Below are 71811 nucleotides of genomic sequence, written 5' to 3'. Positions count from 1 at the left end.
TTTTACTTTAAAATGACTAATCAACTCACATTTGCAGCAATAGCAGGCTGCATGTGAGCTGACATGAACCGATGTCCACAGTATAAAGTCTAGGATCTCATCTCAGCTGTTGAATGACTTGTCTTTGTTTTTCTTGATATATTAAAGATAATTTGAGAAGTATATGCTTCTGCCTTTAATCAAACACACTGTATGCATTAATAGTGCTAATCTGTCATAGAAACTACACAAAATGTGCTTTTGTGTCCTCAGATTCACAGGTTTGGAGTAAAATCTGAGTAAAACTGGACTGATGCTAATTCACAATTTGAAGGAACAAAAAAAAAATAACTTACCTTAAATTGTTGTTTAGACATTTTAACAGCAGCAAAACCTGATTTACTGCAGCACTATAAAAGAAGATATATATCATTAATGTTACTATAAAGTCAAAATGTGCTTTAAAAACAAATTTATACACTGACAAAGCTGTATTTTATATGAAATACAGTTTGTTTTTATTGGATGACAAGAAGTTATTTAGTTTATTTCGTGGCGTTTGACCCCATAAAACAACTAAAGTTTGCCTGGCAATGTTTAAAAATGAGTTTATTATGGGTACAATCATCTCAGTACATTAATCTCCACATAGAAACAGAGTGAACAGAGTAAATAAGAGCAGCAGTGGGTGATTTATCCCTCAACCAGATATTTCCATGATCAAAGCGTCATAACACCCGAACACACCGCCGTAGTAAAGAGGATAAAGCTCTTAAGCAGAATCATAAGTTGCGCAGCAGCAACGGTGACATAATGTTTGAGCTGCGGCGTTACTGGAAGGTGGAAGCAGTAAATGTTAATAAATGATGAGCTGATACCTGAGCGTCTGGACACACCTGGTCGGCAGCAGCAGAACGTAACGAACATGACGGGTAATTTATCAGGTTTATGGTGACGTTATGAGGTCTGTAGTATACCAGAAACTAACAAGAAACTAATTTAAATGTTACTAAAAAGCTTATTAATCACAAATGTAGTCAGTTTTTGGAATAAAAGCAAAGAAACTCTACATTTATGTACAATATAAAGCTGTAGGGAGCAGGCTGGTGTGGATGGTGGTCAAACTAAACACAGGTCAGTGACATAAATATGTGTAATCTGTAAAATAGGCGACAACATCACATTATGGTTTCAAAAAACTCTATAATATGCACAAATTAAATCTCAAGTCTACAATATTTCCCTAATTTCCCTAACCAAAGCACTTTAGGTGCTTCAACATAACAGTATTTAATATTCAAACTAGTCATGTAAATATGTAAAGCATTTAAATATTATGATTTTAGTATTTATACTTATTTCATCATTATAATTAGTTTTATTCTATTTCACCACAGAGTTTTAATGACTCAAACATAATATTTCATATTTAAACTGCTATGTCTTAACTTCAATATTTAAATTAGTCACATAAATGTGTTCACTCAGTAACAATACGGTTTTAGTATTTACATTGATTTTATTTCTTTTAATCATAATAATGTCTTTCGTGAAATATTTAATGTTAATAATATTTAAATTATTCAGATAAATGTCCATAATATATTATATTGAAGGGTCTGGACTTCAATAATTTAATTCATCAGGTAGATTTGTACAGTATATAATTTCATCATTATTTTTTTTTTTTTTTAATCTTCACTACAATTTATTTTATTCTATTTCATCAAACTGCTGTAGTTACCTAAACAATATTTAATTTAATTTAAACTAGTCAGGTAAATCTGGATCATATTTAATACTGTAGTGTCTGAACTTGTATATTTAATATATTTGTAAATCTGTATAATATATAACTTGACTTTAACAATTAGGTAAACTTGTATAAAAGATAATATTATAGTCATAGTATGTATGCAAATTTTATTTCGTAATATATTTTATTAAATGTTTAATTTATTAATATTTATATTAGTCTGATAATATTTTTTTAAAAGAAATTTGTATTATATATAATAATCTAGGATCCTAACCTCAATATTCAAATGAGTCAGGCGAGTCTGTGCAATATATTTTATGATATTATCTTTTATATTATCTTGATAATAATATTTAAGTTAGGTAGATTTGCACAATAAATAATGTGGTTAGGATTTAACTTCATTTTTTAAATTCGTAGTATATAGTATTATGGTTTTACTATTTATACTTTATTTTTTATCATCATTATAAATTATTTTATTACATATTTTGATCATATTAATATTTAAATTAGTCATGTAAATTAGTAAAATAAATACCATTTTTAGGTTTTAACTTTAATATTGAAATTAGGTAAATTTGTGTAGTAAATATTATGGTTTTACTATTTAGACATATTTTATTTTATAATCACTTTTATTTATTTTATTACATATTTTAAATGTACATTTTTTTTACTTAGTTGGGAAATTAGTAAAATAAATGCATTACTATTTAGACATACTTTATTTTTTATGATCATTAGAATTTACTTTATTCCATATTTTAAACATATTAATATTCAAATCAGGTCAGTCAAGTAAATTAGAAAATAAATATAATTTTTAGGTTTTAACTATAATATTGAAATTAGTCAGGAAAATGTGTGTTGCACATAATCTTACGGTTTTAGTGTATATTTTATTTTTATGACCATTCTATTTTATTACATATTTTAAATATATGCATTTTTTTAATTAGTTGGGTACATTAGTAAAATAAGTACCATTTTTAGGTTTTAGCTTTAATATTGAAATTAGTCAGGAAAATTTGTGTAGTAGACAATATTACGGTTTCATTATTTATACGTATTTTATTTTTATGATCATTAATAATTTATTTCATTACATATTTTAAATGTATATGCTTTTTAATCAGTTGGGTAAATTAGTAAAATAAATACATCACTATTTAGACATTTTATTTTGATGATCATTATAATTTATTCTATTTTACTATAGTGCTTAAAATGAACATAACAATAATTAATATTCTAACTAGTCATGTAAATTTGTGCAATATATAATATTGTAGGTTCTTAACTTTAATAATTAAGTTATTCAGGTTAAATCTTAATGTTTAGGGTAAAAGTGAAAGGAGCTGTTTGTTTTGTTTTGTATTTATTCTTCCAATTTAGAAGAAAAATGTTGAGCTGTTCTCACTCCCAGAGCAGTTACTTGTCTAAATTATTAACCAAGTATTAGATGCTTTAATAAAAGCAAGAAGGTATTTCTGAGAAGATGACGCATTCTGGCTCCTCAGATCGTCTTTTCACAAAAGCAGAAAGACTCCAAACTCGTGGGTCCTGCAGTATGTCAATATCATGGCAGAATATTTTAAAAATAAATGTAAAATAATTAAAACTGGTGGCCTCAATATAAACCTGTAGGCTTGTTTAGATTATCTGAGAGACTCCTGTGTTTCTGTGTTCAGTATAAAGTAGATATAATTTAAATAAAATTCTGAAATGTGAATACAGACAGCAGCTATTTCCACTTAGTGGCTCTATTTTCTGTTTAAAACGCCCTCAGATAAACTTCTAGGAGACGACGTTGAACACTGCGACAAAGAGAATCATTTCCCTTGTGAGATTTTTATGTTCCAGAGGAGTTGAAGCTTTTTGTTTTTGATTTCTTACTCAGCAGAGAATTCAGGATTTTTGCTGGAGGCGATAAACAGCAGAGAGCAAATTCAGGGCATTAATTATCCGAGCTTTCAGTCGCAAAAAAGTCGGAAAATGGTGAAAAATGTCGATCAGAGTCTTCCAAAGCTCAAGATGATGTCAACTCAAATATATTCAATTTATCAAAGAGGAGGAAGGAAAACAGAATATTTACATTTAAGATCAATAACTGTGAAGCCTAAAATGCTAGAAATCTGAATATTTGTTGATTTCTGTGATAGAAAATTGACAAAACAATCAACATGTGATTTATTCTGAAGCGGCTGATGAGCAATCAAGAAAAAAATGCAGATTAATCAAAGGAAATAAAGACAGACTGCAGCTAGAGACACATTAGAAGTCAGTCAACGTTATATATGCGTGTGTGTGTGCGTGTTGCTGTAACTTGTGTTCTGCGTCAGACTGACATCTAGTGGTCAGAACAGTTGATTACAGGACATCTGCACTTTCTCCACCACAGTCGTCATTTCATAACTGAGTCTCTAAATGTCAGAATTGTGTTTTCATTTAGAAACTACAGACGAAGCGCAGTCAGGTAAACTAATCTGTTGTTTTAGGGTTAGACTGAATTTCATTTAAGTCATCGTATAATGCTATAAATATGTCGAGTGTGTAGGGAAAAAAGTGGAAATGTTGTGTTATAAAATCCTAAATATTTTTGATCATAAAAAATAATACAAAATATTATGGTTGAGCACAATCTGAGTGTTCAAAATCAGATTTTACAACAAATTAAATTAGATTTTCATACATACACAATTGTCTATTTTTCTGTGTATATATACATCAATTTGGAATATTCTAAATATTTCGATGCACCAGTACCAGCTGCACTAGAAGCTGTAAGTTACAGTGATGAGTTTCTGCTTATATTAATAGTAACATCCTTCATTTTTTACACATTTATTGGATGAAAAATGCTTTTCTATTTATCTTCAGGACCGCTGACATGTAACAGGTGTAAAATACTCTGAAAAATGTGAATTTTTACTTGAAAATGTGTCAGAAAGTGCTTAAATGACTTAGCTTTGTTCTCAAGATTATGTGATTACGTGACAATTTCATAAAGTTTGTATTCATGCAAAAATGCCCTTCGTTGACATGTTGTACTTCTCTTTAAACAACAATCTAAAATGTTACAGCATCCAGTGCTGAGGCAGTTTTTGTGACTATTTGTGGACGTCTAACATAGCAGCTGTATTAACGACAGTGAACAACATGTAGATCAGCTGTGAGGATTATTCTGATATCAAGCCGGTATAAAGAGATTAATAACGTTAGAGTTTATTTACTGCAGCTTGTTTCCTGTTTAAATACTTTGGATTTTGTCGGACCAATCATTGGACTTTTTTTTTTTATAGTTAAAGTAACCTCGTGTTTACTTTATCTGTTGTTAAAATTCCTAAAGTAATTGAGCTGACATATGCGGACGACACACAACTTTATATTTCAATGTCATCACATGACTACAGTCCTTTCCTTGCTCTCAGTCAGTGTATCCATCAAATCAGTGAGTGGATGTCGCGCGATCGGCCAGTTCGCCCGACATGACCCCCCCCCCGACATTGCGATATGAACCGATCCTAATATTAGCCGTGCTAATATTCGTCATTGATTGGGGCCGAATATCTGGAGGCCAGAAACTGCTATTTGGGTCAGCCCTAGTGTGTATAGTGATGGGTCAGGGATCCTAGGTCCTTCAGAGAGTGCGCATCCTTTTGGTTTGGAGCACAAGTGTCTTGTGTTTAAACTAATTTAAGTATTTTACTTTTTTATTAGCACTAGAATATATTTTATTACATATTTTAAATATGACAACATTTAAATTAGTCAGGTAAATTTGTAAAATAAATACCATTTTAACAACCACTTGAAGCTGTTACTAAACCTGCCTATTACCTTCTGAAGAACATCGCTAGAATCAAGGGCTTCCTGTCTAGAGAAGACACAGAGAAACTTGTTCATGCATTTATTTTCAGTAGGTTAGACTATTGTAATGGTGTCTTTACAGGTCTTAACAAGAAATCAATCAAGTAGCTGATCCAGAACGCTGCTGCCAGAGTCCTAAGTAACACCAGGAAACTGGACCACATTACACCGGTCCTCAAATCACTGAAGCATGTGCCAACATGTCCTCAGACTAAATTGCAAAAACTCTGTGGTGAACTGTGAGCTGTGATGGTGAACACAGCAGAGATTCACGTGATTTAAATCATTTTCTCACCAGATCAGATCGGCTTCATGAGTTGAAGCTAAAACGCGTTTAGAGAGAAATATTTCAGCAGATGGAGAATTAAACCACAAAGTTTCTGCCTATATTCAGCATGTCCACACGTTTACTAAAACATTATTCCATCTCAAATCATCAGGAACATTCTGCTTGAAAATCTTTTATTAGACACTATGGATACTTAAAATAGAATCTGTGAAATGTTTAATTGTATTTCTAAAGTAATTTCCAAGATTTCAACCCACTTTCAGCAGCTGAAATTTAAGGTAATATGCCAGGTACTATTACAGATAAAATACGCAGTTATTTCTCATCATGTCATTGATTAAGAAATATTTCAAATGGAGGATATTAGTATTTTTAATAGGCTATATGCACACATGAGCTACAGAAACCCATCACGAAGTCAGTTCATCTCAATCGATTAATCTGTCCATTATTTTCTCGATTCACTGATCAGCTGTTTGGTCTATAACATGGGAAAAAAATGGAAAATAACTGTCGATCAGTGTTCCCTAAAGCCCAAAATGACAAACGAAAACCAAAATATATTCAATTTACTGTCATAGAAGAGGGAAAAAAACGTGAAAATATTCACATTTAGGAAGCTAAAATCAAAGAATTTAGACTTTTCTCTTTGTAAAATACTAAAACCAACAAGTAATGTTGCAGCTCAAGTCTATATTAAGCAGCTAAAGTTTAAAATATGGTTTTGGTAGGTGTTTTAATGTGAAGTTTATGTTCAATACAAGAAAAATGGTTCAAATTGAACTTTTTGCTGCTTATTTGAGCAACACTGAGCCTCCATAAGCTTCAATAATGGCAGAAGTAGAGTAATTACAGATAATGTCTTGTAAAGTCATGTACATGTTGACTGTAAAAAAAAAAATCAAAAAAACTGAATTCTGCATTTTTATAAAAAGATTTTTTTTGTTAAACAACTTGTGCCGTTAAAAGGTAGAAAGGGTGGTTTTGGTTAAAATGAAGGTCAGGTTGACATGAACAGTTAAATATAGTCAACACAGACAGCAGGTGGGTCAGATGCATAAAACTACACATCAAGACAGAAATATGTATTTTATGTTCCATTTGTCAGATTTATGTTGTGTTTTCTGAATCTTAAACACAGCAGTAGTAAAGAATATCACAACTAGATGTAATTGGCGCTATATAAATAAAATTGAATTGAATTGAATTGAATTGAATGTTTATGAAATGTAATAAAAGCCCAGCATTGGTTTGAAAATGCCTCAGGAGACGACTCTAACAGAAACAGAATTATTTAGCATAGAATTGGGTAAATTAAGAGAGTGTTTAGAGAGTCTGGGTGGGTGAAGATGGATGGAGCACTTACCAGACAGACGAAGGAATTTTACAACAAGGTTTTGGGGGCATCACAACATAAACAAAGCTGCTCCTCCAGATGGAATAATCCCTTTAATCTGCACACAGTTCTATATCATCTGAAGACCTTAAAGCACATTTAATCTCACTGATTTTTGAAAGTATTTTTAGCTGAGGAGCAGCGTGGGAAGAGAATAATGTTCAAAAGTTTCTAGATTTTTCCTCACACTCTACACTCTGCCTCAATATTTCATAGGAAAATGTCAAATACTCAAAGTAGAAAGTGTGACAGCTTGATGTGGCAAAAGGATCTGGAGATTAGAGAGGACAGATGTAGGTTGGGCTGCAAGGGAGACGATAAATAGATTTATCTGTTCTGAAATTGTACAGAAAGATTATTTTAAACCTTGAAACTGTTTAAGCGTGAGCTTAAGCCATGAAGATAAATGTCAGGTATGTGATGATATTGTCTTTTTAGTAGATGGTTCTGAAAAAACTTTAGTTTAAGGCTCAAGTAAACTAACAAAATCCCTAAAATTACATCGATAAGGGGGATAAATGTCTTGTGCCACCAGCAAACAGCAAAAACAGTGGACTGTTGTAGTAGCCATCCAAAGCAAGATGTACTAAATATGTTTTTATATATATATATATATATATATATATATATATATATATATATATATATATATATATATATATATATATAGAGAGAGAGAGAGAGAGAGAGAGAGAGAGAGAGAGAGAGAGAGAGAGATAGATAGATAGATAGATAGATAGATAGATAGATAGATAGATAGATAGATAGATAGATAGATAGATAGATAGATAGATAGATAGATAGATAGATAGATAGATAGATAGATAGATAGATAGATAGATAGATAGATAGATATGTGTGTGTGTGTGCGTGTGTATATAAACACACATATATATACACACACATATACACACATACTAAATAATATATCAAATGTATCTGAAACAATTTAAATGTATCAATAAATGTATCTAAAACTATTTAAATGTATCATTAAATTTATCTAACAGTGGTTCATTAAATGTATCTAATGTATCATTAAACAGTCCCTCCAGGAATTCGTGATGTTGCAATCGTGCGAATTCAACCAATCTCCGCGACTTCTGCGCGACCTTGCAATTTTGTCCAATCACTGCAACTTTTCCACAATTTTGGCCAGCCTCCCGTGAGTTCCACCAATCACAGCAGTCCCCAGTGCAAACGTAATGCACATACATCACCGAATTCACTTCCTAGTTTTTGGTTTGAAGATGCAGACATGTCCGATTCTAATGTCCCTCATTTACCAACAAAAATTACTGCTACAGACCGTGAAAAACAATTAATTCCCTGATGTTCTTCACCAAAGTGGAAGTTAACAGTTTTACACCCGTGCAATATTGTGGTGGAATACATAAAAAATAAAAATAATTGATTGATAAACACTTTTCTACCACGAAACATATTAGGAGAACGGCTGAAACGAGCAGACCACAGACCAGAAAAATCACCGGGAAGGAAACTGCTGCATCCAGATCTGGTGGAGCACTGAAAGAATGAAGGGAAGCTAGATTAATTATTCCGCCACGGAACACGGCAGAGTTATGTGACAATCAGCGTACGTGAATTATTCCTCTGTTAGCAACGTTACTCAAAAACAGACTAAGGGATTTGGATGAAATTTTCAGGGAAGGTCAGAAATGACACGACGACCAAGTGATTAGATTTTGGCAGTGATGCGGCTTAAAGTCTGGATCCACGGATTTGTTAAGCATTTCCCATTGAGAGAGTGGCACGGCGTCTGATAGCGGCACAGTAACCATGGCAACAAGTGAACGTTACCTCAGTGGCCTGCTGACGATCACATGGTTGCGATCCTACTACAAATCCACTACTGTGGACGTATCGGAAATGAAATGATACAAGGAACAATTGATTTAATTGTGGGGGTGTTTCTGAGTCCCATCAATTCCCACCGCCCGCTGCATATTTATGTCATGATTCGGTATCTGTACAAAACATACACATGCATAACACATGCCTGTGTTCAGCGCAAGGTCAGGTAATGAACAGTCTTGGTGGAGTACTGCGCTCTGAGTGCTTTTGTTGTTAACTGATGTGACAAGCCGTGAGCTTGTGTGAGTGAACACGTGTGTGCCAGGAAGTGAAATTAACTTTTTAAGCCACTGGCAGATATGTCCAAATGTGATTCATTCAATAGTAAATGATCATTTTGTGCCTTAAATCTATCAATCACTTCATGTTAAACCAGTATCTGGCTGCTGCTAATTTCCCACCATGGTATGGCAGTTTTTGTGTAAATGGGTTGGAGCATTAAAGAATTAATTTCAGAATAAATATTGTCAATTACAATGTTGAAACATGTTCTAAAAGCTGAAAAAATGCAACTTTTTAGCAACTGTCACTGTATCCCACAATTTCATCGCAACAAATAAGCTTAAAACATCGCAACTTACATCGCAATTTTTTAGAAAAGCTGCCGCAAATTCAGGCATTTTCGGCCGCAACAATCTCGAAAAACACCTGCAAAATCCTGGAAGGACTGATTAAAAGTATCTAAAACTAGTTCAACGTATTATTAAATGGATGTAAAACTACTTCAATGTATAATTAAATGTATCTAAAGCTACTTAAATGTATCTAAAACTACTTAAATGTATCATTAAATGTATCTAAAACTACTTAAATGTATCATTAAATGTATCTAAAGCTAGTTCAATGTATCATTTAATGTATCCAAAACTACTTAAATGTATCATTAAATTTATCGAACAGTGGTTAAATGTATCTCATACTGGTTAAACATTAAATGTATCCAACAGTGGATGTGTCTAATACTGGTTAAACATGTTAAAAGTAAAATTAGATACATGTATCATTAAATGTATCTAAAACTAATTAAACATAAAATGTATCTAAATATGACCAAATTTTTTAGTTTACATGAACTCACTGAACCACAGAATCCACCCCCAGGTTTAAAAGGCATGTTATGTTTTTAATAATTTGCCAAAATTAAACAATTTATCAGAGCAATAATTGTCAAAAATGTTAACTTTTCCATGTGTGATGTGTAATTCTATCAACAATATTAGTCAAATCTAAACTTAAAATTTTGGTATTTCATCAAAATCGCTTTATTGTGTCATTTAAAAAAATTGACAAAAACACATTTTTTTACGAATAAGATTCTGTAAAAAACTTAAAATTCTGCCCTCCTTTGCACAGCTGAGGATCCACGTTAAAGTCACTTGCAATCAACAGTCAAAAAACAAAAAATCACAGAATATTTGAACTGTAAGATGTGTTTCCACTCACCGTAAAATAGAAAAGGTAATCTGTGTAAATTTTTAAAATGACTGATGGAAACAATGTCTATAGGGTCATATTTTACGTCTTGATGGTCATACTTTGTCTCTTTATGGTCACATTTTGTCTCTTTATAGTCATATTTTATGTCTTTATGATCATATTTTGTCTCTTTATGGTCTTATTTTATGTCTTTATGATCACATATTGTCTCTTTATGGTCATATTTTGTCTATTTATAGTCATTTTGTTTCTTTATTGCCATATTTTGCATGTTTTTGGTCATATTTTGTCTCTTTATGGTCATATTTTGTCTATGTATAGTCATATTTTGTCGCTTTATTGTTATATTTTGCCTGTTTCTGGTCAGATTTAGTCTCTATATAGTCATATTTGTTCTCTTTAGGGTCATATTTGGTCTCTTTGTGGTTGTATTTTGTCCATTTATAGTCATATTTTGCTTGTTTTTGGACATATATTGTCTCTTTATGGTCATATTTGGTCTCTTTATGGTCATATTTTGTCTATTTGTAGTCCTATTTTGTTGCTTTATTACCATATTTTGCCTGTTTTTGGTCATATTATGTCTCTTTATGGTCATATTTTGTCTATTTATAGTCATATTTTGTCACTTTATTGCTGTATTTTGCCTGTTTTTAGTCATATTTAGTCTCTATATGGGGATAATTGGTCTCTTTACGGTTGCATTTTGTCTACAGTCATATTTTGTCACTTTATTGCTGTATTTTGCCTGTTTTTGGACATATATTGTCTCTACGGTCATATTTTGTCTCTTTATGGTCATAGTTTATGTCTTTCTGATCAAATTTTGTCTCTTTATGGTCATATTTTGTCTATTTATAGTCCTATTTTGTCGCTTTATTGCTGTATTTTGCCTGTTTTTGGTCATATTTTGTCTCTTGCCTGCTGCCTAATTATTATGCAAAATATGCATTTCTACACAATAAACACTGAGTCAAAACTAAATGTTTTATTCTGTGAGCAAAATCCTCAATGCTGAACACTGCCTCCATCTGACAATAAAAATATGCAAACTAAAATTCTGCAGAAGGTCTTCAACTCGTTGCTTAATCAACAACGTGAAAACCCTCTGCAGAATTGTAGTTCCTTGAAATGAAAACGTTCTCGTGCTTCCTGTCTGGCCACTGTGTGGTTATGAAACCTGAAGTGACTCTGAGCATCTGCTTCTTGTCATCTGACGGTTGATAAACAACGAAATGCACTAAACAATGTGTGACCAAACGTTGCTCATGTGTCTATTTTGATTGCTTAGCATCAAACCACATGACTTTCTAAACAACAAACAGCAAATAATCTTGCAAGGTAGCTCTGACTGCTGTCATTTACACTTTGATCAGATATTTCCTCATTCAAAACATGACTCTGAAGAGAAGACACCAGTTCTTAATGTAAGGAAACAGATCAATCCTACCAATATGTGGAGAAAAACAAACACCCACTAAGATAGTTCTGCTAAAAGATAGATAGCTAGATTAGCTGAGCAGCAGCTGGAATCTCAACACAGAAGTGTTGATTATTTAATTTTACGGTATGCTGTGTTTAGTAAAATAATCTAATGAATAAAATAAATAAAACTGAAAAGTCTATATTTCCTGTATAATATCATCTTATCTACAGTGATGTTACACAGGATAAATGTATCATTAAATGTAACTAATGGTCATTAAATATATCAAATGTGTCTGAAACAATTTAAATGTATCATTAAATGTATATAACAGTGGTTAAACGTATCTAAAACTAGTCAAACAGATACATTTAACGTGTCATTAAATGTATCTAAAACTAGTTAGTATGTTTCATTAAATTTTTCTAAAGCTGGTTAAACTTATCATTAAATGTATCTAACAGTGGTTCGATGTATCTAATACTGGTTAAACATTAAAAGTATCAAATACATCATTAAATGTATCTAAGAGTAGTTAAATATACAACTAAATGTAACTAAAACTAGTTAAAAGTATCAATAAATGTACCTAAAATTTGTCAAATGTATCATTAAATTTTCTTAAAGCTAAACTTATCATTAAATGTATCTAAAACTAGTTAAAGGCATCATTAAATGTATCTAAAATTGGTTAAATGTATCATAAGATGGATCTAAAACTAGTTAAATATACTATTAAATGTATCTAAAACTAGTTAAATATATCATTATATTTATCTAAAACTAGTTAAATGTATCATTAGATGTATCTAAAACTAGTTAAATACATCATTAAATGTATCCAAAACTTGATATATTATTAAATGTATCTAAAACTAGTTAAATATATCATTAGATGTATCTAAAACTGGCTAAATGTATCATTAAATGTACCTACAACTAGTTGAATATATCATTAAATGTATCTAATACTGATTAAATGTATCTAAACTAGTTAAACCTAAATGTATCTAAAACTAGTTAAACTTATCATTAAATGTATCTAAAACTTCTTAAATATATCATTAGATGTATCTAAAACTAATTAAATATATCATTAAATGTATCTAAAACTAGTTAAATGTTTGATTAAATGTATCTAAAACTAGTTAAATGCATCATTAAAGGTATGTAAAACTAGTTAAATGTTTCATTAAATGTATCTAAAACTAGTTCAATGCATCATTAAATGTATCTAAAACTAGTTAAATGCATCATTAAAGGTATGTAAAACTAGTTAAATGTATCATTGAATGTATCTAATACTGGTTAAATGTATCTAAAACTAGACAAACATCATTAAATGAATCTAATATGGTTCAACATATACCAGAATCAATGGAATCTTGTTTTTCAATATATAGATATGTGTGTTATTTTCCCATCTAGAGGGATATGTATAATACCAACAGCATTTAGTATATTTATAGTTTATCTTTATTTTCTGGTGATGTCCTCTGCACATTTGAACAGTCCCCTTGCTGCTGTAACGCTGGAAATTTCCCCACTGTGAGATAAATAAAGGCTTATCTTATCTTAATTTCTTACTCATTAAATGTACGTCACACTCGTTAAATGTGTCCAAACAAAGAAACGGCTTTGCTGGCTGATGCTGCAGAGATATAGGCGATTTATTTACGCAGTAAACAGGTGATAAGGAGGCAGAAACTTCAGAGATGAGTGAGCAGAGAGAAGCTGCTTCGTCAGGTTTACTGTGCTGTGAACTCGTTAATAAATAAACTAAAGGTTTCTGTTCACCTTGAGGAGTGCTGCTGCAGGTCTGACCCTTTCCAAGGTTTAATGTGGAAGTTTACATACATTTCCCTAAAAATAGTCGTAAACTTTGACGACTATAAATGTGTAAAATAAACGTATTAATTTCACATTTTTCTTGAATCCTCCTGAAGTAAACTACAGTAAAATACATCAAACAATCAGGTTTATTTAAGTTATTCATTGTTGCGTTACAATAAATAGAAGCAAACTAACAGGCTGCTTCATGCTGTGAAATGTGCCTGGAAATGTTTATAGCGCTCACAAAAGCCATCTTGATATAAAAAAAAAACTAAAAGCAAATGAGCTTGTATTTATTGTAAATATATATTCAGGGTTCAGACAATATAAAAGCATTTAAATATGTCATCAGTGTCTCTCTATGTACACAATATTTACAAACACGTACGCATTTAGGTGCAACCTGAGGGTAAACCTGTGCAGTCATACAGTAAATTGCGATTAAGCGTGTCTAAATATCCCACATGCATGTTCCTGGAACAATTTTTTTCAGGATTTTGACCTCCGACACATCACTGTTTCCCTTTATAAGCCCTTGAGATTAGCTGAAAATACTACATTTGAGCCACTGAAATGTCAACTGATATTGTGCTTTAGCGGTAAATGATAATGTATATTACTTGTATAGCGATTTTCAAGACATTTCAAGTGATAACACAGTCTCATCAACACTCAAGGATGCTTAATTATTACCAGAGTAATGTATAATTACCCACAAAGTTAAACCTTTCATGCCTCTGAGAGTCGTCATTGTGTCCTTAAATTAAATTATGCAAACCAACAAGCACGCACACAAATACTGACATTCTCTAGCACCCAGCACAAAAGTAATGGACAAAATGTCGAGTATTTGCCAATTTGCTGCTTTTCTTTGTCCCATATAGTGACTGAAATTGAATATTTTGGGGTGTTTTCGGTGAAACAAAACAAGACATTTGGAGTTTTTTGACAGTTCTTGTTCGACAGTTCAGACTCAGATTCAGAGGATTTTGATGACGTTTCTTGACAAAAATTACAGTTGGGAATAAATTTAACTGTTTACACTCATTCCATTAATTGTGCAGCTCTAGTAATGACTAAAAGAAGCAGGTATATTCTATCCAGGTTCAAGTTAATTCAAGGAATAATTTCTATCGCCCAAAAACAAAAAAAAAACCACATTTGCCACAGAGGATGTCAAAAACTAGAACATAAAAGTTTATGTCAGGACCAGACTGTGATAAATGAACATAAACTAATTCATAGGTTTTTTTTTTACCTTTTTTTCTTGACTAACCGTTGGTCAATCGGTTTGATCTGACAACAACATTCTGCGCTAAAATCTGAATCATGTGAGACACTTTTCATCCACAAATCCCAAATATTTGCTGACTTCAGGATCGAAACATGACAATTTGCTGCTGTTCTCTGGAGTTTTATAGAACAAACAATTAACAGAGAAACCGACTGACATTAAAATAATCATTGGTTGAATATTTTTTCAATATTATGTTGAAAAAATATTCAACCAATATTCCTGGACAATATTCCAGTTTACAAAGATGGATTCAGAGATTTTGACCTTTTTCCAGACCCACACCGATTAATCAACCACCAAAATAGTGATTAATTACTAAAAATCAATCATTGGAGAGACTTTTCATCCACCAATATTTGATGATTTTATGATTTAAACATGACAATTTGCTGCTTTTTTCCAGAGTTTTAAAGAACAGTTAATAGAGAAACTAAGATTAGTTGAAGCCTCCTGTTAAAGTTCCTTTTATTAATATTACTTTATTCATCACCTGCTAGACAATATTTCCGTTTACGAAGATGACCTTTTTCTTTACTCACACCGATTAATCAATTATCAAAATAGTATATAACAACTAATTAATCGTTTCAGTTCTAAAACTCAGTAACATCAAGACTTTTGAATATTATGACCCAGATTCTTCACAAAAAGTGGTTTATCGTCCTCTTCACGAACTTTATTTAACTGCTGGAAACTGGAACTTGATCATGGTGTCTTGGCTGGAGTAGCTGCGTTCAGGAGACATTGGAGCTGAGATGAAGGCCGGCGACGAGGCGGAGATCGAAGTGGAGCTCGACGTCTGCGGCCCAGGATGGCCACCGCACGAACAGCCCGAATCATGGATGAGCCTGAGCACGTCTTTACGGAAACGAACGCCTACCAGGGCGTACAGGATTGGGTTGAGGCAGCAGCGGACGAACGCCAGCGTGCAGGTGATGTACTCCAGCACCAAGCCACAGAACTGACCCGCCATTTTACGCAACAGCACCACGGTGTACGGCAGCTGGAACACCAGGAAGATCAGCACCAGTGCCACCATCAGCTTCAGGGTGCGCTGCCGATGCCACTGCTTCCCCCGGCGGTTAGCGTGACCTTCCCACAGCACCCGGGCAATCGAAGTGTAGCAGGTTACCATGGTGAGGAGCGACAGGCAGAAGATGCCGATGATGGCGCCATTGGTGACCTTCTTGACCAGTCCGCTCTTCTGCATGCCGCAGTAAGCTTCATTGCCGGACCCCGACACCCCAGAAAAGAGGATTTCAGGAAGACTCAGGAGCACTGCGACGAGCCAGACCCCCACGGCAGCCAACTTCCCGGCTGTCAGTATCTGACTGCGAAACCGGAGCATCTCCTGAGCTCGAGCCACCACCATGTAGCGGTCGACGCTGATGCAGGCGAGCAGCAGCAGCCCGCTGTAGGTGTTGATGGCGTAGCAGGTTCGCATCAGCTTGCAGAGGGGAACCGAGAAGATCCAACCCATGTGGGTCTCGACAGCCTGCAGGGGTAGCGTGAGGAGCAGCAGGAGGTCAGCCAGCGCCAGGTGGAACAGGAAGACGTCGGTCATGGAGCGAAGGCGGAGGCGGCGGTACAGGGCGAAGGTGGCGATCACCAGGCAGTTTCCCACGATGCCGAGCGGGAAGATCAGGCAGAAAACGCAGGTCTGGAACATTTTGATGAAGAACTCCTCCTCGCCGGCTTCACACCAGTCAGAGGACAAGTCATAATCTTCAGGCTCTGAGCCGTTCGTTTGGTTCCAGAAAGAGAAGTTCAGATACTCATAGTAATCCATCGCTGGTGGGGAAAATGAAGACTTGTAATGAGAATGACAATGTGACTAAAATATACACAGCAAATCAGTTTTATTTCGTTTAAAAAAAATCACCAAAACTGCCAAAGTTATTATAGCTACAAATAGTAACTACCACTTATCTGTGACTGGAAATTTCACATCATGATATTCAATCTAAATCACCAAATAAACATTTAACAATATATAAAATGTAAAATTGTGTGCAACCAAAAAGCCAGCTGCTGCTCAGCTAATCTAGCGAACTTTTAGCAGAATGATCTTAGTGGTTGTTTGTCTTTCTCCACATAATGACAGGATTTATGTTCTTCCTTACATTAAAAACTGATAATTACCCTTCAGAGTTAAATGAGGAAATATCAAATCGAGGTATAAATGAAACAGCAGCCAACGGTCATGATGAAAATTTACTGACTTTTCAGCTGAACTGCAGGCAATGGTGGGTAAAAATTGAAGACTTGTAATGAGAATGATGACGTGGCTAAAATACACAGAATTGCTGCAACTTCCAAATCTTTTTTTTTTTTTTTTTTGGGGGGGGGGGGGGTGTTAAAAATAAAATCACCAACTGCACAGTTATCACAGCTGCAAATTGCACTACTACTACTACTTACCTGTTGATTGGAAAGTTAAAATCATGATATTTAATCTAAATCACAATAATCTGTGCTCCTGTGTGCAACTAAGAAGCCATTAGTGACTCAGCTAAGACCAACAGTCATGTGACGAAAATTTACTGACTTCTCGGCTGAACTGCAGGCAATGTTTACGGAAAGGAGAAAATGTGTGAAATTTTGACAATTTTTTTCTTTTAGAGCATATGTCTGATCATGGAGAAACTTTTCTTTCATTTAGGGTTCAGACATCATTCATTTTTTCATTAAAGAATGGTAGATATTTTACTAATTCTGCAAGGGTATGAAAACTTATGAGCACAACTGTATGGAAACAAACTAAAACTAATATTGGTAACACTTGGTACATGTTAACAGGTTTATTTCAACTTATGTATGATACATGTTTAAAGAAATTCCACTTTTGTTTTTCATTTTTTTAAATTTATGTTATTATTACTTTGCCAGACTGCTCAGAAGACATTTTAAATCTCTCTACTTGACTTTATTCGTCACCTGCTAGACAATATTCCAGTTTATGAAGATGGATTCAGAGGATTTTGATTTTCTACTTCACTCATACCAATTAATCAACTGTCAAAATAGTGATGGATTACTAAAAATCAATCATTTGAGACATTTTTCATCAACAAATTACACATATGTGCCGATTTTAGGATCTAAACACGGCTTGGTACATGATGACAGGTCTTTTTCATCTTCTGTATGAGAAATAGTCATCCTTTTTTCAAATTTATGGCATTATTATTTTGCCAAGCTGCTCAGATGACATTTTAAGTCTCTCTACTTGACTCAGATTTTTAACTTTCTTATATTTAACTTTCTATATGAAGTGACGTCTTGCTGATCAGGCTTGTTTTTAATGTCATTTACAGTTACAGAAGTGATATTAAAATAATCATGAGTTGAAGCTTTCTATTAATATTTCTTTTATTAATGTTCATCACAGTTTGAGAATGACCTTTTTTTCTTCACTCACATCAATCAATTATCAAAATAGTTGTCGATTGATTTAACTAGGGCTGCAGCTATCGATTATTTTAGTAATCGAGTACTCTATCGATTATTCTGGCGATTAATGGAGTAATCGGATTCTGTACTAGGCATGCGCGTTACAGCATCAAAAGCGCAAGTGAGCACGCTGTGCAACAGAAATGACCGTCCTGGACACCCACTCTACTTCCCATTGGCTAGTGATATTATTTTGGTTGACAGCAAAAGCTGCGTTCCCCTCAGTCCATTGGTAGATGAACTCGATTGGCAATGTAGTCCTATCTTTTTTTCTTTTCGAGCCAAACGCCGGCGCGGCATGCCGGAATTCCGGCACGGTGCCTGAATACTTACTGAAAACATGCAGTGAAGGTACGTGTCCACTAGATGCGTTTTTCCCGCATGTAAATGCGCCGCATCGGAAAATCGCATGCATGGTGGGCGGTCACTAGTGGCCACAACATTGTCACATGACAGCGAATGAGCTTCAGCGGGCCGCTACGTGTCACGTGACCGAGCTTTCAGCTTGACAGTCTGGCAGATGCATCAGATAAACACACTTTCTTTTATTTCGAAAACACTTCAGGGAACAGTATTTCTGAAAGCATCTGAAGTGAGAAATAAGCTGTGCAGCAGCTGAATCTGTCCTTGTTTTAGTTCACCGACTGCTAGTTTAGACAACCGTTTAGACCGCGGACTGGTTGGGCAATCCTGCCATAAACAATAGAAAAGCTGCGCTGGTTAAAATAGGACCCGGTTTGTATCTAATGAAGTCTGGGTCCGGCCTCAGACTGTGGTCCGGGGTCTAGCATGTAGTTGATGAAACAAAGCCTCGATCGAGAAATTTGCCTCGAGAAATTTTAGTAATCAAATTACTCAAATAACTCGAGGAATTGTTTCAGCTCTAGATTTAACAGCTAATTGATTATCGTTTCAGCTCTTAACCTCAATAAGGTCAAGACTTTTGACTATTATGATCCAGATTTTTTCCTACAATTTAGATTTTTAACTTTCTTATATTTAACTTTCTATAAGAAGTGACGTCCTGCTGCTCAGGCTTGTTTTTAACATCATTTACAGTTTCAGAAGTGATATTAAAATAATCATTAGTTGAAGCCTCCTATTAATATTTCTTTTATTATTGTTACTTTATTCGTCACCAGTCGGACGGGATTCCAGTTTAAGAGGATGACCTTTTTTCTTTACTGATTAATCAATTATCAAAATAGTTGTCGATTAATTTAATAAGTAAGTGATTAATCGTTTCAGCTCAAACTCAGTAAGGTCAAGACTTTTGACTATTATGATGCAAATTTTTTGCAAAAAGTGGTTTATCATCCACTTCACGATTCTGTATGCTAAATAATCAAAGAAGTTCCACTTTTGCTCTTCCTTTTTTTATTTTATGGTATTATTACTTTGCCAAATTGCTCAGAAGACACTTTAAGTTTCTCTACTTGATTCAGATTTTTAACGTCCTTACATTTAACTTTCTGTAAGAAGTTACGTCCTGCTGCTCAGGCTTGTTTTTAACGTCATTCACAGTTACAGAAGTGATATTAAAGAGTAGATATAAAGAGCAGTTGAAGCCTCCTATTAAAGTTTCTTTTATTAATGTTACTTTATTCGTCACAGTTTAAGAGGATGACCTTTTTTTCTTTACTCACACAATTAATCAATTATCAAAATAGTTGTCGATTAATTTAACATCTAATTGATTAATCGTTCTAGCTCTTAAATTCAGTAAGTTTGTGACTTTTGACGATTGTGACCTAGATTTTTTGCAAAAAGTGGTTTATCGTCCACTTCACGATTCTGTACAATAAACAATCAAAGAAATTCCACTTATGGCATTATTATTTTGCTAAACTGCTCAGAAGACACTTCAAATCTCTCTACTTGACTCAGTTTTTTAACTTTCTTATATTCAGCATCATTTACAGTTACAGAAAGCAGTGACTTTGGGCCCAGATTGTACATTAATAAAAACTTCCTGTGATAGCAGTAATGAATATCTTGAGTCATTCTGAGCTTCTGCAAAATGCCACTTCTGTTCAAAAACATGCAGTGTCCTTATTTACACGAAGCCTGGCTCGACTTTTGAGCACAGTTCTGAGCTTCACGTCACGATATCAGGAAATGCCAACTGCCTTTTACAATCAGGCTGAAAGCTGTGCTCCTCGGTTTGAGTATGCAGGACGATATTTTAGTCACAGTGCAGCCGGTTGCGTGACACTGGCATCAGGTCGTTGGCAGCAGGGGAAACTGTGGGCAGCTTCAAGGTTGACAGATCAGTCAGTGTCGCGTGCCAACAGCCTTTATAGCCAGTTTCCACAATCACCTTTTATCACTTCATCTCCCACTGTGTGCTTCTGTTGCCACTGAGGCAACATACAGCATTAAATTCATTTCTTAGTCTTTACTTGTTGGTGGGGGACAAACATTAAGGAATTTCCCTTGAAGGTAAGATGAAAATATCTGTAGAAAGTCTTTGTTTAACTGGATATATATATATTTACTGGGCAGAAGAACAGTGAGTGTGGTTGTAGTTGTCCACCCTTTAAGCCTGACAATGAACGGAGAATTAATTCAGTTTGGAATTAACCCTTAGATGCCAGGTGAGGTCGTTTAAATATAATCTCTTTATCACTGATAATAATCATACAAGAGGTGATGAAAACTTTGAGGGATGGAGAGCAGCAACAGGTGGAAGAAAAGAGTTAAAAAATGTCAACAAAATGGATGTCGATGTTCTTCCGTTGCTGTTCTGTGTAATATTCTTCTTTTTCAATTATCAAAATCTGTTATAAAGTGAAAAATAAAAATATTTCAAACATGAAAACATTCCCATGTGGACAAAAATATAACACAAACAATAATACAAGTTAGTGTTCTGAACCAAAATGACAAAAATAGCAAAAAAAAACCCAAAAACACATTAATTCTTATATAGGTAATTTTTTGACCCACTTATGGAAGAGTGTAGGGTCCAGTCACTGGAGCATCTAAGGGTTAAATGCAGACGAGGGCTGAAAAATACGCAAAAACAAAATCAGATTTATTTTAAAAGAAGCTGTAACTACGATAGGAGTTAAAATTTTAGTAGGAATTGTCATTTTTGAATTTCCAACATTGTCTTTTGCAGCTGTCAGGACTAAACAGGGAATATTCATCTAGAGAATATGACCACAGGATGGAGCTGGAATGGTTCATATAAATGATGACTCTTTTCTTTTTTGTATATAAATATTACTTTTGGCCATATTGGGACTTTGATAATATTTCTATTTAGTGCGCAGCTCCTAATATAAACTCAGCCACAGTTGTGTTAAATATTACGCCGAGTAACTTCACATAAAAAACTCCCTTAAAATTAAAATTTTTGGACAAATTAATAAAAACTACATTTAAAAATAAGCAGATTTTTTGTTGTTCTGGCGGCCGATAGGAAAAGGAAATGTCTCCTTGAAGAGAATCTAAAATTGAGTCATGCGTTTTCTGATGAGCCACAACCCAAACTGCCGGTTTTGGTTGGCATTAAATTGCTTCTAGTGTGCAGTTTCAAGCAGTAATTTAACAAAACCCCCTACTTCTTTATTTATTTGGATTTCTTCCTGAATTAAAATAATTAAATGGCAATTCTCTTATTAGCATTTAATAAAACTGAGCACTAAAACAGCAGTTTTTTAAGTTTAGACAACTAATGATGGATAACGGAGAACCACCTGGATCAATTCCTGGCCCATTATTATATATACTAGAGATAAATATTTACATTTTTATGTATTTTTGTGTCTACTGTTCATTCTACCAGCAGTATGTTGCATGCCAGTGATTCCTCTCCTCCTTCAGCTCTGACTCATCAGGGTCTTCGCTCTGCCTTTGATGCTTTCGTTGCCTCAAGATAAATGAAACACTCATCTCGACATCTACATGCATCTTTGACTAATTTCACATCTTAATTCACACTAAAAAAACTAAAACAGATGAATCTGGCAGCTTGTTTTAGCACGAAACATCTGAAATCTAAATATTAAATTAGGTTTTCTACATTTAAAAGATTAGGAAAAAAGTTGTTAAACTGTCACTTTTAGCGTATTTATTAATAACGCTACATTTTCCGCACGTTATTTATCTCTGTAGGTGACGGCATACATGTCTAATGATGTTTAAATAACTAAAATTATTCTAAATTTACATTGTATTTCTTCTCGGATTTAAATTTAAAGAATAAGGCACACAATCTAAATATTACTTTTAATCTTTTTATGACACGTCGAAATGTTTGTATTTCTTTTAACTAAATTTTGCTTATCAGATGCACAACAGGGAGAAATAATTTTTTAAAATTTTTGCACGCGCATGTTTAGTGTTTCTTCATTTATAAATTTATTTCTATTTATATATTTTTAGTTTCTTAAATCAGGCAGCAAACGACTCAACGAACCTCCTGAAACCAGGTCGTGATAGTTTTTGCACGCTAAGAGCTTAGTTTAAAAAAAAGCCTCAAAAAACTTATCATTCTTTTTCTTTAACTGAATTAGTTTTTTTTTATATTAAGGATTGCTTTAGTGTTTTATTTGTTCTCAAATTTTGCATAATTTCACTGAGACCCTACGTTAAATATCGCCCACAGTTCTTCATTAACAGCATCTTGCGTGACAATATCAGGGAACTCTAAATCCTTTACAATCACTTTGAAAGTGAGATCTGTGTGTTGTTGAACCATCTGAGTGGGCAGCAGTCATTATTTTAGTCACTGTTCACGGCCGGGTGAGACCCTGGTAGGAACTCCTGAGCAGCTTTAACCTCGACACCGTCACACGTCATATAATTATCATGTTTTTACTTTTAACAGTTTCTACAAGTCGAGACTGTTATTGACATCTGACATTTATTCCTGAACTGATTGTGTCGCTTTAAGACCGGCTGCTGCTTCCTGACACTCCAGTTATTCTAATTTAACATTTATTTCACAACCTTGGAGTTTTCTCGGGTGTGTGCTCGGCCAGCTGACAAGATTCTTGCATTTAAAGAACCCAAATCATATGAATGTGAGTCACTCGTGGGCTCAGATTTGTGATGAATCACAACCACACTGTCAGACAGCTCGGCTTTGTAGGTAAATCACATTAAAATGACTAATTTTACATTTGTAATGCTCTTTCTTACCGACTTGTGCATGCAAATCTATGTAGAAAGGATCCAGTAGCTTTGACTTTCCTCTCATGATCATTTTGGACAAATGTTGAGTAATTTTGGATGATTTTTGAATTATTTTGGAGGAACTTGAGCCATTGTTGACAATTCTCTCAAGCACTTTGAACAAGTTTCCAGGTTTCAGCCATGTTCAACAAATCTGGCGTCATGTTGGACAGTCCTTTCAAATGTTCTACAACTTGAAATCATTTTGGACAGTTTTTTTAAATTATTTTGGAGAAATCTGAGCCATTTTGGACCATGTCAGCAACATCACCATGCTGAATGTATCTTGCAATTATTTCTGTTCACAGACAGCTTGGCGTTGTAGGTAAATTGCCTTAAAATTACTAATTTTACATTTGTGATGTTATTTTTTTACCGACTTGTGCATGCAGATCTATGTAGAAATGCTGCTTTTCAGCTTTGGCGTTGTTCAATGTAAGAATTTATTTATATTTATTGAAAAATCCTCCTTTTTTGCTTTCTCTAGGTGTACCTTTACCCACATGCATGCATCCTAATGCTTTTTGCTTGCACACTTCTTAACAGACTGCATTTATCTGCTAATCTAGACACCTTAGACATTAATTTAAAACTCGCAGCTGGCCTGATCTTCTTAAGGTGCCTTACCTGAGCTGTTCGAGGTGTTAAGCATGTCGTAAGTGCTGCTCCCGTCTCTTAACCAGATTTGTGGGACCGACTCTCTTATAAACGAGCCTGTGGGGTAATCTTAACCAATGACACCCGCTCTGTGTTTTGCTGACCTCGCCATACCCCCAGTGTTGGTTGTTTGTATCGCTGACGGATGTGAGACTGCTGATGCGTTTCTAGCGTTGTCATGGGTCTGTGGCTTGGTGATGAGCTGTCAATCAACAGATGCACTGAAGGCTTCTGTGTTGTTTTGTGTAATTTTAATCTCTGCTAGGTACGTGAACTCACATTCTTTGGTGTGTCAGGAGTTTTATCTGTGACAAATCCATAATATGCCCTTATAAGGAGACTGAATTCATTAAAATGCATGGAGCTGCAGGTTCAACGAGCGGACAAAACGTGCCCGAACACACCTGGGTGTGACTGTTGAGTGCTACTAAAACCAGTGCTCATAACCTTTTCTTGACTCCTTCTGAGGTTATATGGTTGTTTGTGGCGTTGTTTAGTCACAAGTCATCCTTCAGTCAAACGTTTCACTGATGACATTTAGTTAACCCTTTAAATGCAAGCAGTTTATGGCGGTGTTTTGCTCCATTTTTACTGCAATCTAAAGTCCTGCATCTCCATGGAAACAGCACAACCATGACTAGAAGTAAGGACACCTCAAACATGTCTTTTTTTTAATGCAGCATGCAAAGTTATACTACAATAAATCACTTACTATTATATTATCACTTTCTATTTTGAAGTTTTAAAAACCTGGAACCAACATGTTCAACATTGTCTTCAGATGTTACTAACACTGGTGGCTCCAGCTGCTATAGATATTTAACGATTTAATTTTTTTTGCTCGTTTCCACCATTGTCTGCTCTAAGTAAACACAGCCTGAATCACTAATGGTTTCTCAGTTGCACCAAGGATTGCACATTTTTGCATTTTTTTGACAGAGTTATGGTTTCATAAATCATAAAACAGCTAAGTTTCTTTGATAATTATTTTACAAACATTGGAAAAAACATATTTGCTTCACATACTATAGATATTACTGCATTTTCTCTGTACTCAGCTGTAGAAAGATGTCTCACCATGCTGAATGTATCTTCCAACAACTTCCTCCTCGGCTCACTGTTTCTGAGCCATGATGCATTTATTTTATTGATCCAGAATGTTTGATTTTCCTCGCAGTCTCTCATCTGTTTTGTGTCTCATTTGTCATTTAATGTCATATTTTTGTTGCTTTCTTTCTTTTTTTTGTCGTTCTGTGCCCCAGTTTGTCATTTTGTGTCTCCTTTTTGTTGTTTTATGCCTCTTTGTGGCCGTTTTGTCTCCACATACTGTAGATATTTAAATATTTCTCTGTTTCGTCTCCAGACTTCTTCTCTCTACTCTGTTCATCAGCTGTAGAAAGATGTTTCACCATGCTGAATGTATCTCCAACAACTTGCTCCTCTGTTCACTGTTTCTGAGCCATGCTGTATTTATTTTATTGATCCAGTAGCTTTCATATCCCTCTCATGATAATTTTTGGACAAATATGGAGTAATTTTGGAGAGTTTTTCAATTATTTTGGAGAAATTTGAGCCATTTTTGACAATTTTAAAACCATTTTGAACAATCGTTTAAAACAAGCTTCCAGGTTTCAGTCATTCTCAATGAATCTGGAGTCATTCTGGATATTTCTTTCAAATATTTCTACAACTTTAAGTCATTTTGGACACATTCTTCAATTATTTTGGAGAAATTTGAGCCATTTTGGACCAATTTTTAAGCCACTTTAGATCATTTCATCAACCTCACTATGCTTCCAACAACTTGCTCCTCTGTTCATTGTTTCTGAGCCATGCTGCATTTATTTTATTTATTTATATTTATTTATTTATTTATTTATTTATTTATCCAGTAGCTTTGACTTTCCATTCATGATCATTTTGGATGAATTTAGAGTAATTTTGGACATTATTTTTTCACATATTCAGACAAGTTTAAGCCATTGCTGCATTAGACTATGCTGCATTTTTTTTTATTGCTTAACTTGCTTAAATATTCTTTACTCTTGTCCTCTCCTCTCTGCTCTGTGAAAACACTGCCTACAGTTCACCTGAGAACTCTGAATATTTGTCACAAGACTGTTGATTACAGCTGAGTCATTCTTGTCGTCTCAGTTGTTCTGAGGAACTTAGATTTTTTTTTTTTTTTTGGTTTGTTTTTTACACGGGGCTGCACAGTGGCGTAGTGGTTAGCACTTTCGCCTTGCAGCGAGAAGGTCCCTGGTTCGCGTCCCGGCTTTCCCGGGATCTTTCTGCATGGAGTTTGCATGTTCTCCCTGTGCATGCGTGGGTTCTCTCCGGGTACTCCGGCTTCCTCCCACAGTCCAAAAATATGCTGAGGTTAATTGATTACTCTAAATTGCCCGTAGGTGTGAATGTGAGAGTGCTTGTTTGTCTTTGTATGTAGCCCTGCGACAGACTGGTGACCTGTCTAGGGTGTCCCCTGCCTTCACCTGAGTCAGCTGGGATAGGCTCCAGCCCCCCCCGCGACCCTAGTGAGGATTAAGCGGTGTATAGATAATGGATGGATGGATGTTTTTTACACAGTCTGGTGCAGACGGTTTATTTTTGTCAAATCTTAAAAGTAGTCATGTTCAATAAAAAAGTGATTTTGATGAAATCTGATTCCATTCCTCAGCGAAACTGAGAAGCCAAGACTAACACAGCTGTGACCAACAGTCATATGACACAAACTCCTAATAGAAACAAATTAGAAATTAAGAGGAAAATAAAACATGCTTCATCAATGAAATACACTCAGCATATCTCAAAAATAGTGAACAGAGGAGGAAGTTGTTGGAAGATACATTCAGCATGGTGAAACATCTTTCTACAGCTGATGAGCAGAGTAGATAAATAGTTTGATATCTATAATATGCAGAGTCACCATTGTTTCCACTATTGATTTTTGTGGATTTTTGCATTTTTTGGAAAATAAAAAAAGAAATTCATCTTTTTCCTGGTTTTTGATATATGATAGTCTGTAGAGGTTGCAATAAATAAAAATAAAATGTAAATAGCACAGGCAAATAGCCTCCCTACACCATGTGAAGTCCCCATTTTTCCCAGTATTGCTAACACATGGACATTCCAGGTCTTTACATTTTTGTAAAATGAACCATCGAAGAAATTTGGTTGATAAATGTGGGTTAAAGTAAATCAATCTGTGCATTATTAGTGTGTAAACGGTAAACTTTTCCTCTAATCGCAGTGGAGACGATAAACAACAACAAGCTCAGACCATAGGTTTTGGTGAGAAACGCGACTGCAGGTTGCTGTCGTTGGTGTTGTTGGTGGGAACCGTTGCCACGTCGACAGCTGGGTGAGCATGTTGACAATCCTGATCCACTGTGGTTTGCTTAACTTCTTCCCTCATTGCTTGTTTGTATGTGTGGTTATCACAAACTGGTGTGAAAGTGGCGACCTACTGTTCAACCTGTGAACAATAGTCAGGCCCCACATCCTGCTTTTTTAATTATTTCACATTGACCTATTTAGCTTTTAAATTAACCACTTGAAAGCCCATGAACCTGAAATAATTTTAAAAAAACTTTTAAACATCTTTTGACTTAATCTTAAAAGACGTCTGTGTTGATAAAGAGCCTAGAGGTGGTCAATAATGTGTTTTTAAAGGTCAGTAAATAATTAATAAAAGAAATAATACAAAATAAATACAAAAAAACAATACATGAATGTTTACGCACTTTTATACTGTTTACAGACATTTATGTGTAAAAACTGAATTTATGTACAATTTCTTCCATTTTCTTGAGGAACAACTGCAACTACAACATAATTCATTACATCCGAATCATAAAAACCTACCAGTAAAAATTAAAAATTAAAATGTTCAATGTAGTTGTGATACTGAGTGAAAAAATTGCTGTTTAAGGGTAGTTTATGAAGTATTTAAAAGGTTAATTAACCATTAAAATGCCATTAGTTACTGAGTACAAATGCAACTTTAGCTACCAAAGTATGTGTTCATCATTGTCCCGACTTTTAGAAGATTAAAAAAAAATTAACTTTTTAATGCCTCAAAGATTTTTCTAAAATAAAAATAAAAGTCTGTAAAGTTTAATGAAGTTCAAATTGTCCGAACAATATATTAGCATCTTTTAAATATAATGTGTAAAGGAATTTCTTTAAAAAAACAAATATATACGTGTCACCTTAATTTTATTTTGTTTTAGTATTTCAGTTTTACGTTCAGCTTTTTAAATAGAATTTTTCTTGTTTGATTCGGATTCATAACTTGAATTATGTGAGTGATGCAGCTGCACCTTTTATTTTTATTTGTTCTGATCAACTAATACCGCCTCAATTAACGTTGCTAAATGTGTTGTTTTGTCCAGTTATTGATGTTAAATCATATTCTATTCACTGTACGGTCACATTCGTGATAGTCTTTACAAATGAGTAGCTAATTTTTGCCATTTTTGCTTGAACGCGATTAACTGATTATCAAAACAGTTCACCCGATTAATCATTCAGCTCCAACTGAAAGGTGCATAACAAAATAAAACTTTTATGTTTTTAATTTACACACAGGTAGAAGTTATTTCAATTATGATACAGAGTCTAATTACATTTACACATTTATAATCTGACTTTTCTCATCAGGACATCAAATAGTTTTTTAATTATATTTGCTACGATTTATGAAATTTACAACTGATTAATATGTGCTCAGTTTATTCAGTTTTTCTTGTATCTTTCTCTACATTTTTCCTTCCTTTATTGCTGTTTTCACTTTCTTGTATTTTATTTATTGCATATTTTGCACATGCTGCTTTGTGCATTAAATAATTGACCAGTGTACACACAGTGATGACTTAAACAGTAACATCTGTACAAACCGTTTTTGCAGAAAGTTTGCTTTTATATTGCTCAGATTTGTTGACACATAGCGGCAATAGATATCCATTTTCAGAATTGAGGTCACAGTTAGTGGTGATTTGGGGCACTTTGAAATGTCTAATTGGGATTTTTCTGACAGATATTGTAGTTAGATTTGCAGTATAGTTAAATTAAAGCTAAGCTTCAGTTCAATATTCACTCTGTAATAGATTTAAAATGTGGAGAAGCATTACAATGTTAGAACTGAGTCTGTAAAATCACTGACAAACAGTTTAAACAGCTCCGACGTGCAGCATAACATATATCCAACACTGCAGCCTTTGTGATTTGCTAACTGCATTGTTTTAAGTCCTGATTTTAATGTTAAATCTGGTATTTGTTCAGCCCTGTTGCTAGTCTGGATTTAGAATATTCTGCCTCGCTCAGGTTTGCAAACAGGGACAAAAATAAGAAATATCTCTAAGGATAATACAGATGTAAACAATAAAAACCTTGCACATTTCTGACAAATTCAGCAATATTTAAATGTAAATTATATTTATGAAATTGTATAGAAACTTGTACAGCTGCACTTAATAACAGTGTATAAACATTATAGTATATTCATTTGCTGTTTTAATGGCTTAATTTCTTTCATTTCTCAGTTATTTTTCTTTATTATGAAACAAATTCGTGTATATTTTATATTTATCAGTTTTAAAATGAAACTGCCAATCTAAATATAACTATTTAAAGTACTGGAGGCTACTTTCCAGGTGCTGTTACTGTAAACCTTAAAGTCATGTCACTCACTTATTTTAAGTTTTAAAAAAAACTATTTCCATTTCGTGAAAATAAATCTTGTGTTTAATGAGATTATGAAGGTTTTTTTTCCTCAGCGAGTAACAAGTGAAACAAGTGGGCTTTTGTTTTTGCTTTCAGGGACTTTTCTTTCTGTTTCCAGGTTTGATCTGTGAATTAGGTCACTGATACTACGAACAATGCTGTAATTTTACCTAATCTCTGCTCTTTTGATTCTTGTTCATGTGATTTATGTTCATATACTCATTTAATTGTCATTGCTTCATAAAGAAAAATCTATTTTTTTTTACTTTTTCACTTTGTTTTGTTTGTTTTTTTAGGCTAGACAACGAGCATCAAGCGCTGCAACAAGAATCCGGTCGAGGATTTTTTTTCATTAGAAAGCAGCCGTGCAGCAGCTTTAATCGTCCTACAGCCTGAATGTGTGATTCTGAAATGAGACAAGCAGAAGGTGTGAAGAGGGGAGGGGAGCGGATCTTCAGTCAGATGCGGTGAGAAAATTTATCACGAGATATTAAAATACAGCTCAGAAAAGAAGTTCCTCTATTTATATTTCTGTGGTTTTAGTTGTTAAAGTGAGGAAGTGACAGGTTGGGTTTGAACATTTTAACACTGAAGCTGAAGATACTGTAGATTTCAGTACTGAATTTTTTACTTTAAGAAATTTAACCCTTTTATCTTATGGTAAAATGTCAAACACATCCGGTGTAAACACGAACAAACTATTTATGGTGTTTAACATCATCTTTCAGTAGCGAACAAATAAAACATTCTAGCTCTGCACTGAGGCTCAACAAACAGCACTAATACTTGAGCTTTAACACATATACAGAGTACTGCGGTGACACCTGTTGTGTAAACACCACCACTTATCTTTCTGATGACTGTTTCAGACGCATACAGTCCATTGAAGACATGTTTCCCTCTCAGTGGATTAGTGGTTAACTATGTGTGGGCAGGTTACACTTCTTCGTTTCTGTTTTGAGTCTGTTTATCTTCCCTGCAGACTTTCTCTAACAGGTGCAGTGGGAGAAATGTGTTTTTAAAGTTGTGAATCCACAAAGAAATATGAATTACTGGAAACCCATCTGAAGACACGTAATAGCATGATATAATATTATAATTACTTTCTTAAGGCCAGTCATGAGTCATTTTACTGCAAGGCGCTCTGGTGCAGCAGCTGCTGTCTTCAATTAAATGTACTATTTTATCTTGTTTTTCTTCTTTTTTTTGTTGAATTGGTTTTCTAATTTGGCATTTGTATTATATGAAACTATTTTCTCAAGGTCCCATACACGTAAAGTTATTATTATTATTATTACATCCATAATAAAGAAAAACTTTGAACAAAAAAATGTCTGTCGTTTTTCCACTGTTTGCAAAGTGGTGCACTCTCATCAAATACAAAATACACAATAATAATAACATTATATAAGAGTTTCCTCTACATTCATTCAGCAGCGGCGGGTCGCCACTCCTAAATCCTAGCTGCCACCCCTTCAAATTTCTTTCTGTTTTTTTTTTGTTATTGTCGCAAATATACCACCATCGCATGTCTCCACCTTCACAGCAGAGTTCTACACTGTTGGGTACTTGCGAGTACCAAGGTAAACTACAGATAACTATCTTGATCAGTATCTACTCCTTGATACGTCGGGTTAATACGACGATGTTGTGAGAGTGCGGCCTTGAAAGTGACGTCACGTCAAGCAACGATGCAACAGATCAGACAGTCAGAGGAGCGTCGTCTTGGAAAATAGGGCAGCAACTTACCGGAGAGAAGTTATTAGCTTAAGAAAACTCATAAAAGATTTTACAAGTTAAACAGACATTCACAAAACATTGATGACCACCTAACGTTACATAACACATCAGTAGCTTCAGTTATTTGGGCCCGGTGCCAACTCAGTGTCGCTAACGAGAGTAAACTATTGATAGCATTACGCTAATATCTACACTCCGTGATGTAACTGCTGACTGTATTTTCAGATGAGCGTGTTCAATTTTTTTTTTTTTTTTTTTTTTACATTCAGCCTTTAAAAAGCCATTTCCACTGGCCATTCAATAAATAGGTTGCACAAGTAAAATCTGCAGTCAAGTGTCATTTGTTTATGCGTCACAGTTCCCCGGAGAGCCTGCCGCCGCTGCTAAAAAAAATCCTAGAGGAAACACTGATATTTATATAAAACTTCTGCCATCAATTTCAATCCACAGGCCATCAGGCTACTAAATCACTGACTAACCTGCAATGTCAATATCAACATTTGCTCATATCGACGCCTGTTCACATACGACAGTACTGAATTGTTTACATATGACAGTATAGAACAAGGTGTTATTTTACTTTCTTATTTTTATTGCATTCTATTTTATTTCATTTTATTTGTTATATCAGTTGTGTGAAGGGAACTTGCAAAATAAGAATTTGTGGCACACCGGTATCGCTGATGAACACTCCAGCCCAGTAGGTGGCGGTAATGAACCTAAAGTCTGTCTGCAGCATACGGTCTATGGTCTACAGTGAAGAAGATACACAGGAGTAATGTCAGCGCCCAAGGAGGTTTGGTGAACAGTGAAGGAAGATGAGAAAACGTTGTGCTTGTTGGGAGGAAAGTTTTCTTTTAAAAAGCTTCCTAATGGCAGCTTGGATAAAAGCCTGGTTGTGTGCAAATTGTGCAACAAAGAGTTTTCTAATGACCACATCACTTCACGGTATCAACTTAATGCAAAATATGTTGCTGTTAGCTCCAGAGCTAACGTTAGCTATGACAGTCCTGTTAACGGTGTAGCTATTCCATAATACACCACTATAGACACTGAAAGTGTTTTAGTTTACAAAAAGTCGTAAAATGTTGAATATAATCATTAAAATTGCATTTTGAGTTTGCAGTAATCTGTGAATGTAGTAGACAGATGAAAAATGCAGATAAATAGAAAGGAAACAAACATTTTTGTGGTTTAACGTATTACACTGCCAAAGAGGTGGAGCCTCGGAAGAGTAACAAGTTAAACCACAAAAATGTCTGTCTTTTAAAAACTTAATTCTAAACTTTTAGTTTATGAAAAATATTTTTGTTTATACATAAAAAATTATATTCCTAAAAAAAAAGAACCATCAAAATGACACCATCTGTCAGAGACAGAAACTATGAAAACGGAATTAATCTGTGGATTTTTAACTTGTTGAAGGTCCTTGAACTCCTTATGCTTTTGTTATAGCCATACAGTGGAAAAAACAAACTAAATCCAGGCTTTAAATCATCAAAATCACTTTTTTTTTGATATGTCCCATTTTTAAAATTGTATTAATTTTGTAAATTTTAAATTCGAAAAATGTATATGTGAAGTCATTGATTCAACTGTCAACTAAAATTTATTTGATTTGAAAATAATTACTTATTGTGTCAAATATTGCTATTTGACAATGCGATTAATTAATTACAAAGCCTGTAATTAATTAGTTTATTTTTTTAATATATATATATATACACACACACACACACACACACACACACACACACACACACACACACACACACACACACACCTATGCGCTTCAGTGGACCCACTTCCATTTTACTACTTTCATTAGCGATGCACATTTGGAACAATTTTCTTATCAATCACTAGTTGATTAATCAATAATACAAATTATGTAAAGTACATATGATTCCATTAATAAATAAACTTAAATTTCAGCGTTCTCTCTGTCCATTATCTGCACTGTAATAAGCAAAGGTTTTTAAGTGTAATTTTCTAGTTTACAGTATTTAAATCAGTTGAAATCATAATTTTTTTCAGGTATTTGCCTTTATTGTAACTGGTTTTGCAGTCTTGAAATGTTTAATGAAATTTTTATGGCATAATTGCTGGCTGACTTTCTCAGGTTATTTTACAGAACATTTTTTATAGTGTGCAACATTTAGAAACCTGAAAAATCTCCCAACATGCTGCTGTAGGTACAATTTTACACACTTGTACTATTTATATTTTGTATTCTTTACATATATTTTGCATTTTTTTGTACATTAAGGGACTCAGCTTCTTTTTATGTGTGGCACATGTGAGACATTTGACATATATTTGACTCCACTTTCATTCTCCAGCTAAAACCAAGTTTCACAAAAATGTAATGCCTCAAATACCCGGTCCTAACCAGGATACTCTCGCACATTCAAACCCACTCAGACGTCTTTCAACACGCCTGAATGCAAGAGCTTGGCTTCCTGTCTCCGCCAGCTGAGGTGAAGACAGACGCCATTACAAAAAGCTCTGATATCCTGTACAATTACAACCACAAAACACAGGACGTTGTTGTTTTTATACTGCTTGGTGCATGTAGTGGCTGTCTGGGGCAAATACACTCACGTTTAAAGATGTAAACTTACTTTAAGGTGCTAAAATGTGCAGAAAATCACCTGAAATTTTGCTGAAACTACACTAAACGTTTTTTTGCATTTTGCTGCAAACAATTCAGATCTGTCCGAGCCAGAAGACGCTCTGTTTATGTCTTTATGTCTATCTTTCAGGCTGCACAAGCTTCCTGATTCTCCGTCCAGACAGCAGATTTCACTGCCGCTAAACGAAGAAGGAAATCCCTTAAGAGCGTTTTTGCCGGCTATCTGAGTTCGAACAGGAAACTGGGCGTGCTGCCCCCGTTCGCCGGCTTTACCACCAACATCGGTACAGTCCCACCAGAATCAGGAAATGTAGCGCTGCAGCATTTCATATCATCATGTGTTTATGTCAGTCGAGGAGTGAGGACATACCAGTACTTCCCCTTATTCACGGCGTACAGTGATAAACATGAAGCTTCTGCTTACTGTCAGCAAACCACAGTAGAGGGCTGAAATTAAGACCGTGTTATGGAGTCATCTCTCGCAACTTTCTGATTTCCCACAGTGGTAAAATATGTCACAAATGTAAAGTTTAATCTTTAAAAAGGCTCAGTAATTTCCCAAAACAGTCAGACACTGTAGTATTAAACAAATGTTGAGCAAACAGGGGCAAATAGTGCATTTGTTGGGACTATTTTCAGTAGTGGATCAATAAAAATTTGGCTTTCTAGTTCGTATTTGAGGCAACAGAAATGTAGAAGTCAAAACAAAGTAAACAGCTATTATAACTGTGATTGTTTTTACATTCAATTATTTCTTTTCTGGTTTAAAAATGGGAAAAAGTGTATCCTCAGATTTCTTGTTTTGTGTCATCAACAGCCCAAAACCCAAACATATTCAGTTTATTATCTCATGTGACAAAGAAATGCATTAAATTCTCATATTTAACAAACTATAATCAACATTAAGTTCGTGTTTTTGTATAAATTCCAAAAGATATGCATCAGCATTGGCTCAAAGTTAATACATCAAATGGTCGGAATTCATGTCATGAAATCAACCATCAAAAGCCAAATAAATGTTTTAAATAGACTAAAAATTCTGAAATTATTCTTTGCATAGCAATTAGCCATTATTTTCCTACATTACTGTTTGTCTATATTACATCAGAAAGTTATTAACTCGGAAAACCTCACGTTTGTAAAGCTATAAACAGCATACATTTGAAATTTTATCTTAAATTGAAAAATAAAACCTTTGCATAATCAGCATTAGTCCAAAGTTAATATGTTGAAGGAAGGATTTTATGAACTAATGTTCCTCTTAGAGTGGCAACTAGACATTACGTGCTTGATTAATCTTTCTCTATAACGTCAAATTATTATTACCCTTGAATATATTCAGTTTACTATAATGTGTGACAAAGAAAAGCAACAAATCCTCGTATTTAAGAATCTAAAAACTGCATGTATTTAATCTTTTTTTAATAAACTCAAATAAAATCGTTGCAATATCAGCATTGGCTCGATGTAATACATCAAATCGGCAAAATTTTACAAACACTGAGGTCAATAGATCAAGAAATTCAGACATTACTAACTCTAAACACTAAATATGTTAAAATCATTAGGTCCGTTTACTGTCATGGGTGACAAAGAAAACCAGCAAATCCTCGTATTTGCGAAACAACAACCAGCAAATATTTGATTATTTTTTTGCCTAAAACAACGCCTGAAACCACAATAGTTGTCGATTAACTTGCAACTTGAAGGCGATGTGCTTTTTATATTTGTGGATGACAATGGAGCTCTATTACAGAGATGAATATGATCTATGAAGCTCAGAAATTAATGATCTCATCATTCCAAGAACTAAAACAATGCAGAAAAATGCTGTTTAACATGCTGTTTATGGGGATGTCTAGCATCACAACATGTATTATTTTGTAGTCAAGCCAGGAAAAAGGACAGGATTCTGATATTTTGAGAAATTCAGACATACACTACGATTGAAAAGTTTGGGGTCACCCACACAATTTCATGTTTTCCATGAAAACTCACACTTTCATTCATGTGCTAGCATAAATGCACAAGTTTTCTAATCATCAATGAGCCTTTCAACACCATTAGCTAACACAATGTAGCATTAGAACACAGGACTGATGGTTGCTGGAAATGTTCCTCTGTACCCCTATGTAGATATTCCATTAAAAATCAGCCGTTTCCAAATACAATATCCTTTTACCACATGAACAATGTCTAGACTGTATTTATCATTCATTTAATGCTATCTTCACTGGAAAAAAAAGATTTTCTTTCAAAAATAAGGACATTTCTAAGTGACCCCAAACTTTTGAAAAGTAGTGTATGTGCAGGCGATCTGATGTTTTTATACCATGGACAACCAAAATCTGTAGTTAGGAATCATGTAGATTACATCAAACTTTGAACCCTTCGATGCATAGACCACATCAGGAGATACCCATTTTCCATTGGATTTGGGTCACTTTTGACCCAGGTTATGCATCAAAGGGTTAAAAGAAAATACGTAGATGTAATTAGTATTTTCTTTTAAAAGACTGCTAACCAGTCTTATGTTTTCCTACCTAATTCGCTGTTATGGTGGCTCCTCGATGTCCTTAAGCCGCGCCTCCAGGGAAACTCTTGTCCCGTAGACCAACTCCACCATCCTGGACTGCAGCATCTTCAAAAGGACGAAACGTGTTAGACTGAACAAATATGTTCCCTTTCACAGAGCAATGTCTATTCAATTAACTGTTTCAGACATTTTTCAAGCAATAAATGGCAAATATTCTCTGCTGGGATGTCCCAATCAAGTTTTTTTGCTCCTTATCTAATTAGAGCCATTTAAAAATGGCTGAAAATAAGTTACCAGTAAGACAGTAAGATGTTTTAGTGTTGAGTTGTGTAACACCACTGTTTACTTGCAGCAATGAGATCTACTGAGCTGTAGCAGTATTTAATGTCACTACTTTCATTATTAGCAATAAGGATACTGGGTTTTACATGCGTCTGGTACTTTTAAATTTGACAAATCAGTCATTAGTCGTATTTCCGAGATTCGCTTTGAAGCTTTAGATACAGTTCGCGGTAAATGTCTAACTGGTGTAGTGACGCAGACAAAAATAGAGCATTGTGGACGTTTAGCTAGCAAAGGGCCACCATGAGCAAGACTCTGGTGTTGCTTAATGACCTCCAATCAGAGCTTATGTGTTTGAAATAATCTGAGAGAATGACCTAACCCTCCCAGTGTCATATGTTGATTAAAGTAGCAGTACTGGGACATGATGTATGTCCGCTGTACACCAGGTCATCGGTTTACGATGTCCTCGACCTACGGCATTTCGTAGTTACGTCGCCATCTCCCATAAATTTATTAAGAAAGTCTTGTTGCATCATTCCGACTTACAGTGTTTGTGATGTTAAAACAAACTTCGCGCAGGAACTAGCTGGCAAGCAAAGCGGACAACTACGTCATCGCACAGCGCAATAAGACAGCTTTGTTTACATTCGTCGGTTGTACGCCACATTGGATTGTGCTACATTCACTTTCATTCGTTTGTGTTGTTTTTTTTGCCCTTCATTATGGCTCCCAAGCATAGGTCACACTCTTCTGATGGTAGTGCTTTGAAGAAAAGGAAAGTCATCTCCAAGGATGTGAAATTAGTTATAAAAAACGGTACTTGTGTATGCGAGTTTCGACTTACGGCGAAAATCAAGCTACATTGCACCGTAAGAGCGGAATTCCAACGTAAGTCGGGGACCCCTGTACTCAACTGGTGTTGTCAATTCATCAATTATTGATTGCTCTATTTATGAAGAAACTTCGCATTTCTAGCCTCCTGCTACAAACTGTGCTCCCCAAACACACCTGTGTGACAGCAGACAGTTAAAAAATGCTCTGAACGGATTGCATCCTCAAATCTTTAGCTCTAGCTTGGTAAGTTTGATCTATTTATCAACAAGGGATCTACTGATTATCAACCTGGTAGATTATCGAAACCAAATTTCAGCATTTTCATAATTGTCAGTACCATGTCTTTAACGGATTCCTAATAAATAAATTAATGAAGGCACTTTGTTAGCTCTGATGCAGCCATCTGTTAAACTCCAAGCTTTAAATCCTTTCTATTACCTCCCTCTCATTTGTATCAGAGAGCTCAGATTAGGTTTTTATGCAGTCAACTGTTGTTAATCTGTCACCGTTTTGGCGTTCCATGTTAGTGTAGCTCTTGAGATGTTTTCTCTTTGCCACCGTTTAGTGCCTGAATTAAGTTCGTAGTACTTTGTTTTGCTTCGCCATTTTTGACGTTCTGTATCAGAGTCGTAGCTTCATAGTTCTGGTTATTCTTCGCAATGTTGGCATTCCGTGTTAGCATTAATACTGACAGTGTTCTTCTGTTATTTTATCGTCGTACTGGCATCCTGTGGTCGAGAATAATGTCAAAGTGAAATTCTGTTGTCATCACCGTTTCGGTGTTCATATTAATACTTTGTTGTTCTTCGCCGTGTTGGCATTTGGTAATTTACAGCTGCTTTGGCGGTATCTAGTTTATGCATTCATTAAGTTAATATTTCTTATATGACAGCCCTGCCCTCCAGCTTTCCTAACTTGATTTACCTAGCCCTGGTTAGCCTACTTTTCCCTGTGTATTTCTCCATTATCTTGTCCTCGCTGAATCGTATTTTTTAGTGTCGTCCTGTTCACAGCTGTAGTCCTATCCCCAGTGTCTCTTGGCTTGTTTTCTCCACTCCACCCTCTAGTTTCAGTCTTACTTCAACTTTTCCCTTAGTTCATTCACCTTCCCCTCTCTCCATTCAGTACTGTTCATTATTTGCTTCTTGGAATAAAATCCTTGTTTCTGCAATTTTTGAGTGCTGAGTATTCTGTCTGCACCTGGGTCTCTGACTCACCGTGACACTCTCATCTGCCTGTTTATATGTTTATCAGCATATTTTATCATCACCACAGCACTAAGGCACTCATGCACATCCCCTCACTCTCACAGTTCAGATAAAGAGGGCAGGGCTTCTTCTTTAACTCGTTGAGCCTTCAGACGTTTGGCCTCAGACCTCGGCTCTGGTCGGTCTCAGAGGTTTCTGCTGCTCATCATCCACCATGATCGTCTACCTGCCCTTCACTGCTCTCATCCTCGTATCTCACTTCACATGTGGCGCTTCAGGTTTAGATGGTATTTCCTGTTTTTTTGGTGTCTGCTGCTTGTTTCCATGAGTGTCCATTGTTTTCCCCGTGTGTGGGACTGATGAAGGAAAAAGAAGCAGCAACTAAGCTCTGATTCTTTTTTTTTTTTTAAACATTTGCTAGTTTTTTGATGTTAATCTCACTTGTTGAATCTGTGTCTGCAGGTATTGTGGATTTACAAGCGGCCAACACTACAGAGAGAAACCAAACATTCACAGTGTCCACAAACAACAGTAAGTTCATTTTATTGCTTCAACTAACAAAATGGTTTCGGTTACTGTCCCGATTAACCGATAAATCCTTTAATCTGTGAAATTTCAGCATCTTCAAACTATTTCTTCTGTCTAACCAACAGCTCCAAAACATTCAATCTATCATTGTCAGGGCTGTAACTAATAATTGTAATTTCTGATTAATCTGCCAGTTGTTTTGGGCATTAGATGATTAGTTGTTTGTCCATAAAATGTCAACAAGTGTCCATTATAATCTTAAAATTTTCCTGACCAACAATCCAAAACCCAAACATATTCACTTTACTTTTCGAAATTACAAAGTTAAAATCAATATTCACATTTGGTAAGTCCAGCAAATGTCAATTAAATCAAATCCATTTAGTTGCCGATTACTTTACTGTTGACTGACGAATGGATCAGTAGTCACAATAAACCATAAAATATCCACATCTGGAACCAGAGCAGAAGCTGGAGCCAGGTAATTTGGGGGAAAATGACTTTAATTAATGTCTAAGTTGTCAAAACAGTAGATAAATTAATTTTCTGCCTCCCATTTTCACAGTTTCAGAAGCAGGTGGCACTCATGGGACCTTGCTCAGAATCGTTTTCATGCTCTTATCCTGAAACTCAGTTTTGTTTTCATTGAGATTTGCTCTAAAATTTTCCTTTTTTGCCTCGATGTACATTGCTTTTTGCAACTCCTCATTTAAATCTCTACAATGAAGGGGGAGAGTTTTAACATTTTAGTCAGTCTCACCTGACACTGAGCAGGTCTGTCTGTGCGTCTCTAGGAGGCCTACATAGGTAGATAAAATACCTCTCCTTCAATTCAGGTAAATCCAAGATTATAATGACCTATTTCACTGCTTTCAAACTTATTTTTGGTCACAATCCTGGTTGAGTCTGTCTCAGTGATTAAGTGGAGATATAGCAGCCTTGATGAGGCATTCAGGGAACATCCGTAAATTGTAGCTTTAGAAAACAACCTGGGTTATACTCTCCCCTCTAAACTGCATAAATCTCTGCATGTATATCTGTCATCCACCAGCTCAAATAAATACTCAACCTTTTCCTAGACAGGTATGATAGTGATGAGCCAATAATTGATTAATAAAAAACATAACTGATAAAGTAGCTGTAGTACCTATTTTTGCCTCTTACTGTTAAATAATGCAGTAACCCAAGCAGGTGGTCAGTTCTAGGTTAATGAGCAGAGAGCACAGAGTTAGTTTAGCTAGCAAGGGACACCATGACAAAGACTTCTGTGACAGTTAATGGATTCTGACCAGCAGAGAGATGCTAAGACAATGTTCCACTACTATAGTCAAGTCGCTTTTTGCAAAAAAAAAGTCAGATAATACAACATAATCGTCCGCAGTTTCATTATTATTGTTAATCAATTACTGATTGATGTTGCCGCCAATTATCAGTTTAGAAAATTGTTCAAAATGAGCATTCCTAGTCCTTGATTATCCTTATTAAAAGAACAAAATGTTTAATTCCTGTTTACAATCATTTATATAAGAGGATCAGACAAAGAATCCCTAAAAATGTCAGTTATCAGATGAAAATAGGTCAGATAATTACTCACTTGTCAATACTACTAGTACTGCTGCTGCTAATGATTGCAATATAAACTTAGTATAAACAGATGAAAGTTCAAATTCCCTAATACCAGCATCTTAAATGTGAATATTTCCAGGTTTCTTTCTTCTTTTATGACAGTAAACTGAAAATATTTGGGTTGTGGACAGACAAAGACACTTGATATCCTGGGCTTTGGAAAATACTGATTGGTATTTTTCACCATTTTCTTACCGAACAACTCACAGTTTTACCAAGAAAGTAATCAATAGATGTATTGTAAATGACTATTCAACAACAGTAATGACTCACAGTGAAAACTGAGGCAAAGAACCTCTGAACATTTTAGTTATCTTTGAAATCAAATGAAAATTTGTCAGATAATTACTCATTCCTCAAAACGGCTACTACTAGTACTACTACTACTATTACTGCCACTGCTATTTCTTTAACCATTAAATCAAAACAGAAAGTTAATACAATGGTATAAAAGTCCAGATTGTTAAATGTTAATATTTTTAGTTTATTTTTTCTCCTCAATGAGAGTAAACTGAATACCTTTTTGTCATCTTGGGTTTTGGGAAACACATTTTCCCCCATTTGATATTTTATAGACAAAACAACTTAATTAACCAACAATGAAAGAAAATCAACTAAAAAATTTGTTGTACCATTAAATCTGTACAAGATTCTTGAATTGTGTTCATATTAGAAACATTTTAAGTATGAAAAAAAGCGGTGATTGTCACTTAAGACCTAGATTTGAGATAATGCACTCAGCAAACACAGCATTGCTGAAATAAAGTGAATTAAATCTTTCCTGCAGGTACAACAAAACCAAACAACGTGACATCCAGTTTGTACGCAGACGAGAAGACTTGGATTGAAGATGAACTGGAAAGCAACCACACATCTGCCGTAATCACAGAGGATGACGGTGAGTCGGAAACTACTTATTCTGGATGAGGAAAGGAAATCCCCGGTTCTTATCTGTGCCTTTAAATTTCCTGTTCTTAGGAGAATGTGCATTATACAGCTGAAACTTTAAAACAGTGCAGCTACCAGCAACCCAGTTTCACTTTCACACAGAAGCCGAAATAAACACTCGCTGCTCAACGAGCTCATAACTTCTCAGAAAACCTTTCACAGATGTAGTTTATCCATTTAAGTTTGTGCTTGTTTTATATTTATGTGTCACTGCTAGTTCACATATGTCAGAAGCTGTATTTAATACTTTGCAGAGAGTTTCCAGGAGCAGGAAGATAAGTTTCCAGGCCAACACTGCCATCAGGAGTTGCTGGTAGAGTCCAGTCACTTCTACTGTGGTGAAACTTTTCACCAGGAAATGAAGTTTATCAGCACAGAGAAGTGGTGCATCCTGAAGAACGTCATCAGGTAACAAACAACTCTAAAACACTGAAAATACAACATTTAAGACCTCCACTTTAAAGCACTATGAGAGTAATTTCAGCAACATACAACTAATTATATAAAACATAATTGGGAGAAGGAACTTAAAATGGAAATTACAGATGATGATTGGATTAATATGTGGAAGATTGATCACACATCCACTAGAAAAATTTGGTACGCTACCAAAGGTGAAAAATAAACAGTTAAACCGACATCAGAATGAGTGTGCAGAACTTGATGTAGATCATTCACATGTCAGACAATAACTGTGCTTTGGGAAACTGAATGTGAAGAGCTACAACAAATAATGGGTTATAAGATCCCTTTGAGCTGCAGTGTGCTTTATCTTTGTAATTTCTCTGAAGACTGTGTGATGGGAAATGACAGATATGTAGTCAAACTACTGCTAGTGGCATGTACAAAATCCATAATGAGAAACTGGGAGACAACAGAAGAACCAACAAAGGGCCAAAGGTTGAAAATTATTGAGGAAATCCATAAAACGGGAAAAACTAACTCACAAAATGAGACTACAGGAAGCACAAATAGACAAAAAAATGGACAAAATGAACAGAATACAGGACTCGAAATGGCAACGTTGGAGGGGAACGAGGGGAAAATTACAAGTAACAGGACTGAAGGATGTAGGGCTGCAACTAACGGTGAATCGATGAATTGTATGAGCAATGCAACAGAAATCACCGTCCGTCTTCTGTGCTGAATACGGACAGACACCCGTGCTGTATCATGCATACATAGTATATGCACGATACACGATGTCCGTCCGTGTTCAGCGCTCCGCTTGGACTGTTGCATTGCGCGCTCACTTCCACTTTTGATGACGTATCGTGCTCAGACGATTCATCGATTCATCGTTAGTTGTAGACCTAGAAGGATGATGTAGATGCTCTGTTGCTACCCCAGCATTGTTCAGTTGTTTTGTTTGTTTGCATTTCTTTCTTGCTTCTGTGTATTTATAAAAAAGAAAAAACAACTCCGCATTGAAAAGCATCAGTGCTGGTGTTACATGACGCAGATATTTAGTAAAATCATTGCAATGCTATTGATTTACAACTTGACTTTAAAATGAAACTGTAACTAATGTCCTGGTATAAAATCTGCAGCTTTACAAACAGCATTATTTTCTTTTACAATGTTTGACCGTAATTATTACACAATTTTTATTAAAAAAATTTTTTTACAGCATTATAATCTGGAATTTTTTTTTACAGATACTCCCGGTATTTGAGTATATGTATATACTAATAACTACACATCTTGTTAAATAACAGAAAAAAAATGATTTAAGGTACATTTTAACTGTAAAACAAAACTGTAAATAATATCCACATCAAAATCTCTATTTTCACAAACAAGATTTCACTTTACATTAAAATTCACGACTTACTATTTTAACCACATACCAGGTAAATAACAACAGAAATTGTTATTTATTATTGGTAATTATATTATTTCTTCACTGCAGAGAAGGTAATTTAACTCTGATACTGATAAAAACTGGTGTACCTTTACTTAAATAATACTCTAAATGCAGGCCTTAGAGTATTTTAAACGGTATTAGTACTTTTAGTAATGCATATGCGTACTTCTTCCACCAATCGTCCACCTTATTAGCACAAACACGGCAAACTATTAAAAATAGTCAGAACTCACCATGGCCGGAGCTTGTTTTCCTTTTTGAACTCGTCCATGTCCGTGTTGTATTATATCCACTGTTTGCTTCCTTGTTTGTTTGTTGACAAAGCGCCAAACGTCCACGGCTGCTAGCTAAGAAGCTAGCTCCGCTAGTTAGCTTGTTTGTTAGCATCGCAGGTAATCTAGCTTTAGCTCGCGAACTCTCCCGGTTGTTTAATCGAAATATTTCTGCTAATTTTCAAAATTTTGTTCGTCCAAAGCTACAGTAGAATTTCTCCGTTCTCCTCGCAGCTTCTTCTTCCACATTTCTGTCCGTTTACAGCTTCACATTAACTCAACCTCTGTTCGACGTAATTTTTAATACATTTCACCTGTTAACGTCACGACGGTGACTCTGCAGTACCGTTTCTGACCACATTCAATGACTCCCATTGATCAGCCACTACAACCCAGAGGGGCGCTGTTTCACACATTAAAGGAGAAATAATACTATTATCCACTTGTTTACTTCATTTTTTTAAAGAAATTGGTTTGAACAGTGGCATAAAAATATGAAATATATCATCAATGATGACCTTATAACAATAATTTTAAGAGGATGAGAAATAATTAATGCATTTCCACCCAAAAAAAATGTATATTCTATGTTTTTTATTTCAATGCAGATAGATAAGAAATAATTACATAAACAATACAAATAATTCATGCACATACACTTAATGGTGCAGTTGTTGATTTAAAGCTTTTTGTTTGCCATTAAAAACTTAATAGAGGAATCATTTCACACCACACTGTAATAAAAATCTGTAATTTTACATTTTTTTTCTGCATTTTTTATAGATTTTTTCTCTAGTTTTTATTATATATTAGAAATCAACAGATCAAACACAGTCTCAAACAAAACATTTCATACAATTAGTGACATTTAACAGAAAAAAGAAGTATTGATTCTGTAATTTTACAGAGATTTGTTTGTTAAATGAGAGATGTATTGTAGAATTACTGAAGTTTTCACAACAAAAATTTGGAACAAATGTGTTTTTATCAGTGTATAATTAGTATAAGCCTCTATCCATCTATCTCTAATTATTATTATTATTATTATTATTATTATTATTATTATTATTATTATTATTATTATTATTATTATTATTATTATTATTATTATTATTATTATTATTATTATTATAGGTACTTTCGTGGTTTTTAACACATCTAAATATGTGTTGTTAAGTATTAAAAAACTAAAAATACTCTTGTTCTCATTTAAAATTAAGGCTAGAAAATGTATTTAAATGATGGAAAATTACTACATTTTTTTATGAGACAGTTAATTTTTGTTATTTTCCAGTGTTTTTTGGGTGTCACAGCAAAAATATTACAGTTTTTTTTTATTTGTTTTGGATTTTCTGACTGATTTTCTGATTTTCTTCCATAATTTTTCCTCATCTGTTGCAGGCCGTACCATGAAATGACAGTCTGCTTGGAGGAGGTGAGTCATCTGGTCGGCTGCTATTTCCCAAACCCCGACATCCAGGACTTCTTCCTCTTCATCCACTCCACATACTTCCAGAACTGCAGTAAAGGTGAAGGAGGAGAGGAGTTCCTGGAGGACGCTCCTCACGGCCTGGTCGTCCTCCTCACCATTGTCCCCGTCGGCTTCGTCCCTGTCCTCGTCTATCTGGTCGTCTGGAAGAGTAAAGGTCAGGTTTAGTCTCCAGCCTCAGCGCAGAGCAAGTTTATGAGAAAATCATCACAGGTGGTTCAGAAAAAAATGTACATTTCTAGATGTCTTACAGCCATGAGCTTAGATTTAGTTGGAGTGTTTGCGAATTATATGAGATAAGTTCTAATGAGATATTTAACTTTTTGCTCCACTGTTTAGGACTTGTTTCCTTTAAACTATATTTATGTCTATACTGTTAAAAAAAATTTAACAGTTTTTACCTTTAATTTTTTAAAATTTTCTGTTGTTTTACAGTTTTTCCTTGTTTTCTCAATCTAAAGCTAATAACAAGGACATTTTTCAGAAAAAATATTACTTACATGTAAAATTTTTTAAAAGCCCAACATGTGTAGTTTAAAAAGTAGTATTTTAGTTTCACTATTATTATTGTATTTAAATAGAACAGATTGTTTTCCGTTATTTGAAATAACAGTTAAAATTTTAATTGTTTTTTATTTTCACAATTTTATTTGTTTATTTCAGATATCTAGTAAAATCACCAGAATAAAATGCATTACATCTTTTAATATATAAAAAATTAAAAACAAAAATAATCTGCAGGAATCTTGTTTTAACTTACATGCTAGCTGTTTAGAAAATGCAAAACTGTCTAAAAAAACACTTCCACATCAAGAATTTGTAGTTTTAAAATTTGTATTTTAGTTTTACAATGTTTTAAATTTACAGTATTTTAATGTATTTAAATAAAATCGGTTTTTGTTTGTTTGAAAGGGAAAATTCTGGAAAATGGCAAATAATTTCAATTGTTAATTTGCAGATTTTCCCTTTTTTTTTAAAAAATTCAAAAATACATATAATATCTAGTAAAATCACCAGAATAAAATATTGTAAAGTATTTTTTCACATTTTGACTTTAAAAAAAACTATTAAAACTAATGTCAAGAAATATAATTTAAAAAATGACAACAGTAATGTCCACATCATTGAATTGAAATTGAAATTGAATTTCCCTTCGGGGATAAATAAAGTTCTTGCTTTGTATTGTATTGTATTGTATCAAAAATATGCATTTTTACAAATAGTGACTACTTCTTTTTGCAGCGTGTGACCCTAAAATGACAGCATTGTTATATTTAGCTTATATATATTTGACGTTATTTTCAACATTTTCACCGTTTTTAATGTTACACTTTTCCATCATTTGTTTTGCTATGTTTGCCCATAAAATTACACTTTTTTCGCTGCTTTTTGATTAGCTTTTTTTAAACAAATACTTGGAATTTAAAATATTGCATATTAAGGACTGAAAAATGTCAAATCATTTTGTAACTTTTATTTGACAGATTTTTCCTGTTTGGTTAAATGACATAAATGTTATCTCCTAAGATCACAGTTGAAAATATAATGAAGGCCACTTACCTGAAATGTGTAATCAGACTCATCAGAAGGGTTTACAGTGTGCAAGCAATTTGGAAGCAATTAACAGATCCATAGTTTTTACCAAACAGAGGAATCTGCCGGTTTACTTATTTTAACCAGGGATATTCCCATCCCCCTCTGATCAAAATATATGCTTTTGTCATTATCAGATACAATAACCGTGGAATCATATGCCTTTATAGTCTCTGGATCTCAACCCATAGACTGAATATAAAGATGGATGTAGCAGGCAGCCCTGAAAAGTATTATCCAGAAAAACTGCATCACCAGATACTGGGAGAAATGACTTGGATTGGATTGGGCCCAAAAATTAGAACATCCTCAGTATAAATCTTAAAATTGAATTCTAAATTGAATTGTAAGACCTTAAATCATCATTTAAGGTCTTCACTGGGGATGTACAAATGTAGTTTTTGTCATTGTTTCCAATCCAATTCAAGTCATTTAATATTTAGTATCTGCCAATAGTATACCCACTACCATTTTTCTAAATAACACACACTTCAGGTATTGCAGATTAACTGTAGTATCTGATTGTGCCACCAGGTGGAGCCGCTTTCTGTTTAATAGCAATATAACATGCCTCTTAAAATTTCAAAAGTTTATTCAAGGAGTATTCGACACAAAGTACGACTTGATGTCCAAGTACTTGTAGATTAAAAGCTTATTTCAGTCCAAACTACTTGTAGTTTTAAAGGTTTATTCCACTCAAACAGTACTTTCTAACCAGTTATGGATTTAAAGGTTTATTCAAGACCAAACACTATTATATGTCCAAGAACTGAAAGTTTCAAAGGTTAATCAACTGAAATTGTATTCTATAATCACCAAGTTATGGTTGTAAATGTTAATTCCAAAAATAATGCTTTCTGTTTGTGATTTATCTTGGTTACTAAGAGTTGCATTTGGACAAACTATGTGCTTGTATCATTATCAGGTACAATAACAATGGAATCACATCCCTTCATAGTCTCTAGATCTCAAACCATAGACTGAATCTAAAAATGGACATGGCAAGCTGCCCTTAAAAGTGTTATCCAGGAAAACTGCATCACCAGATACTGCGAGAAATGATTTCGATTGGAAATTTGGATATGAAGGTCTATTCAAGGAGTATTTGACACAAAGTACTACTTGATATCCAAGAACATGTAGATTTAAAGCTTTTTTCAGTCCAAACATTACACATAGTTTTAAAGGTTTATTCTACTCAAACAGTACTTTCTAACCAGTTATGGATTTAAAGGTTTATTCAAGAAAAAAATATTACTAGATGTCCAAGTACCTCAAGTTTTTAAGGTTCATGCCACTCAAATAGTACTCTATAAATACCAAGTTATGGATTGAAATGTTTATTCCAAAAATGCTACTTTCTGTCTGTGATTTAACTTGGTTACTAAGAGTTACTATGTGCTTGTATCATTATCAGGTACAATAATGGAATATGTTTATGTTTGCCCTCAGAATATCAGAGTTGTAACAAGGCGCCTGTGTTTTCTCTCAAAATAAAACAGCATTAAGCCTCCAAAGGCCTTTAATACATTATTCAGAAAACATAAATAGCACCTGCCAAGCAATTTGTTTTTTTAATGTTTTATTTTCATTAAGTATTTTGTCTTCAAGCGATAATCTGCAAAAAATTTTGCAGCATCAATCGGAAAATGTTGATTTTCTCTTTTTAAAAAAAATGCACCATGAAATACAGCAGATCAGTCCAATGTGAAATGTCACATCTGTGTACTGTAATGAATGGTAAAAGGATAGTTATTGAAGTGGTATTACAAAGTGCATGAAAAAATTCCACATTTCTCATTTGAAAGCGTTGCATGTTTTTACCTTTGTCGCGTTTTTTGAGTTCATTGATTGAACATGTTGATCCATAAAGCACCTGAGCACTGTAGTTTTTTAGCAAACAATAGGAGTAAATTGTGTTTGTCAGGGACTGTTTTCAGGTTTGGATTAATACACAATTGATGTTTTAACACATCTTCGCAGAAGCAGGATGATGGATTAAGTCAAAGTATACTGCAGTGTGTTTGCAGTAACAGTAAAGGTTGCTAGAATCAGGCTTTTCATTAAATTTGCTCACAGTAAGAACAATCCACAATATCATCAGGATATTTTATGTAGCTGATAAATCACTCCTGCTTCGGTTTTCCTCTCCGGCACAGTCGAAGGCAAAGGAATCGTATGGATCCTACTACAGCAGCCGTCAGTATCAAGAAGACGACCAGGAAAAAGCAGAGAACATCCACCGAATGATAGACGTACCAGGGCAGCTTATAGGACTCAGTGCGTAAATGTGAAGCTCCTTTGTGCCGAATGACAAACTCGATCCAGTGAATCGCGGCGTCCAGAGGATCAATTGGTCGGTCCCGATGGAGAGCAGACAGTCGCTTCATGTTGTCCTTGTAGGACGGACTGTGGAGAACTTCTTGCAGAGTTTCCAGGAAGTTCTGGCGGGTGATTTTAACTGCCTCCACCATCTTAGCAGCTCCACGAGTTTCCAACCTGAGAACGTTTTCAAACTGGTCAAACTGTAGTGGCATGCCGACGAACGGGACTCCGTGGTAAATGGCCTCATAGATGCTGTTGGTGCCACCATGGCTCACGAAGGCTCGGACCTTGGGATGACCCAGCAGGTCGTTCTGGGGCATCCACTTCACCAGGAGGGTGTTGTTGCCCACGTTGTTGGGGCGTTCGCCGGCGTGCCTCCATATCACCTTTTGGGGAAGTTGGGCAAAGGCAGCAGCGATTTCTGAAGTGATCTCCAGAGGCAGACCTTTGACCAGCGTCCCCAGAGCCATGAGGATGACGCCATGATCTCCGGAACTCTCAACAAACTCCTCCATCTCTGACGACAACGGCTCTGGTGGTTTACACTGAAACCCACCGATGTAGACGATGTTGGGCATCGTTGGCCGAGGAAACTCGAACACGAAGTCGACCCTCATGAGCCAGATGTCGGCACCCTGAAGGAGGTGATAGAAGTTCACATCTGAACCGAAGTATCTGTCCGCCAGTTTGTCGTAATGAGAGCAAACAATGAACTTGTCAATGGCGGTGTTCATGCCGTAGAGCAGCGTGTTTTGGAGTCTTTGCCAAAACGTCATCCGATCGGACGCAACGTTTCCTGAAGTCGGAACATATGACGGCGGAGATGGAGCCACCACAAAATGTCCTTCTCCACTGGTGATCCACTTCACATTAAAAACCATCGGCAGCTTCAGTTTGTGAGCCACCAGAACTCCAACAGGCACCCCTGGGTCTATCAGAGCCATGTCGAACTTAGTGTCATGAAGTCTCCGCATGATAGCCTCGTTCTCGAATATTCTCACCACCACCTGGCTGGCCTGTTCGTGGATCTCTGACAGCATGCCAAGGGATTCCCAGTAGAAGTTTGCCAAACCCATCAAGGACATTCCTTTCTGGACCTCCAACATCTTGGCTAGGAAGTTGACAAAGTGGTCCTCCTTCTCGATGCTCCTGGCTTCAGGTAGGGTGACGGTGATAGAGCTGTAATGGGGGCTGCTTTCTTTGATGTACCAGCTGGTGGAAGTCCTGACCACCGTGATCTCGTGGCCTCTGGCGTGGAGGTTCTGGATCAACAAGTTCATGTTGACCCAGTGGCTGCCGTCCACCGGAAACACCAGGATCTTCCCACCGAGGACAGTGGGACTGATCAGGAGAGACAAACTCCCCACCAGACGGAGGAGAGGAACTCCTGGGAAGGTCCCCATGGATGAACTCTGAGAATAAAACATAAGAATTTAAATATTAATTTTACTAGTCATTGTCTTAAATTAAATACAAAAATCTGCAAAATAACAGTAGATTGTTCCCCTTCCCAAAAAAAACTGCTCAAAAAATGTTTACAGTGAACAAACCAGTTAGATAAACTCTAAAAGACAAAAGCATGGAGCTGTTTTCTGCAACATAAAAAGCTTCAGAAATGCAGTCATGATGACCTGAATAAGAACAGCATATCACGAGGTTAATAAACTGCTCCTAGAAAATGATTGAACACAGCTGTAAATGATGAATGGGATTCCTTCGAGTACGTAATGCAAAATTTCTTTTTACAGCTGCTCAGCCTTTTGAAGGAGACGCTATAAAATTTAATTTTTAACAGTCTATGTTATCTCATTCTACTTTCTCGCATTGTCATACCTCTGAATTCCGCTTTTTTCTCCATGGTTTCTGATTTGCACAAAGTAAAATAAATACACGGCTGCAGGAACGCATGCAGTAAAGCCCAGAGGAATGCATGTGCTGAGTAATGCCTGGTCTTACTACGGATCTAATCTCCTCATCTGCATTCAGCTGGGACTTGTTAACAAGCTAAAAGTTTTCTTCCTGTCTCCTTTGTTCAGAAGTGCTGTGTAGGTGTTTAAGTTCTGCAGAAGTAGTGTTGAAACCCACCTGAAATCCAGAAAAGAAACAAACTCTGAAACCTCCGTGGTCGACTGCAGCTCAGCGTCTGTTTGCAAAAGAACCTAGAGCCCGATTACTGTGTTATGTAAAGAAAAGAGAGGAGTGGTGCGTGACTGTGTGGACTTAGCATGCATGTGGGAGGAAAGACAAACAGTTTTCCATCACAGACCGCCCTCTAACTGTGCAGCAGTAACACAATATTTCATCCAAACAGAGCAGAGGGAAGGAAATCTGGCTGCTGTGACTGGAACAAGGAGCTCATCTAGAGGCCGGAACAAAACTTTCTGCATTCGCTGGTGATTTTACAAACCTGTTGAATGCTTTTAACCTGTGACAGAACCACAAAGACACTTGCACCATGAACTACATGAGCATTAAATACTTCTTTTACTCATCTGGTTCAAAATCGAGGGCATCAAATACACACAAAATACAATAAAAGCAATATGACACAAGGCAAAAGCTATTTCTTCATGCTATGATAGTAAATGATGTTTAAGTGGTGAAAGAAAATAACTTTTATTTCCTTTAAATCCATTTAATGTCTACTTGACTGCAATAAAAAATGCTTTTGCGTAATTAGGAATTAATTTCGAAGCAACTTCCAAAGTTCGATTTTCACATCTAGTTGCTAATAATTTTAAGAGCTGCATTTATATGATGTATTCTATAATTTTAGTTGATGAGCAGCTGGTTTCACATGTAAACAAACTGTGGATTCAGGCGTCACACAGCAGGGGGCGCTGCAGGAAGGAGTTATCTGGACATAACCATAATTTAAAGAGTTTACTGTGAAATTACACTGTTTAACTATATTTAAATCAACTAGAAATAGTAATATTTTACAGTTGTACATTAAGTATTGAAAATTTTAATTGTTAATTTATTTTACAGATTTTTTCCTGTTTAATAAAAATTACTGATAATAACTGATAAGACCACTATATATTTGTGTATATATATATATATATATATATATATATATATATATATACACTTTAGTTTACATTTTAATTTGAAGCAAGTTTGAAACAATATCTTGTTCATCACGATTTGAAAATAGCTAAAAAAAAATTTTTTTTACAGATTTTCGCAGTCTTTTTAAATTACAGATCACGTCTAGTAAAACTGAAGAGACTATTTAATTAAATAAAGATATCATTGTTGTACAGATATTTGCTATTCTTTGAAAGACATTACGTTTTTGAAAAACAACAAAAGCTTTATAACCATTATTCAAAAAAATGTTGCTGTTTTATCAAGATTTAATCATTTTGATAATCTGTTCAAATAAGAGAAAATCTGTATTCTTACAAATAGTAATTTGTTCTTTTACAGCATTTGACCGCAATACAACACTATTTTACCGCATTTAAATCAACTAAAATATATTATTTTACTGATTTTTTGCAGTTTACAGTTTTGTTTTTTTGTTTTTTTACACATTTTGAACATTACAATATTCTACTGTCCTTTAACATATTTTTAACTCTTGCTGCCTGGATTTTTTAGTCTTTTTTGCAGTACATCTGGAATTAAAATGAGTTACATATTGATGTATGAATTATTCTTATCATCCACTGTAATGGGGAATTATGTATAATAATCCAGAGTATATTTGATACTTTGGTTCAGTGAAAGGTCTGACTTATTTGCTGAAGTACAGACATCCCTGCAGGCAAATTCAGTGGTTTTGCTTCCTGTAAAAAAAAAAAAAAAAAAAAAAACAAGCAAAAACAAACCTGAAACTAAAGTTCAAAGTGCTTCTGCTTTCAGTCAGAGGCCAAGTGTTACTGAAAAGGGAACATCTGTCCATTAATTCCTCAGAGTCTGTGTCTGTGGAGGACATGACGGGTCTCTAAACATTTCACTGTGGATTAAAAAAATCAAAATGCTTGGCGTTCTGCTCGTCCTGGTCTTCGCCACCGGTCGCTGTACAGCTGACGTCGGGGATTTCGCTCCATGTCTGCAGTTCTTCTACAGATCTTGGCCTCCTAAAGGTTTGGTGGGAACCCCGATCTGCCAGCGTTATTACAACCAGCACCGCTTCGCCACGCTGTACAGCCGACCTCGCCGCTCGCCCTGGTTCTCGGCTTATTTGTACTCCGTTCCTACAGGAAAAAGGCCCTCAGCGTCCTGGAAGTTTGAGCCACAGGTGAGCGGGGATTTAAAATGAGTGATCTGCAAATACCAACAGGTTTCACACTGACGTTGCTCTTTAAAAAGGCGCCACTGTTTATAGGATCCAGTTCAACAGAAATTACGCAACCTTTCAGAGTGTTGTTTTCAGCAAATAACAATAAAATGAGGAAATGAGTCCCAGTCAAAGAGAACAGTTTGATCCGTGTGTTCACGCTCCTTTTGCGCTGCATGTTGTAAATGACAGAACTGTTTGCGTTTTTACATCTGGTAATGTGATACTGTAGAAATGTTTCAGCAAGGGTGTCAAAAAATGTCAAACAACTGGCATAAATTCAGAAAGTGTGAAAAAAACAGCAAATATCTGTAAAAAAAAAAAAAAAAAAGAAGAAGATATTTTTACCTGATTTGGATACAGTAAAACACCAATTCAAGGGACATATTCCTACTTCACTTCATTAAATGAAATTTAACTTACTGATAGAGATAAACCTTTCAAGATGCAAATATTTTAATGAGCTTTGTTCAAATGTATAACGTGCCTTGAATGTCAATATCATGAGATATATTTTAGTTTTAATGACAAAACTGCATGGGTCTGTCATGTAGAATAAGAGAAGCTAGTTTTTATACCTACATTTTGATACAAAGCCAAAAATGTTGGAAAGATTTATTTTGCCCCACCTTTACGGGCCACAAGGGCCTGTACCTCTGAAAATATTTATTGTATGAAAGTGACATTTTGCATTGCTCTGCATGACTACATATACTAAAGTAATTGTACAAAAAAATCTGTGGATTCTGAGGGAGTCAGGTAGGAAATTTTATGGCCAAACCCTGTAGTTGGTCAAGCTGTAGTACCTGGTTGTGCCATGAGGTGGAGTCTCTTGCTGCTTAATACTGTAGTGGGTGGGCAGTTTTGTGTTGGTAAGCAGAAAATATTGTGGGAGTTAGCTAGTCAAGGTGCACCATGACAGAGACCACTATAGACTTAGTGGCCTAAGCCAATAGTGGTCTCTGTCATGGTGCTCCTTTACAGAGACTACTATGGGCTCAGTGACCTTAGACCAGCAAACAAGTCTTAACTGAGAGAGATAAAACTTTCAAGATCCAAATATTGTGATGAGCTTTGTCAAGTGTATAACCAACCTTGAATGTCAATATCATGGGATATATCTTAGTTTTAACGGTAAAACTGTACTGATCTATCATGTAGAGTAACAGAAACCAGTTTTTATACCTATATTTGGCTACATAATTCATGGCTAAATATACTAAAGTTATTGTACAAATTAATCTGTGGATTGTGAAGGGGTCAGGTGGGCACTTTTATCAGATTTGGTTGATTTTATGTCCAAACCCTGTAGTTGGTTGAGCTGTAGTACCTGGTTGTGCCACCAGGTGGAGCCTCTTACTTTTGGATAGTGTCGTGGGTGGGCAGTTTTCTGTTTTAGAATTCTTCATTTAGCAGACACTTTCATCCAAAGCGACATACATTTGAGAGTAGATATAGATGGTTGGTAAGGAGAAAGCATTGTGGGAGTTAGCTAGTAAAGGAGCATCATTACAGAGACTACTATATAATTTACTAAGCCCATAGTAGTCTCTGTCATGGTGCTCCTTTACAACAACTATTATTCGGCTGACTGACCTCACGCCACTAAGTCCATAGTAGTCTCTGTCATGGTGCTTCTTTACAGAGACTACTATACGGTTATGTGACCTCAGGCCAGCAGACAAGTGTTAACTTAACCGAAGATAAACTAGTGCATCAGTCACATAGCTCAACAGAACATCTGATCACTGTTTTCACTGTTTCATTTTCACAAAAATAAAATGTGCTGCAGTAATTCAGCCAGAAAAAAAAAATTTATGTGCACGTATATTTGGATGCAAATCATTGGCAATTTGTTAACATCGCTGCTTTCTGTCCTAGTTGGCATATCCAGGAGCTGATGGCAACATGATCCCGTTCCCACCGGGCCCTCTGGACCAGAATGTGGTGGAAAGCCAGGCAGTGGATCTGGACTACATCAACTCCACCTACTCTCGAGGCCACCTGAACCCCAGCCTTCACCATCACAGCCGTGAGACCCGCTCGGCCACCTTCACCCTCACAAATGTGGTTCCTCAGAAGGTTGGATCCAACGATGGTCCCTGGGAGTTCCTGGAGCAGAACATCAACTTGACCTTAGCGGCCTACTGTCTCGGGGAGGCCTATATAGTAACGGGTGTCATCCCATACCGGAACGATGAGCACTGGCTCAAGAATCACCGTGTGGCAGTACCGGAGTATCTTTGGTCCGCCTACTGCTGCCCAGACTACAACCACAGTCTCCCAAAGCAGCTGAGTGATGCCTTTCCGACATATGCCGCCATCGGACGCAACGACCCCAACAGCACCGGGGAGATTGTACCAGTTAACAAGACAGCTAAAAGGCAGTTCAGAGGCTACGATGTGAGACAGATGTCACTGGAAACACTGGAGATGTACCTGAAGGACAGGTTCAACACTTTCGTCAGTGTCTTCTACGAGCAGTGCTCCAGAGCAGACTGATCCTGGACGAATCATGCAGTTCATGAGGTGTGGAAACCTGCTGTAACTGAACTTAAAAACATCAAATCTAGAAAACTAACTGAAGAGTTCTCAGCTTTATTCAACACATGCACTTCCTGGAGGTCATTAATAATGACAAAAGATGTTGCCATTGTGCCTCTTTACTAACTAAAGCCCCACGATGTTCTCTGCTTGCCAACATGGAAATGCCAAAATCCTGTGGTTGCTACAGCATTAAACAGTAAGAGGTTGGTGGAATAATCAAGTATTACAGCTAATCTACAATACTTGAATGGCATATTATTCAGGAAAATTACATCTGATTGGGACTTAGCAGATACTGTGGGTTTACTCTGCTTAATACTGTAGTGTGCACAGGAGGCAACAGTTTTGTTTGTTGATTAGCAGAAAACATTGAGGGAGTTTAGCTAGTCAAGGACCACCATCACAGAGACTTCTATAACACTGAGTAACGTCCGGCTGACAAACGTGTTGAAATAAACTAGTGCATTAAGCATACATCTCAACAAAACATCTGCTAGCTGTTTTCACTGTTTTATTTTCACATTTTTGCATGACAACAGATATCAATCACTTCATACCTCCAAAAAATTTGTATGGATCCTTGTATAATGTCTCATTTCCATATAGTTTGGCTTCTTGTCTATGAATTTGTTTAACACACAGTCTATGCCCCCTTTTGTTCAACTTTTCTAAAAGTCTTAGTTAACTTTTAACTTTATACTAACAATATTGGAAATGATAAATATCCTTAAAATGCTCTTTGAATAATAGATTGAAACTTTAACATGTTGTCAAACCTTATCAATGCCAGCGTTGTGAGAACATTCCCTGTTAGCTGGGTTGGGAGTAATAATGTGTTGGAAATAACTATGAAACTATGAAATGTGATCGACCTTTAATCTTGTTAGCTACTGTCCAAACTCAGAGCAGGGAACAGTACACAAACTGTACTTCCTTTGTTAAATAGATTTTATTAAGAAACCATGGAGATCCTTTAGAAGTAGGAACACTATTTAATGTGGATAAAAACTTAGCAATAATCAAGGTCATCTGAGCTTAGTCTGCCTGAATATCTGACATGAATCAATGCCATTATAAAACACAGTGATATTTTTGTTTGTTTTCCAGCACAGCTTAATGAGTCACCATGACAACAGGTGTGTAAGAGTGCATGTTTGTTTCAAAGGTGTAACTGTGGTTGTAGGTGGAAGTTCACAACCTGCTCTCAGGTGAGATTAATGGTGAAATGAGCCAGCGGATTTATCAACCTGCCTATTGTTCAAAAATAAATCAAAAAGATCAAAGTGAATTGTCTTTTACACACATAATAAAACTGCTTACACACTAGAAAACACAACAAGTTATCCATACCGGAACAAACCAACTGACCCAATCCAATCCAATCCAACTTTATTTATATGGCAAGATTGAAACAAAGTGCTGTACATCCAGAACAAGGCAAATAAAATCAGAACCAGTCTAGAACAAACCAACTGACCTAGACTGGAACAAACCAACTGACTCAGACTGGAGCAAACCAACTGACTCACTCAGACTGGAACAAACCAACTGACCTAGACTGGAACAAACCAATTGACTTAGAATGGAGCAAAGCAGCTGACTCAGACTGGAGCAAACCAACTGACCCAGACTGGAACAAACCAACTAACTCAGACTGGAGCAAACCAACTGACCCAGACTGGAACAAACCAACCGACTCAGACTGAAACAAACCAACTGACCCAGACTGAAACAAACCAACTGACCCAGACTGAAACAAACCAATTGACTCAGACTGGAACAAATCATCTGACCCAGACTGACTCAGACCTCACTAACTGACCCAGACTAGACCAACTGACCCAGACTAAATCAGCCTAGCTGATCCAAACCAGAACAATGTACCCAAACCTGAGCTTTTTGTCCATCAGACTAGACGCTATGTTTGGCAGACACCAAACACTGCACATCATCACCAATACGAAGCATGTTGGTGACAGCATTATGATATGAAGCATGGTGGTAGCAGTATCATGATGTGAAGCACAGGGGTGGCAGCATCGTTATGTGAAGCATGGTGGTGGCAGCATCATGATGGGTAGCATAGTGGTGGCAGCATCATGATGGGTAGCATGGTGGTGGCAGCATCATGATGTAAAACATGGTGGTGGCAGCATTGTTATGTGTAGCATGGTGGTGGCAGCATCATGATGTAAAGCATGGTGGTGGCAGCATCATGATGTAAAGCATGGTGGTGGCAGCATTGTTATGTGTAGCATGGTGGTGGCAGCATCATGATGTAAAGCATGGTGGTGGCAGCATTGTTATGTGTAGCATGGTGGTGGCAGCATCATGATGTAAAACATGGTGGTGGCAGCATTGTTATGTGTAGCATGGTGGTGGCAGCATCATGATGTAAAGCATGGTGGTGGCAGCATCATGATGTAAAGCATGGTGGTGGCAGCATCATGATGTTGGCATGTTTCTGTGCAGCAGGTCCTGGAAGGCTAGTAAAGGTAGAGGGTAAAATTATTGCAACAAAGTCTAGAGAAATCCTGAATGCAGTCTGAAGAGAACTGAGACTTGGAGAAGATTTGTTTTCCATCAAGATGATGAGTCGAAGCAAACAGCCAGAGATACTCAGAAATGGTTTCAAGACAACAAGCTGAATGATTCTGATTGCAGCCTATCAATGCTGTAATTCTGGCCAAAGGTACATCTTCTAAATTGATCATGATTCAATGTTAAAGAACAGAAAACATGAGTGTTGTGTTTGAGTACTTGTATTGACATGCACTAAATACTTATGACCAACAGGTGGTGTCCTTGTGCAACACATGTAAAAGGTGGCTATGAGTTGCTGCTAAATGAACGCTGCAGTTCAGGCTAAAATCACACTTTAGACCCCTACTTTATATAAGATATGGTGCTGGAACCTTTCTGAACAAAATTATCAGTGGGGGAATAAGTAATCAGATATTGCATAACAAGAAAAAAGGCCTGCTTCCATAGAAGATACCTTGAAGTTAGTTCTATTGGTTCCCGAAATTGGGGTCCGACCCCTTTGAAGGGTCACTAGATAAATCTGAGGGGTTAGTAGGGAGATGATAAGATGATAAGAGTAACCCTATATAACTTATAACTTATATCTTACTTTCTATCCTGACTTGAAGTCAAAGGCCTATTTTTTGGGCTTAACCTCCCTACTAGGTTGTGTGATGATTAATAAGGGCTGTGAAGAAGATAAATAGAGCTCTGCTACACAAATTGGCAGTTTTGTAATTAATTTATGTGTGAAAATTGCAATAATATTACCAATTTTAGCCAAATTATTCAAAGGTAAAATTAGTCTTTAGTTTTAGCAATTCTTAAACATCCAAAGGGGTCACAAGCCAAAATGACTAAAGCTCTAAACATCCAAACCCTTTGTTTTTTCATTAAAAATGACTAAAACCTTGGAAGCATTTTGTTTCTTGGCCTCTTATAGTGAGAATGTCACAGTGCGTGTGGAGTTTCGAACCCAAAGTGAGAACAGCACAGAGCGGACGGCAGGCAGGAATGATTGGACAGCGTTTTATTCACAAAAAAATCCAACAAAAACTATTTATTAACGCCACCTAAGGCCAAAACTCACTAGGGGCAGGCTCTGGGACGGGACCAGGTTGACCGGAGCAGGCTTAGGGTCCACGTCCTCTCGCCTCGAGGACGGCAGGGGTCCCAGTTCTCACCTAAGAGGACTATCGGGGAAGGTCCGGTCCTCACACCAGGAGGACGGCGGGGGGAAAAAGGCAGGCTGCACCGTTGTCTGTCTGTGACTAACAGCAGAAACCCACAGTGAAAGGTGTGGGGAGACCGTCTTTATGCCGGAGGCGATCAGGATGAGCAGCAAACCAGCAGCTGCTCTCCATCAGCGCTGCTCACCTCCAGCAGCTGTGACAGAAAACAGCATACAGCAGATAAAAATTCAACAAAAATGAGCTCCTTTACACTGAAAAGGCGTTAATTAGACTTAAATTAAGCGCCTTGTTCAGTACCACACAACTGCATTAAGTTTATCCAAATTAAGTTCCAATAAAACTACTGGTTTGTGTTAGGTGTACTGAAATAATGGCATTTCTCTCAAATAAACACCTTGCATTGCTGCAGCTTGATGTTAATGAAAGTCAAATTTTTAGGTTTTTGCTTTTCCAAACACATAAAATGTTAGACAGGATTTCATCTTCAAACTTAGTATTCTTTCTTTTTTGTTATTCTGTACTCAAAGTAAATGACATCAGATGCTACAGGAGTAACAAATCTGATGTTTACACTTCTTTTGAAATTTAAACACCAGTTTAGATGGACAAAATGTCATTTCAGGTTGATGACAGACAAATTACTTCATCTGCAGCTCAGACACACTTTTTACAGTGTAGATATCATCAGAAACTAGTTTAGTTGTTTCCACACTCCTATTACAAGTTAACTGTTACTATATTTTAGGTAGCTATTAATAGTTGAGACTATATTTATGCTGTTAATATTGAATATTTCCTGCTGATGCCATTAAAATACAGCATCAGCGTTGATGTACACTACTGTTCAAAAGTTTGTCATGGAAAGTCCTTAGTTTTGGAAGAAAAGCATTTTTTTTTCAATGAAGATAACATTAAATTAGTCATAAATCCAGTCTAGACATTGTTAATGTGATAAATGACTATTCTAGCTGGAAACGGCTGATTTTTAATACAATATCTCCATAGGGGTACAGAGGAACATTTCCAGCAACCATCACTCCTGTGTTCTAATGCTACATTGTGTTAGCTAATGGTGTTGAAAGGTTAATTGGGAGTTTTCATGGATAACATGAAATTGTCTGGATGACGGTACTGTACTTCATCACTTTCCACCACTGAAATTCGCTTTGAATGAAGAACTAAATAACAAACAATTGAAATGACTCATGCAGACAAACTTTTTTTATCTTGGATTACAGAAGTTTTATTACTGTTTCTGCTCAATGTTTGCTTCTCTGAGGTTTATTATGAATCTACTCTGGGGTATAACGGCCTGCTTTAGCCGCCAGAAAGACCCATCATTAGTAGACTTTCATATATGAGGAAACATTTGGACTACTGCCCACCTACAGTTGTTCCTTAACTGCACAGGAACGTGCTGATCTTTATTCTTTCGAGATCATTTGTTGCTTTCTGTTACTTATGTCCACACTAAATGGATAAAAAGGCTTTTATTTTGGAAGGTGTTACAGGAAGACTGGAAACTTACCGAGTTGATGGATTAAGTCACATTGTTCTGCCCGCAGATAACTGTTCATTTATGATTAAATAATATACAGTTTAAAAAGCAAGTTTAAACGATTTCATCAGTGTTTTATTGTGAAATGTCAAAAAGGATTGCGCTTTGCATTATGGGAGAGAGACACTCACTTGTACACACGCAGAGAGAAACAGACATGGTGATAGCGTTCCTCCTGTTACGTTTTTTCCTACACCCGTGAAAGCAATGGCTGTAAGTTTTTTCATTGTTTAGTGTTGAGGATTACTATAAAATACTTAATTTGGCTGTTGTTCATTTGCAGAGAAGCATTTATTGTGGTTTAGTCCGTTTTGATCTCAGAAATATGTTAAGCTAAAGTCCGACTATGTTAGCATGTGAATGAGCACATCAGCGTATCAATGGCGTTTCATGATAAGTTACGTAGCATGTTAGCATAGCATTCATTCATTAGTCTGATGTTTAATGGTTGTTGGTAGCACTTTGCTAGCAGTTTATATCAACATGACAGTTTTATAACCAAGCTAAAAATACCCTTTCCTCTTCTCTGTTTGTACATTTGCAGTTTCACTCAAGTTTTCACCTGTCATCCATGACATGTTAATAAAGGAGCAAGGCGCTCGCTTCCTGGCTCGTGAAAACCGAGTTTGGCTCGCTGTTTAACTGCGTTGACATACAAGCTGTATATAACACGTAGAGAGAACAGTACACGCATTAAATACATGAAATTATATATATTTATTTTTTACATCAACTTTGGATGCTGTGTCTTGCAATTCTGCAGTTTCTGCATGTTAGTAATGATTTTAGTCTGTAAAAAATGATCTTTCTACGTTTTTCTGTCACTAGATATGATTCACTGTGCTTCAGTCAGTTAATTACTGTAAAATGTGACGTAGACTGATTATATCTGTTTATTAAAACCTGTATTTTTTTACTCAACAGCCTAGAAATTATAAATTATTATGTTCAAACCCTGATGCTGCCACTGCTGGGCCCTTGAGCAAGGCCCTTAACCCTTCCTGCTCTCTTCCTGTACTATGGCTGACCCCATGCTCTGACCCTGTTAATAGGCGAAAAGCAACATTTCACAATGCTGTAATGTATTTGTGACAAATAAAGGCAAATTATAATTATTACAATTATAATATACACTGATGCACATTTTCTATTCTTGTCCACCAAAGGATGCCACTGGAGTAACTTCAGTCATATATATATATATATATATATATATATATATATATATATATATATATATATATATATATATATATATATATATATATATAGTAATCAGTTTTGGATGTTGCATCTTTCCAGTTTAACTTCACAAAACACAAACATGTTGCTTTTTTTCCTTTTTTCAATGCTTGTACTTGTCAGAGAAATTTAAAGCTGAAAATGATATAAGGAGGAAGGAGGCAAAGAGGAAAACGATCAATCTGTTCTGCAGCTTTTCTGCACCTTTTGCATGGACGACGTTGTAGAAAGATTGGAAGCTAATAGAGTTAATCTGGCTTTTAAATCCAAACTCTGAGTTCTTGAGGCTGACTCCACAACATGCACTTGTAAATTTAATCTTTTTTTGTTTTATTTTTTGCTAGTGTTTATTGTGTAACTGTGTTTTGTATTTGCTGCTGCCTATCTTGGCCAGGACTCCCTTGAAAAAGAGGTTCTTGATCTCAGTGAGATTTCTCCTAGTTAAATAAAGGTTAATAATCCATCCATCCATCATCTATACACTGCTTAATCCTCATTGGGGTCGCAGGGGGCTGGAGTCTATCCCAGCTGACTTAGGGTGAAGGCAGGGGACACCCTGGACAGGACACCAGTCTATCACAGGGCTACATATAGAGACAAACAGTCACACTAACATTCACACCCACAGAGTATTTAGAAATACCAATTAACCTCAGCATGTTTTTGGACTGTGGGAGGAAGCTGGAGAAAACCCACACATGCACAGGGAGAACATACGATCTCCATACAGAAAGATCCCAGGAAGGCCAGGACGCCAACCAGGAATCTTCTAGCTGCAAGGTGACGGTGCTAACCACCAAGCCACTGTGCAGCCCTAAAGGTTAATAATAATAACAATAGAAACACTGGTGATCTGTCGTATTAGATTTATTGCAGGAGTACAACACATGGCTGTGCAGTTGGATTATCTGGACTCAGCTCGTCACTGCTGGTGCATCCCGGGAGAGAAGATCTTGTCCCAGATCTCCACCTTCATGATGGACCTGCCCGTCGGAGACATGGTGCCCTTGATGTCCAGGGAGGGGCCCTCGAAGGTGAGACCGCTGCCGCTGGACTCCTGACGCACAAAAGCCTTTGGCTCTTTGTTGTAGTACATATCTTTGTACAGCTTTTCGTCACACTCCGTGCCCTTGGAGTAGAGGCCCAGGGCGAACCAGTTCTTGTACAGGTTGTAGTCGAAGGGCACAGAGAACATGATGGCCAGCGTCTCTTTGGCGCCGTTGCTGTGCCTCTCGAACAGGTCGTAGGTCAGGACGCCCACCGCCCCCGTCGATTTGCCCTTGATCTTGTCAAAGTTGCACACTTCAGTCTTCAGGGGGCGAACGGTGGGTTGAGGTGGACTGTGGACGTCGCCACTGTCCAGGTAAACCCTGCAATGAACAGGAAAGAGACAAAATGTTTTTTTTTTTTTTTAAAGGCAGGTTTCTAATGACTTTAGTCAGTAAATAAATCCTAAACAATTCAGATAATACAGATTGATGCACATTTTGATTTTATTTTCATTTTTACAGTCAACATGTAAATTATTCCCATTTCCACAGGTTTTACTGCTTATTGTAATAACTGCAATTTAACAGAACAAGGACAACCTGTTTTTAAAAAAAGAAAAAAAATGTTTTATATATACATACATTAAAGCTGTACAACAACAGATTTTTCATGAAGACATTATGTGCACTTATGGCATGTTTTTTGATTTTACAACACACTTTTTACAGTGAGTTGTAAAATAAAGTAAATTCATACTTTTTGGGCATTTTACTAGATATTATCTACAATATCGCAAAAAAGAGAAAATCTGAAATAACGGTAAATTCCTAAAGACAAATCACAGTTGTATGCAAATTTTTTTTTACAGTGTAATCTTAATGTGACAATAAAGCCATTCTAATTCGAATTTTAATGTGGAAAAGCTTTAAATTCAACAGCTGAAAGTGAGTCACCATTTTACAGTGTTTAATATGTATAATTTTTCTTTCAATTAACCTCAAATGTCTGCAGAATAACAATACTTTTTGCTAATTTAATAAAAGTAAAATTTAATTTTACGGTTAAATACTGCAGCCAAACAAATATAATAAAAAAATAATGTGGACATTTTTGTTAATTTATATACAGTAAAGATTATATATATATATATATATATATATATATACACACACACACACACACACACACACACACACACACACACGTATAATCTTGGCCACCAGCAGATGGCGTTAAAGTCACATCTAATACATGAAATCTATTTTTTTTGTCAACTTTGGACACTGCATCTTACAAATTTAACATCACGTGGACACTGTTATGCAGTTTTTTTCAGATGTACTCTGCATGTTAATGATGATTTTAGTCAATGATGTCAAAAAAATTATCTTTCTACATTTTTCTCTCGTTAGATATGATTCACTGTGCATCAGTCACAATTAATTACTGTAAAATGTACTTAGACTGATTGTATCTGCTTATTAAAACATGTCTTCTTTATTAAACAGCCAAGAAATATTAAATAATTCAAATAATACAGACTGATGCACATTTTATAATCTTAATATTTTGTTGTAATTAGCTTGGTCACCAGTGGATGGCGCTCAAGTGACATCCAATAAATGATGTCTGTTTTATCAACTGTCGACTCTGTATCTTGTTAATCTAACTTGACAGAAGACAAACACGTTTTTTTTTTAAAAATGGTCTTACTTGTCAGAGACATATGAAGATGTTTTGACAAGAGGAAGAAAAAATATAATAAGGACAAGAGAGGAACCAGAGAGGAAAAAAACAATTTTTTTTAAAGAAAAAAGTATTTAACTATCTCCAGAAGTCTCGGCAATATATTTTTTTTTTGCCATTTTCAGTTTCTCTGTTTTGCTATTTTCTTCACCAGATATGGTTCACTGTGTATCCACCGCAGTTATTATGAAAAATTAAAGAATAGACTAGAATAGAATAGAATAGAATAGAATAGAATAGAATAGAATAGAATAGAATAGAATAGAATAGAAATGCTATAGTAGAAAGAGTACAGTTCCCACCATCATGAATACAGATAAATCAGCAAAAATGTGCAGTAAATAAAAATACACAATAAGAAAAAGTGCAACATTTTTATGTAAAGAATGTACAGGTCGTATAGTGTTTTATGTGTAGTGAGAAGGGACTTGAAATAGCAGTAAGGACATGCAAAACAACCAAAAGGGGGCACAAAATGACCAAAAAAAGACAAGAAAAAGCCAAAAAACAACACACAAAATAGCAAAAAAAGATGCAAAATGAACAAAAACCTCTTTGAATCTGTGACTTTTTTTTCTATGAATTTAGTTGACAAAGAAAGAGTTCAGTTCCCACCACCATAAATACAAATAAATCAGCAAAAATGTGCAGTAACTGAAAAGAAACAATAAGAAAAAGTGCAAAATGTCCTATGTAAAGAATATAGGAATGTTAAAGGGTTTTATGTGTAGTACAATACACACTGATGCAAACTTTGTTGTAATTTATGTGCTGTATGTAATTTAATTTTACAGTACACAGACATTTTTTTTCTTCAACAAAAGGAGGAAAGTGTATATAAAGTGGCTGCACTGACTGTGTGCTGAAACCTCAGATTGTTCAGATAAACACGGTGAAGGTGGTTTTGACTCACTTGGGGTCGATGAGGCAGTAGTTGTTGGTCAGGTTGGTGATCTCGATGGTGACATTTCTTCGGCTCTTCTGGCTGGCAGCCAAAGCTTCTGCTGACTCGCTCATGGTGCAAAGGCTGAAGTGAAGTCAAGATCTGCGGAGAAGTTTAACAGAATCCGTCAGCGGCTCTGAAGAGCATCGGCCGGAGATCCTTCAAACTCGGCTTACCTGTCCGGATCACAGGTGCGTTGCTCGCTGCTGCGCTGCCAAACCTGAAGTGTCGCCCTTCAGAGGCGTCCTGATGGAGACGGTGAGGTGTCTCCACCCCCAGAACACACCTGGACCCCGTCACACCCAAAAGCTCCACCTCAGGTATGAACCAGGAGGCATACAGACTGAAGACGCAGCCAAGAAAAATAACCCAACTGTGTTTTTTTTTCTCGCACCGAGACGAGCAGGTTTGTTGAGCTTCCTCGTCTCTTCAGCGCCACACCTTTCGTCTAACACTTCGCTGCCTGCACGTCAGGTCAGAACAACCTCTAACTTCAAGACAAGTGTGATTCATGAGCTCAAATGAACAAAGAAACACCAAGACAAGAAATGGATTCAACTGTTTTTTATTCATTAAAAGCACCGATACAGTGGAAAGACTTTTTGCCTCGTTTCGTCCCCTCAGCCCATCCTGTCGTACAGCTCCAGCTTGATAATGGCCTGGCCCTCGTTGGACATGCAGGCCCTCACGTCCAGCGTCTGGCCCCTGAACACCACGCCCGAACCGTCGGCCTCGTGGCGGATGAAGTTGGTCTGGTCCTTGTGGTTGTACATCTCGTCGTACAGCTTGTGGTCGCAGGCTCGGTCGCGCTCGTAGAGGCCGAGCCCCAGCCAGTTCTTGTAGAAGTTGTAGTCGAACGGCACGGAGAACATGACCGCCATCTGCTCGCTGCACCGGCGGCTGCGCATGTCGAACAGCTCGTAGGTCATGACTCCCACAGCGCCCGACGCCGTGTGGTCGTCCTTGATGAAGGAGCAAACCTCGGGCTTGTTGGCTCGTACGGTGGGCTGCGGTGGGCTGAAGGGGAAGCCGCTCTCCATGTGAACCCTGAAACGCACGAAGAGGGAGGAAGTCATGAGTGGGTTGATGGTATTCTGTGATACAATTACCAGAACAGACACAAAACCATCAAGAAGAGACAAAAAAATGACCAAAAAAAGACTCAAAATAGCATAAAAGAGATTAAAAACTCAAAAAATTAGACATAAAATGACCAAAAAGAGACAAAAAAAATTCACATAAAGCAACAAAAACAAAAAAGAATACTACAAACGTACACAATATAAAAGGAGACAAAAACAAAACAAAAATTACTTTAACAAGACATAAAATAACAAAAAGACAATCAAAACAACAGAAAATAGACATAAAATGACCAAAAAAGACAAAAAACAGAACATAGAAGCACAAAATACCAAAAAAAAGATGTGACCCAAATTAAAAAAACACAAATTAACAATACAGAGATGCAAAACAACCAAAAAAGAAACATAAAGACCACAAAGAGACACTTAATAAGCAATAAACAATAAACAATGACTATGAAGACACTTGAAATAGCAGTAAGGACATGTAAAACAACAAAAAAACCCACACAAAATTTCCCCCCAAAACAGCAAAAAATATCCAAAAGACTATTTTAACAAGATGCAAACTAAGAAAAAAGATGCAAAATGAACAAAACGAGACTCAAAATATCCAAAAAGACACATTTAATGAGCAAAAAGAGACAAACTATGACTACGGAAAGACTTGAAATAGAAGTAAAGGCAAGTAAAACCACCAAAAAGAGACAAAAATGAATTTTTAAAAAATGGTCAAAAAATGACTTTAGCAAAACCCAAATTACCAAAAAAGATGCAAAACAAAGAAAAAAACCCCTTGAATCTATGACTCCATTGTAGGGAGGGTGGGGCTTTACTGAACTGATCCAGGGTTTAAACTATTCTGTTGGGTTTCAGTTTATTGATCCAACATGTTAAAAATACAAACGTTTCAGTGGATTTTTTTTTGTATAATTTCACCTGTTTGAGCCTCGATGTTAGACGGTAAACGTCTCTTTGATCTGTAAATGTGAAGCTAGACCATGTTTCAGGTAAACAGTGGTTTGGTGTTTCTTACTTTGGGTTGACCAGACAGTAGTTGGCGGTGATGTTGGTGATCTCGATGGTGCAGTTCCGGTTGGTGGTCAGAGTGTGGGAGTGGGACTCTGCGGTCTCAGGCATGGTGGTGGCTAGAAAGGACTATCGGAGGTGAAGACAAAAGACGTAAACAACAGGAAAAGTGGTCATCAAATGTTCGGCTGAGGCTACAAAAGTCAACTTTTCTGCTTTAGACGAGCATTTAAATAGTTTTTGATGGTTTGATTTAACACAAATTTGCATCAGCTTATTATTGTTGGTGATTTAAAGTCAAATTTCTGCCTCAGTTGATTTGAAACTAAGTTCAGTTTGATGTAACTCAATAAAATTAAGGTTTTAAACCAAATGTTTATTTACCTTAAGATTCCCTCCTCTATGTACTGAACACTGGAGCAATTTATTCAATTTCTAAAAAAAAATAAATACATTTAATAAATAGCCTTCAAAAATGGGTCCCTAATCATTGTACTTAAATAAATATATTACTTTAAAATCCCTACTAAATAACATTAAATAGTAATTTAAATGACACTGTAAAAAAAATGTGGAAAACAAACGAAAAATATGGAATACTGTAATGCTGAAAAATTAAATGAAAATAAAATTAAAAAAAACAAATAAACCACAGCAAAAAATACACTGTAAAAAAAGTGGAAAAAACAAAAAATTATGGAAAACTAATGCTGAAAAATTGCAAAAAAGTAAAAATAACAGCAAATATCTTTAAAAAATCTTAATTTCTCAGATTTAAATACAGTCAAACTGCAATATTATAGTCAAATGTTGTAAAAGAATAAATTGCATTTTTTACAGGCATTATTTACAGTTAATTTAGTTTTTTTACAATCAACATGTAAATTATTACCATTTTCACCGGTTTTACTGCTTATTATGATAACTAACAAAAACTGTTTAAAAAGAAGAAAAAATATTATATACATATATTATAGCTGTACAACTATTAATTAATTGCTATTAATTCCTATAGATTTTTAAAAAATACATATTTTTCATTAAGACATTATGTGCACTTATGGCATATTTTTTGCTTTTCATTTTTTACAGTGAACATGGAGTAAACTTTTTGGGGTTTCACTCGATATTTTCTGTAATGCAGCAAAAAAATGGAAAATCTGTAAAATAACAGTAAACTTAAAAAAAATCATAGTTAAAAACTTTTATTTTTTACAGTGTAATCTTAATGTAGAAAAGCTTCAAATTCAACATCTGTAAATGAGTCACAATTTTTCAGTCTTTAATATACATATTTTTCTAAACTCTCAATTAAAATCAGATGTCTGCAGAATAACATTTTTTTGCTAATTTAAACTGCAAAAAAAAGTGTAGTACGGTCAAACACTGCAGCCAAACAAATATAATTTTAAAAAATGTGGAAATTATTTCCATCAGTTTTTTTCATTTATATTGTATAAATTCATGCTTTTTTTCTGTGATTTTAGTAGACAGTACATGTAATTTAACAGAATTGAAAGATCTGTTCATTTTTTACAGTGTATCTTTGATTATAGAGGAAAAGCTAATTAATTTAACTCAGTGCAGCTTATTGGTTGGACACAGTTTCATTAGAGTTTTCACAACTCTTACATTTAATATTTTCACTGAGCCCAAGTGTTATTTTCATTACATAGATGCAGAATAAGACACGAGGATGAAGCAGCTGGAACTAGACTGTTTCATCTCCCATGAGGAACATCTCCACCAGCCAACATTACACACTTTTATCCTCCGATATTTGACAAAAACACGAAAACACCAGGAAAACGTCAAAACAGCAGCACTTACTTTGCTTTCTGTTGCTTGCTCGGGAAGGCAGAAGGTCCTTTGAGAACAGGTCGGCGTTCAGTTCGGAGACGAATCTAAAGCCCCGCCCCCGTCCTCCTGGTCACACCTGAGCTCCAGGTGGGTGTTCCTCTGCTGACAGACACCTGAACATGTCGTCTAAACAGGGTGTGATCACCTCCGACTGCAGCACAATGACAGATGAGAAAATTAAAGTACAACAGTTCGACGGTTGTCTCAGAGAAAACCTGAATGTCTACTGAGGAACAACACCCGACATGATTCATGCTTGATGAAGAACAAACCGTCCGGACCGGTTCTTCTGACAGAACGCAGCCGGTGATAAATCAGCTGGTTGTGCTGCAACAGTGTCCTCAATGCTACCTGATGCTACACACCCTTAGTTAAGCTTTGCATGAATAAAGTGTTTGTCTTCAGCCTGTCGCAACATGAACCGAGAGTTAACGAAGAGTCTCCAGTAAATCAGGTCAACACGCTGAATCTAACTGTCCATAGATGTTCTACAGGTTCACTGGCCACTGAAAAATGCAAAATATTGCAAAAATATGAGTCAAAAAATGACTGCAAAACTAACAAAGCCACAAAGCAACTGGAAGGAGAGAAATATGAGCGAAACATGACGCAAAATAAGCAAAAACAGATGCAAAAACAACAAAAAAGGTAGCAAAATGACCACAAATAAACATTAAAACTCCCCACAATGACCACAAAAGCACACAAAATTACAAAAACTAGATGCAAAACAACC

General features: G+C 35.8%; 6 protein-coding genes across 8 annotated transcripts; 2 read left to right on the top strand and 4 right to left on the bottom strand.

Moving 5' to 3' along the window:
• Positions 1–14017: 14017 nt before the first annotated feature.
• On the bottom strand, positions 14018–44799 carry ccr10 (chemokine (C-C motif) receptor 10). 2 transcript variants are annotated; one of them, XM_023297571.3, is made up of 3 exons: positions 44623–44799; positions 37101–37198; positions 14018–16955 (listed from the first exon to the last, which is right to left on the bottom strand). In XM_023297571.3, exon 3 carries the CDS (start codon positions 16951–16953, stop codon positions 15841–15843), a length of 1113 nt encoding a protein of 370 aa, XP_023153339.2. In that variant the 5' UTR covers positions 16954–16955; positions 37101–37198; positions 44623–44799; the 3' UTR covers positions 14018–15840. The 2 variants fall into 2 exon arrangements, with proteins under 2 accessions (XP_023153339.2, XP_023153338.2); XM_023297570.3 differs by lacking the exons at positions 37101–37198; positions 44623–44799 and adding an exon at positions 24429–24632.
• LOC111587562 (uncharacterized) lies at positions 39554–49260 on the top strand. Its single transcript, XM_023297572.3, has 5 exons — positions 39554–39707; positions 39883–39951; positions 42362–42472; positions 42777–42930; positions 46063–49260. The coding sequence occupies exons 1-5, from the start codon at positions 39635–39637 to the stop codon at positions 46316–46318; spliced, it is 663 nt and encodes a 220-aa protein (XP_023153340.2). The 5' UTR covers positions 39554–39634; the 3' UTR covers positions 46319–49260.
• A 48-nt stretch (positions 49261–49308) lies between these two features.
• Positions 49309–52532, bottom strand: LOC111587557 (UDP-glucuronosyltransferase 2C1-like). The gene is made up of 2 exons (XM_035942609.2): positions 52154–52532; positions 49309–51480 (listed from the first exon to the last, which is right to left on the bottom strand). The coding sequence occupies exon 2, from the start codon at positions 51469–51471 to the stop codon at positions 49870–49872; it is 1602 nt and encodes a 533-aa protein (XP_035798502.2). The 5' UTR covers positions 51472–51480; positions 52154–52532; the 3' UTR covers positions 49309–49869.
• Positions 52533–53639: 1107 nt separating this feature from the next.
• Positions 53640–58194, top strand: LOC111587558 (endonuclease domain-containing 1 protein-like). The gene is made up of 2 exons (XM_023297567.3): positions 53640–54320; positions 56241–58194. The coding sequence occupies exons 1-2, from the start codon at positions 54057–54059 to the stop codon at positions 56859–56861; spliced, it is 885 nt and encodes a 294-aa protein (XP_023153335.2). The 5' UTR covers positions 53640–54056; the 3' UTR covers positions 56862–58194.
• Positions 58195–64271: 6077 nt separating this feature from the next.
• Positions 64272–67435, bottom strand: LOC111587559 (DELTA-stichotoxin-Hcr4a-like). Its single transcript, XM_023297568.3, has 3 exons — positions 67278–67435; positions 67072–67203; positions 64272–64792 (listed from the first exon to the last, which is right to left on the bottom strand). Exons 2-3 carry the CDS (start codon positions 67173–67175, stop codon positions 64345–64347), a joined length of 552 nt encoding a protein of 183 aa, XP_023153336.2. The 5' UTR covers positions 67176–67203; positions 67278–67435; the 3' UTR covers positions 64272–64344.
• Positions 67436–67650: 215 nt separating this feature from the next.
• On the bottom strand, positions 67651–71205 carry LOC111587560 (uncharacterized). 2 transcript variants are annotated; one of them, XM_035942605.2, is made up of 4 exons: positions 71046–71189; positions 69600–69650; positions 69223–69344; positions 67651–68148 (listed from the first exon to the last, which is right to left on the bottom strand). In XM_035942605.2, exons 3-4 carry the CDS (start codon positions 69324–69326, stop codon positions 67722–67724), a joined length of 531 nt encoding a protein of 176 aa, XP_035798498.1. In that variant the 5' UTR covers positions 69327–69344; positions 69600–69650; positions 71046–71189; the 3' UTR covers positions 67651–67721. The 2 variants fall into 2 exon arrangements, with proteins under 2 accessions (XP_035798498.1, XP_023153337.1); XM_023297569.3 differs by lacking the exon at positions 69600–69650 and having other exon boundaries at positions 71046–71205.
• Positions 71206–71811: the final 606 nt, after the last annotated feature.

This window comes from Amphiprion ocellaris, chromosome 18, assembly GCF_022539595.1.
Source record: "Amphiprion ocellaris isolate individual 3 ecotype Okinawa chromosome 18, ASM2253959v1, whole genome shotgun sequence".
Classification (NCBI taxonomy): domain Eukaryota; kingdom Metazoa; phylum Chordata; class Actinopteri; family Pomacentridae; genus Amphiprion; species Amphiprion ocellaris.
Note: the sequence above shows the minus strand (reverse complement) of the source record. Positions and strands in the feature narration are given on the sequence as shown.

What these genes read in the sequence shown, in the direction of transcription:
- ccr10 (XM_023297570.3), bottom strand. Translation starts at nt 24,453, where the DNA reads ATGCTTAACACCTCGAACAGCTCAG. An exon ending in TAACACCTCGAACAGCTCAG is followed by an intron (nt 16,956 to 24,428) that starts GTAAGGCACCTT and finishes TTTCCCCACCAG; the next exon opens with CGATGGATTACTATGAGTAT.
- LOC111587562 (XM_023297572.3), top strand. Translation starts at nt 39,635, where the DNA reads ATGATCGTCTACCTGCCCTTCACTGCTCTCATCCTCGTATCTCACTTC. An exon ending in CACAGTGTCCACAAACAACA is followed by an intron (nt 39,952 to 42,361) that starts GTAAGTTCATTT and finishes TCTTTCCTGCAG; the next exon opens with GTACAACAAAACCAAACAAC. An exon ending in ATCCTGAAGAACGTCATCAG is followed by an intron (nt 42,931 to 46,062) that starts GTAACAAACAAC and finishes CATCTGTTGCAG; the next exon opens with GCCGTACCATGAAATGACAG.
- LOC111587560 (XM_023297569.3), bottom strand. Translation starts at nt 69,326, where the DNA reads ATGCCTGAGACCGCAGAGTCCCACTCCCACACTCTGACCACCAACCGG. An exon ending in TACTGTCTGGTCAACCCAAA is followed by an intron (nt 68,149 to 69,222) that starts GTAAGAAACACC and finishes CGTGCGTTTCAG; the next exon opens with GGTTCACATGGAGAGCGGCT.
- LOC111587558 (XM_023297567.3), top strand. Translation starts at nt 54,057, where the DNA reads ATGCTTGGCGTTCTGCTCGTCCTGGTCTTCGCCACCGGTCGCTGTACA. An exon ending in CCTGGAAGTTTGAGCCACAG is followed by an intron (nt 54,321 to 56,240) that starts GTGAGCGGGGAT and finishes TTTCTGTCCTAG; the next exon opens with TTGGCATATCCAGGAGCTGA.
- LOC111587559 (XM_023297568.3), bottom strand. Translation starts at nt 67,175, where the DNA reads ATGAGCGAGTCAGCAGAAGCTTTGGCTGCCAGCCAGAAGAGCCGAAGA. An exon ending in TACTGCCTCATCGACCCCAA is followed by an intron (nt 64,793 to 67,071) that starts GTGAGTCAAAAC and finishes TGTTCATTGCAG; the next exon opens with GGTTTACCTGGACAGTGGCG.
- LOC111587557 (XM_035942609.2), bottom strand. Translation starts at nt 51,471, where the DNA reads ATGGGGACCTTCCCAGGAGTTCCTCTCCTCCGTCTGGTGGGGAGTTTG.